Raw genomic sequence first — 72,089 nt, forward strand, 5'->3', positions numbered from 1 at the left:
TCCTCCCCTTGGTCTGTTGCCCTTTTCTGAAAGCCAGAGGAGAAGGCCAAAAGAATGAAGGGAGCAGCATTTCCCTGCTTTGTGTGCAGTGAGCCCTTGGCATGATCTGTTCTTCAGTCCTCATGTGAGGAGTCTAAATTCCTCGAGACACTCCAGGGAAGAAGCTAACAGGCTATTTCCATATGTCCTAGCTTTGGGATGACCTACTATCAATGAGACAGACAACAATCCAGGATAATTGGAAACATCATGGGGGAAAGGGGAGAGGAGCTGGTTTTGTTTTTTTTGTGTGGTGTGATTTTGATCCTTCAACACAAACACGACTGCTTAAAGATAACAAGAGCTCTCTCTAGTCAGCAGATTCTGTGGAGAGCAATTAAGGAGCTTTTCTGGTAGCCTGGCAGCTAGCACGAAGCTCTCCTTCACAACAAAGATGTATAAAATCCTACTTCAGCTATGAAAATGGTAACTGGCTGAAAACTGACCATGAGCTTGAGCCAAACTCTCTAACATCCTATGATGCAATGTGATCTATGTGTCAGGGCAGATGAGATCCATTGCCAGAATGACACCTGTAGATTTCAACACCTATGGCATGAATCTTCAACGGAAACTTGGCCCAAAGCTACATTGCAGACTTCAGTACATTCTTTATATTATCTCAATTTCACATGTTTCTTGATGTTTTCCTCACTGAAACTGATGCTAATTAGATGTAATGTTGCCTGAACCTGGGTTTCTCCCTCATGTTCTGCTATTTGATGTTTCAAAAATAGGAGGCTGCTGCAGTGACAGATACCACATTTTCAAATTTATAGCAGTGCAAGATTTGGAGCTATGTGATTCCCTCCATTCAGACTGCTCTGAGTGAGATTTTTTGCACAAATAGTCCAGACTTCGCAAGTGTTTGGGTTAGCATAGCAGAGGTCTGAACTATGCTTACAGCTATTGAAAATCAGCTGCAGCCTAAGTAAATGGTAAGGCAAAATCAACTGAATATCCAAGCTTTAAACATCTTCCTGCAGATACAGTAATGAATGAAATGCCGTTATTTCAGCAGTCTTATTGGAAAATGTTTAAGTAGAAATTGGACTATGTTAGAATGATATTAAGACATTAAAACACACACACTCAAAACCAAACCAAAACAGAATCACAGAATCACCAAGGTTGGAAAAGACCTTCAAGATCATCCAGTCCAACCATCCACCTATCACCAGTAGTTCTCACTAAACCATGTCCCTCAACACAAAATCCAAACGTTCCTTGAACACCTCCAAGGTCAGTGACTCCACCATCTCCCTGGGCAGCTCATTCCAGTGCCTGACCACTCTTTCAGAGAAGTAGTATTTCCTAATGTCCAGCCTAAATCTCCCCTGGCACAGCTTGAAGCCATTCCCTCTAGTCCTATCACCAGTTACACAAGAGAAGAGAAGAGACTGACCCCCAGCTCACTACAACCTCCCTTTAGGTAGTTACAGGGAGGCTCCTCTGAGCCTCCTCTTCTCCAGACTGAATAACCCCAGCTCCTTCAGCTGCTCCTCATAAGGCCTGTGCTCCAGTCCCCTCACCAGCTTTGTCGCCCATCTTTGAACCCTCTCCAAGGCCTCAATGTCTTTCTTGCAGCGAGGGGCAAAACTGGACACAGTACTGGACACAGTACTCGAGGTGCGTCAAAGCATGTCTATTTTGGGCACTGCCTTATTTCTTATTGCCTGTCTACTTGCTGGGTCCAGGGCTGGCACACAAATAGGTGCCAAACCAAGTCTTAGAACACGAGATGTCAATAAATATGAAAGCAGTGTCCAAAGCACCCTGCCCCGGTGGCTTGTCCTGGAACTTGGAAATGGAAAATAGGAAGGAGTTCCCAAAGTTGTGTACAGAGAACTGGCCCGGACTGCTTGGCCATGTGGTAGGACCTGTGCACACTTGCTGAGGGTAGCAAGGAGCCATGCAGCAGCAGACTGCTATTTCCCACTCCTCCCGGCAGCCTCTATCTGCTGATCATGACAGGCCCATGCAACATGTGTGCTCTTTATGTATGTCCTTGTCCTCCTCAGGGATCTGTACTTCCCCCCCCCCGTCCCCCACCTCCTGTGTATGTGGGAGTTGGATGGAGCTGCACAGGCTTGGAGAACAAAATCCAGCCCATCTGTTATCCCCTGTGTTTACTTCACAAGGATTTTATAGAAGTCATTGTTCCCTTCCATTCACCCTGAAGCCTCCAGCATTTATCTCATATCCGTGTCCTAATTAGTGCTTCCTTTGTCTCAGACTTCCCCCACAGAACCCTTGCTACATGCATGGGCACCTTTGCATTCATTCCAGGAGGGCTAGATCAGCCCTAAGGCAGTGAGCTGTGTCTCCTACTGTTACAGAACATTTACATGGATGCCTTCCTTAGTATCCAGTCATCTCAGGTTTGCTTCTGTGCCTCGTGCTGCTTTTGGAGACTGCCAACCTTCAGTGCTTGGCCACCAGAGAAACTTGGAGGACCAGAAACTTCTACTTGAACTTTAGCTTATGGATCCAGTCTAGATATCAAAAAAGATCAATGGCGAGCATGAATGCATGCCCAGCTGACAGCAGACTGCATGTCTTTAGCAGATACTAGTAGCACAAGGCAACATCTTTGTCACTTCTTCATGGCATGACTTGCACAGCTAAAATACGAAGGAGCAGCTGTTCCTGACATTGATGTCAGAGTCTGACTGGTATCTGGTTAATCTTTGGACATGCAAAAAAATGTTCCCAAATTAGTGTAGTCAGTCACTAGCCATAAAGAGAAATTTAATCCCTGATTGTTTATTGCTTTTCTGACTGGTTCCTCATTGCAAGTAATCAGCATTCCACTCCCTGAGAATTACTGTCAAACACTACAGCTACACAGAAGACAATGGCATGAAAGAAAATGAAATTGTTTTGAATATTTTTTTGGAGAAGACGATGAACTTCTTCAGTGAAAGACCTGTGTCTGTATTCTATGTTGCTGACAAACTCTTCTGAGTTTCCAGAAAAAAAGGAGGATATGCATGACATGTGACATTCAGGCATGTTGAATACAGAGCAGAAAGAGGAGAGCTGGTCTGATGGATGGTACCACACTATGTGTGACCTTGCCAATGCTCTGAGATCAAGATTTCAATGACTCAGTGCTTCCTGTTGCAGCTCAGGTCTATTTCTGCAGCACAAGAGACATTCAGATGACAGCCAGTAGATTGCACAGTGTGCCAGCAAAGCAGTTGAATTCCATCATCTCCTACAAGTGCTTTCACTAGGCAAACAAAGTTTTTATGAAACTGAGAAGATCTCCATTCTCTGCAGAGACTGCTTCAGTGGTGGCAACCTTCCCTCAAGCTTTTGCCACTCACCTGCAGGGCAGCAGAAGACACTGCTGCACCCTTTGGAGCTTCTGGATAGGATGATGCACATAACAGTAGATGAACTCTCTGTCACTGCCACTCTATCAGTCTTGTCCTTCTTCATAGCGGAGAGCAGTTCCTTCCAAGCATCAATTCCCATTGGGATACAGTGGATGCAGCTATGAAATATCTGTTTGCTGTTCATGATTTCTATACACTTCTATTTCACTGTAGCACTGTATTGCACTGATGTCTGTCTTTCTTCATGCCTTTCCTGACAAAAAATGCACTTATCTAGAGCATGGATTTATCTAAAACCTCTGAATACCTTTATACCACAAAACACAATATGTGTGAATCAACCCTGGCAGTCTACCACTGCTAGGAAATTCTGAGTAGCAAATACTGCTACTCAGGAATTGGGGCATGACATGTTATCCATCCCAGCTATTTGCTTTGGAGGAATTCAGCTTGATGGAGTCACAAACTAATTCATTGTCTGCCATTGGAGCTGGGAGGAATTCTTGCAAGCCACTATGGACACAGAAAACTTTAATGTCTGATGGCCCCAAAAATGTTCAATACTCCCTCATTCTGCACATACTATAATTTTCTATTCATGTTTTCTTATTAAATATAAACCACTCTGTGTGATTGCTTAGGTATTAATGCAGGGTATAAAATATGCCTGAGCTAAGGGCTGTGGGAGAAATCTTGTAACAACATTGCACAAGTGATAATTTTTTTCTTCAGTGTTTAAAAATAGTTAATCTAAATTCTTTATGTCAAGGGATATTTAAGTTGGCTCCCTGGAAGGATATATTTATTTTTATTGGTATCCCAGAACATTTTGCACTGGAAGAACCCTTGTGGTCAACACTGTGGTGTTGCCCAACAGTATTTTTATTTCTGCCCTATCTGCTGTCAGGATTCTTTGCAGCCAGTTTGCTGGCTATATGATTTCAGAGTTGTTGTAAATAGGTGCTTACTGATTGATGTTTGTTTTAAAAAATTGCTTGGTAATTCTATCACTACACTCTCTTATGTATGAAGTCAGACTATCACCAAGCAGTCATTAACTCACTGCTGAAGATATTTGGCTTAGACTGCCCTGCTCCATATTATCAGGTGAAAGCACAATGGCTACAGAGGTATTTTGGAGCTTCTTTTCATCGTCTTTGCTGGCTTTGCGTTGCCTGGTCTGACTGAGGTTAGTAAAATTGCTTCAGTGACTACAGATTAAGATTTTTGTATGAAAATATGGATTGGCACAAATTCTGTCCTTTTACTTCAAATGTATCTCTACACCCCATGTATATGTCACAAGTTTAAGAGTGATCCAGCTGTCAAATGCAAATACCCTAGACAAGCAACTCTTTAAATCACCATACATGACATATAATCACCACCCAATCTCAGACTGCATGTCCTTTTGAACATTTTAGTAGCACATTGGCTTCCAAACCCACTCAGTGAGAATGTCAAGAGTGACCATTCCGTGTCAGGATAGACATACTGCAAACGTATGATTACCAGTTAAGTTAGGAAAGTTTTCAGGACCTCAGAATAAAACACAGTCAGAAACTGGGGGTAAACCTGTTCAGACCAGACCTCCCCTCTTAGAATTAGCACTGCCCCAGTCTTGCTGTATGGCACATGCACATATGTAAGTACATATCACAAATGTTTCAACAGCAAAGGTACTGCCAAACAAAGTACCTAGATTCAATTTCCACTTTTGTTGTTGTTATTGCTGTTGTGCCTGTTTTAAGACATGCTAGGAAAAGTGCCTCAAAATGGAGAAAATCTTACTTCTAATCTTTCAAATTCTCACCTCTAAGATGAAAATCTCTATGGTCACCAGTTTTCCAGAGCAGTTTGATGTTTATACATTGAAAGCAGGAGTGTACAATGCCTTGGAATTTGATGAGTCTTAGATAAACGTGCACACAAACTTACACACACTCTTAAACACACAGAAAGGGAGATCTGCTGATAGGAAAAAAAGGAATAAGTCATTTCAAAACTACCTTTTTGTTTCAATCAGAGATAACCTGAGAGTACTCTGTTCCATAGCAATAATGAAACATCTTTTCATCATGCCTAATAGGGCATACATCCTCAGACATGAAGTCACAATGAGCTGTGCCAGCAGCAAGGCACTCCACTGAAGCAATCAGAATGTAAAAGCATTGGTGGTGACCCTGGAAAGAAGAGCACTTGCCATTGTAAGCAAGCCAACATAAATAAATGTTCTGCCCAATAATGTATACAATATGTAAAATTGTACCAGGTAGAATGGATATTTAAGCTATTCAGAGTTGCATTCTATGAACTAGCAACAATGATATTAATGAAAGCAGACCTTCACAAACGTGAGCCCATCCTGATTATCACAACGGATATAAGGCTACCATGCACATACAAAAAAAACGTTGTCATAAACACAACAGATAGGGTTGTTATATAGTATGTTATTGTTTATGTGTTTTTTTATTGCATGCTTGCAAATCCTTTACATGAACCTCTTTCTACCAAAAAACCCAAACATCTTTCTCATGTATCTGAAAATTGGCTTCTGGTAAACAGTCAATACCTCACCTCATTAAAAGGCCAAGTCTGTCACCTGTTGCCCAAAACTTACTCCTCGCTACCAGTGGGAGGTAGGTGAGAAACTATGGTTATAGCTTCTTTCTGTATCTGCTTCAGTACTTTTGTTGCTCTTTGCATATAGCCAAATGCTCATATCTAGAAGAAAATGCCTATATTCTCTTTGCTGTTATCTGTGCTCTCTGCTAAGTTACTCAGTTCTTTCCTTCTAGAGAAAGATTTATCTGCTACTTTGTAAGTTACAAGAGAACAAACATCACTTAAAAGGCATGTCCAAGCCAACCTCCCATTGTTTTGCTACTAGTGTCATAAACCCAAGTTCATTTCCTCTCTTGGATGCCAGACACTCAGAACAAGATGTTTTTCATCTTCTACAAACGGGCTCTCATGTGACTCCCAGAAGGCCAGTTCCACCACTCCCACCTGATAACTGAATGGATATGGGGTGCTGCTGCAGGCTCTGCTGCTCCTCACATGAAGGCTTCAAGAGGCAGCAGTTCTTTTCCCTAAATGAGCAGTTGACTTCATTTTGTGAATATTCATGGTTGAAGAGTATTACATCACCTGATTGCCAAGGAAAAAAAAACATCTAGGCAAGAAGGACAAAAATGTTCTTGAATCCTGGATACTGTCAAACAGTGAGTTTAACATTTCAGAGGTGAGACTATTTTAAAGCTAACATTTTAAGGAGGCTGTGAGAAGTCAGGACTGAGCTGTAACCTAGGCAGCAATATAGAGGAGGTTCTGGTAGGACATGCTTTGTAGGTGCTCCCACTCCTTGCCCCATCAGTTACCAATGAAGCCATCAACTCTTAAGGTCAGCCTTTGGCTTAAACTAAGGATTCAGGATCTGCAGTCTCATAAGTACAAGCTGTGTCCACAGCATGAGTGCTTGGCACCAGATGATATTTTGAGTGTGAAGCTTTATTTTGCATTCATTTACAACTTTCATTGCTCACAACTAATGCATGGCCTTTGAAGTTAAACCACTTTCTAGATTCCCTGCTGTTATTTAAAATGCTACTAGGAAGGAGAGAAATAGCTCAAGAGTAGTTCAGAGGTTAGTGAGTTCAAGTTCTTTTGAACTAAGAAAATGAAGGAATCTCCTCCACTACGCCTTTGGCCAGAAGAGTCTTTTCAAGAACTTATAAGGCCTTTTAGTGGCTTCTAATGAATGCTGACTGTTGAAGTCCAGCATCAATAACAGGAAATAGCAGGAAACAGAAGCACCAAGTCAGCAGTACCAGCTAACCACATTTTGATAGCACATGCAGGAATAAAGGCCCCATCTTTAATTAGATCGTAGACAGCTAAATCTTTACTTTCACCTGACTTTTTTCTTTTCTTTCTTTCTTTCTTTTTTTTTTTTTCTTTTTTTTTTTTTTTTTTTCTGGTGTGTTTAACATCATAGGCCTCATGCTTGGATTCATTTAGACTCACTGACTAATTAGGTGGCCTATGACCTTAATACATTTACATTACCAGGAAGGGGTAGTTTATACCAGTCTCTTAGTCATAGAAATGACTCATGATATCCACCCACACTAACCTTTGTTCAGTCTCTCCAAGTATGCCAGGGTTTGCCAGCCTCTCACAAATGGAGTTTTGTGATTCCCTCACTGAGAGAAGGACATCAAGGAAGTCTGATTGCAAGAACAAGCTGCCTATGCAAGACGCAAAACAATAACAGTGACCTTGAGAAGTGGAGGACTTGTATTCTCCAAGTGCATGATGTACTGCTAGAGGGAAGTGTCTCACATGACCTGAAGTGAGGTAAGAATACAGAATGGGGGAGCTGGGCTTGTTCTCTTCTCACATGTTGCCTGATAGCCTCTTTGGGAAAATACACTTAGAGGAATTTCCATGCACAGATAACAGCAAAGAAAATACAGGAATTTTCTTCCAGATATGAGTATTTGGCTACATGCAAAGGGCAACAAAAGTACTGAAGCAGATACAGAAAGATGATGAATCCTAAATACAATCCCTACATATTTTCTTTCCTACCTACTCCAGGGAGTCTTTCTTCGTTACTATTTCTGGAGCTGAATACTTAAGAGAGACATAAAAAGCTATTTTAGTATTTGAGTAGTACATTGCGTTGGGCAGAAGAACAAAAACACTCAGACCAACCATAACTTGAGCTGGCAGAACCTTGAAACTTCCAAAATTCTGATGCAGACCACAGGACTAACTGAAGCCCTTCAATATTACAGAATCACAGAATGGCCAGGGTTTGGAAGGGACCTCAAGGATCATGAATCTCCAACCCCCCTGCCACATTCAGGGCCACCAACCTCCACATTTAATACTAGACCAGGCTGCCCAGGACCTCATCCAATCTGGCCTTGAACACCTCTAGGGACAGGGATCCACAACCTCTCTGGGCAGCCTGTTCCAGCACCTCACCACTCTCTCTGTAAAGAACTTCCCCCTGACATCAACCTAAATCTTCCCTCCCTCAACTTAAAACCATTTCCCCTTGTCCTGTTGTTATCTGTCCTTTCAAAGAGTTGATTCCCTTTGTGTTTGTAGACTCCTTTTAGGTACTGAAAGGCTGAACAAGCCAACTCCCTCAGCCTGTCTTCGTACGGGTGGTGCTCAAGTCCCCTGATGATCTTGTGGCTCTCCTCTGGACCCTTTCCAACAGCTCTCTGCCTTTCTTGTACTGGGGGCTCCAGACCTGGACACAGTACTCCAGATGGGGCCCCACAAGAGCAGAGTAGAGGGGGACAATCACCTTTTTGCCCCTCCTGGCCACCTCTCTTCTAATGGAGCCCAGCATACAATTTGCTTTCCAAACTGCAAGAGCACACTGCTGGCTCATGTTAAGCTTTTCATCCATCAGGACCCCCAGTCCTTCTCTGCAGGGCTGCTCTCAAGGACTGCTCCTTCCAGTCTGTATAAATGCCTGGGATTCCTGTGGCCCAAGTGCAAAACCTTGCACTTTGCTGTGTTAAACCTCATTAGATTCACCCAGGCCCCTTTCGAGTCTGTTGAGGTCCCTCTGAATGGCATCCCTTCCTTCCACTGTGTCAACCACACCACTCAGCTTGGTGCTGAGTGCGCTGTGCTGAGGGTGCACTCGATTCCGTCATTGATGTCATTGATAAAGATTTTAAAGAGCACCAGTTCCAAGAGAGACCCCTGGGCAATGTCCTGCCACTCATTACCAGCCTCCACCTGGACTTAGAACCATTGATGACCACCCTCTGTCTGCGGCATTTCAACCAGTTTCCTATCCATCGAGTGGTCCACTCATCAAATCCACATCCCTCCAATTAGGAGATAAGGATGTGGTGGGGGACCACGTCAAAGGCCTTGCTCAAGTCCAGGTAAATGACACTGGTCGCCTTCCCTTTGTCCACCAATGCCATCACTCCATCACAGAAGGCCACCAGATTGGTTAAGCATGACCTTCTCCTGGTAAAGCCGTGCTGGCTGTCTTGGATCACACGCTCATTCCTCATGTGATCAAGCATGTAATCCAGGAGGATCTGTTCCATGATCTTCCCAGGCAGAGGTGAGACTCACCGGCCATTAGTTCCCCGGGTCCTCCTTGCTCCCTTTCTTGTAAATGGGAGTGACGTGACCTTTCCTCCAGTCATCCAGGACCTCACCTGACAGCCATGACTTTTCAAATATGATGGAGAGCGGCTCGGCAACCACCTCAGCCAGCTCCTTCAGAACCCTGGGATGCATGCCATCTGGCCCCACAGACATTCAGTCTCATGAGGCAGTCCCAGACTTGCTCTGCCCTTACAGTGGGAAGGGATTTACTGCCCCGGTTCCCACCTAGAGATTTAGGGATGCAGGGCTCAGGGACATGAGAAATACTAGAATCCTGGCCGCCAGTGAAAACCAAGGCAAAGAACTCATTCAGTATCTCAGCCTCCTCTTCATCTGTTGAAGCCGATTCTCCTTTTACATTTACCAAAGGAGGTGCACTCACTTTGGCCTGTGTCTTCTGGCCAATGTACCTGTAGAATGTCTTCCTATTCTTTTTCACGTCCTTCGCCAAGTTCAGTTCTGCCTGCTTTCCTGATCCCACGTCTGCAAGTCTGGACGGCATCACTGTATTCTTCCCAGGTGACACGCCCTTGTTTCCAGAGCTTGTACTCACTTTTCTTCGCCCTCAGCACACCCAGCAGGTCCTTACCAAGCCACGCTGGCTTCCTACCACCTCTGCCCACTTTCTTACTCAGAGGGATGGGGAGCTCTTATGCTCTCAGGAACGCATCCTTGAAGAGTAGCCAGCTCTCCTCAACATTTTTGTTTTTAAAGACAGTATCCCAAGGGATCTTGGCCAACAATCCATTGAACAGCTTAAGTTCGCTCTTCCAGAGTTCAGGGTCCTGATGCTACTCTTTGCCAGGCCCACATCCCTTGAGATCACAAACTCAACCAGGGCGTAGTCACTGCAGCCCAGGCTGCCTCCAACATTAACACCTTTAATGATTTCCTTCGCACTGGTGAGCAGCAGGTCCAGCAATGCTTCACCTCTGGTCGGTTTGACCAATACCTGGACTAGAAAGTAATAATCAATAGATTCCAGGAACCTCCTGGACCTCTTGCAGCTTGCCGTGTGGTCTTTCCAAGAGATACCCAAGGATGGTTGAAGTCCTCCATCAGGACAAGAGCCTGTGAGCATGATGCCTCCCGTATCTGAAACAAGAAAGCCTCGTGAACAGTCTCCTCTTGATCAGGTGGCCTGTCGTATATGCCTATCACCAGCTGGCCTTTGTTAGTCCCATCCCTAACCCACAGGCTCTCAACCTGTTCCTGACTGTTTCTCAGAGGGAGTTCCTCATAGTCTATCCACTCTTTGACATAGAGGGCAACTCCCACACCCTTCCTACATCACCTATCCCTTCTAAAAAGCCGATATCCCTGAATGGTGGTATTCCAGCTATGGAAGTCATCCCACCATGTTTCCATGATAGCAACAAGATCATAACTTTCCAAGTGCATCACGGTTTCCAGCTCGTCCTGCTTATTTCCCAGGCTGTGTGCATTGGTATAAAGGCACTTCAGCTGGACTTTCTGTCTCACCGCCTTTATAGAGGATCTAGGATCCCCTAGAACAGCAGCATCCCCAGCATCTCCCTGCCTAGTCCATCCCTTTGAATTCCACCATCTTTGTAACATCAAGTTTGGTACAAGCCCTCAAATTTGTTCCCTTCCCCCTTCATACCTACTTTAAAGACCTTTCAATGAATCCCACCAGTTCCTCGGTAGCTAGTTTCATAAAGGATCTTTCTTCCTCTTCTATTTTTATGTGCAAGTGTACTGGTTAGGATAATTTGTTAAAGCCACTGCTAGCATCCCCGAATGCAGCCTTGGCAAGGAGTCTGCCTACTAAAAGTGTTTGTCTCAGCACATACTCACTGTCACACTTTATCATATGTATCTCAACCCACCAAGCAGCCAAGCCATCATCACAAGTTTAATTTTCAGATAGGTCACAAGAGATTATGGGATTGGCCAGCCTGTATAATTTTGCAAAAGCAGGCAGAAGACAGTGCAGTAAGAGAATGAGTGGTGGGAGATCTTGCTGTTTTTCTGGGCAAGCTGCTTCCATATCTCAGCAGTTCATTGATTTGCTGTGATCTGAGCAACTACTTCATCACCTGGCAGTTGAAGAACCTCTTTAGATCCATTCTGGGAAACTTATTTTATATAGATTTGAAAGTTAGAGAAAGACCTTAACCTCTTCTTTAGAATATGTGATAATGGATCTAGTCATTGTTACAGATAAAACCCAAAACCCTCCTATATTTCTGAAAACACTTGAGAAGCTAGAATATGAGCAGGGCTGCTGAAAGATATTCGGTGGTAAAATCTGCATATGAAAATATGCAAATATATTAATATTTTAATGTACTGATTTTTTTTTTTTTCAGTTAAATGATTCATGCTAAAAACTCTCATGAGTTGGAAACAATATTCACTTCCTTTCAAATCAGAAGAAATTAAAATAAATATCATTCAGTCTTCCTGTTTATCTCCTCAGCCAAGGAAGGAGGACAGGGAATGGAATAAATAAGAAAAAATACACAAGAACTAATTATTTTCTTTACAGTTCTATTTTGTTTTGAATCAAGAAATATTTTTTACTTCAAATCATTTCATTAAACGTATCAGAAAATTACACAAACTATTCTCAGAAAAATGAGAGGCTGTCAGTTTGTTAAAAACACTTGACAATCAAGATTTTCTGCTATTTGTCTTCTGATCTTAATTTTGGCAATTGTACATATCTCAAAGTAAGATCTTTGTTAGAAGATGGTCCAGTTACTCAGTTGCACCTGAATGATTGTATCACAAACTTAAAACTCTCTCATGGCCCCTGGATGAAAAGTGTTTTCATTTCCAAAATAAGGCTTTTTTGTCCTACTTGTCATATAAGCTTGTGCTATGCTCGTACATTTTAAAGATCACTTTGCTCAAGACAAAATTACATGCTCAGGACTGCAACATTTGTTCTGCCACAGAAGACATTTCATCTCTTAGAAATGATAGTCTGTTTCACTGCCCTGAATATCACATAACTTGATGTGCACAGCAGAGACACAAGGTTGAGTAGCCCAGAATTCGGAAAAGAATCTCCAAGAGGTGGAGTTTGGCTTAGAATGAGCTCTTTAGGAATATTACAGTGCGTCTGCAAATTAGTTAATTAGCTGATGAGCTGTGCAAATTCGTTAACTTAACAAAATCTGTTCTGCATTTCCACCAATACATTGTTGTCATCTCAAAAAATTTATCACTGCTGTGGAGATATAGACAACTCCTGTGAAACCTAGGATTCCTGACATAAGAAGACCACCTGCAGATCTCCGATATTACTGGGAAAAGAAGAATGTGAGGAAGGAAAGGAGGGGAAGAAGGAAGAAATGAAAGGAGGGAAAGAAGGAAGAAATGAAAGGAGGGAGGGAGGGAGGAAGGAAGGGAGGGAGGGAGGGAGGAAGGAAGGGAGGGAGGGAGGGAGGGAGGGAGGGAGGATTGAAGGGAGGGAGGGAGGAGGAAGGAAGGAAGGAAGGAAGGAAGGAAGGAAGGAAGGAAGGAAGGAAGGAAGGAAGGAAGGAAGGAAGGAAGGAAGGAAGGAAGGAAGGGAATGAAAGAATAAGAAAAAGAAAGAAAATAAGAAAGAAAAAGCACTTTATTCCAGCTACAACTCCACATACATGCAGGTCTCAAAGCAGCCCCTGCTTAGACCTTCTGAATCACTTTTCAGAAACACTTAGCTTTCTCTGTTGCCAGGGGCTGAAACACAGAAGGGAATTCAGGACACACAGAGATGGCCCAGTATTTCAGGCCTTGCTAAACTGCTACAGAGGGGCTATCCTAACTTATTTCAACACACACATGCATACATACCTTCACACACACCCAAAGAAACAGTTCAAGAGATGTTGAAGACAATCACAGAGTGAAGGTTATGTCTGTATTTTTATAAAGAAGAGGAAACTTGTAGAGAAGATTTATGAAGAACTGGAGCTAGCAAAATCAATACTTTCTCAAAGCTTGCTAACTAGCTTGTCTAACAGTTATTTGGTCATTGCCTTGGCACTTAGCTTTAGCAAAATCACCTGGCTACTAGATCCAAAAGATGATATTAAAAGAATAAGGACATTATGTATGTGATAATGTATTTTATGCCCTCTTAAGGATCAAAACTGATAAACTAAGTGTCAGTTGGACATTAGTAGAAAATAACTTTTAAAGCAGAACTTAATTTTAAACTTCTGGTTTAAAAGAAGAGAGCAGTTAAAAAAAAATTATAAACTGGGGATGAGGGACAAAGTACAGCAAGATCTCATGAAATTATGAAAGCAACAGACAAGGAACAAAGAGACAAAAACAAACTAGTCAGAGACAGACCCATAGTAACTACCAAATCAAGCATGTGGTCTTTAGAATGAGTGGGATCATTCATGTGTTACACAAGATTAAATGAATGTAAGAGTACTATAAAACCATGCACTGCAAGTGAAAGAATTCAGAGCAAGACAAAATTCAAACTCACAAACAGTTGCTCAGTTAAATTTATTGTGAGTTCAGAGAGTGTCTCTGCTAAATTATTAAATAAAGACTTGAAATTCCTCAGTGCACAATTTGAAGCAATGAAGAAGGAAGAGATACAATAAACCAGAATAAAGTGGAAGAGAATACACAAAACTCAGCTTGGTTCTGGGGCTAGAGATAGCAGCCTGAATCTTCTCAAAGTCCCTGGATGTTTGCATGCATTTACAGAATAATAGAAAATCCAACAAACAAAGAGCAAGGGTAGGACGGGAAGGAACATAGTGCCACAAAAGGCGAAAAGGAGCAGGAGGGAGAAGGAAGAAGAATATCAGAAGGGATCAGAGATGAAAACAAGATGGAGGCTGATATTTGGAAGAAACAGGCAACCACTGTCATAGCAGGTACAAGCAACACGTCCTCCTGTTAGCACATCATGTCCCCATGGTCCATTTATGCACCTTGCAGACCTTTGTCTCCATCGAGACAAGTGACTGCGGTGATCTGTAACATATCGCTTCAGCCCCTGATTCCCCAAAGCAACCCTCTCACTGAACTCCTGAGTTTAACAGTGTCTCCGACTATTTGCAGTGTCGAGAGGGCTGTTATGTTCTGCACGTTAATATGTGTGCCAGAATGCATGCACGCTGTCACACTGCAATTTTCCACCTCCTTATGTTCTGCTGATTCCCTGCAAAACCTGCAGACCTCAGGGGACTCTCTACACACCTTCAGTAGTTCTTCATCAATTTAAGTTTCAAAAAAGATGTATGCATCACCAGGGAGAGCACAGCTAGCAGAAGTTTGCTTCACAGCACAGTCATGTGCATAAACTGGATGCAGACAACAATAAAAAGAAAGCATTTCAAGCTCTGATGACAGAGAAATAAAGAGCATGTCAATGAGATGTTGTCGTTCTTCTGCCGTTGCCAAATCAAGGTCATGAAGACAATTCTTCTAGTTTATTAATGCTCTTTTCAGTGTACCACATTAGATCCAGCCAGTGACTCCTGGATGAAGTTATGCATCACACAGGACTCCTCTGTGTCTTGTGCCTTAAAGTAGCAGCATTTAGTACACAGCTTGCATGCATAGCTGCAGGAAGAATACTGAGCCAAATCCCTTGTGTTCACCCCAAGTTTACTATATTCCACATACCCTGAATTATCTGTTCTTGCCAATGGTACATAAAAAAAGAAAAATGCAAACATGGATGTTTTTTAAATCCCAGTTTTGCATTCACCAGCTTTTCTACAAAACATGGTTTTATGCTGGAATGAATAAAAAAATATCTACTGTATGGATATTTCAGCAGAGTAAAATTTTGTAGGGCAGAACCTAATTTCATGTGACCTGAGACTGAAAGTGAAGTTCTATGACTCTGAATGGCTTCTTGTTGATGCTTCTTTCCTTGTTGAGGTATAAAGAGAATGTGTGTGTCATTTGTGTCCACTTCTAAAACAGAAACTGCTGCCTGTTTACCTGTCTTACAAGGTTAATTATATATATATATACGAAAGTGGAATTAAACACTTTAATTTATCTAAGCCTAAAAAAAGCTGTGAAGTGATGTAATGTAGTCACATGGCACATCAGCCTACTTATATGAGGAAATACCGTTATTGTGATGAGAATGTCCAGGTTTTACATCTGTTATTTTCCACGTGCTTATTTAACAAATATATAAATACAGAGAAATTAAAGACGCGTAACCTCCACAGTTCTTTCTCATGTTAATGTATTTTAGAGCATTCCTTACAAATTCCCTGATTTTAAACTTAATTCACCCTACAGTGTTAATAACCAGTTAAGCAGTGTCTATTCAAATACCACACTGCTTATGTTCTGACGACTACAAAGGGAAGGTAGAGACGTTCTCAGTGTCAATAGGCCTTGACTTCCACAAAGCCTGTGCACAGTGGCTGAGAGAATGACCACCCACGGTGACACATTTTTACACCAAAGATGCAAGGAGGCCTACACCAGTGACCTTTCCTGGAGACCAGGAGAATAAGGCTCAGTAATTCAGGATTTAGTCATTCAGAGAAGTTTTTTGGCCCCAGTTAATAAAGGGCCTCGCTAATCCAAAAGCTACAAACCTAACAAGATTCCTGATCCAGCAGGCGCAATGCTTCAGGGAGGAGTTGGGATTTTGCTTCATTTGATGAGGAATTTATGCTGTTTTCAGTGCTGTTTGCTAAAGCCCTTGGAAACAGTCGCCAAACTCTTGCAGAGTACCACACAACCTGCTCTGGGGGTGCAGAGACGCTCATAGTCTCCCAGCAGATCACCCATGTAAGGAACAATGGCTGAGAGAGAAAAAAATCATGAAAATGTTCACCTGGCCAACTCATTCTGTTTGTGAAGAATACACATATGCTATAACCTATTGGCAGCAGCAAGCACATTTTCATACACATCACTTCTGCAGGAAGAATTATTGCCAAAAATATAACGTGTTATGCAAACAACTTAGTCACCCAAAGAGCTTTATAAATGCGTAATAAGAAGATAACACTGAGCAATAAAATATACTTTACTGAAGTAGCATGAAAACATATGGCCTTCCATTCTGCCTGTAGTACAGTAACAGAACCAGCCTAGTGAACCAGGTCAGCCAGCCCTACAGCCCTACACATTTTTGCATAAGAATTTCACACAAGTATACTAGCTAAACCATTTCCTAAGGACATCTTCTATTACTGAAGTCACCCAGCCAGAAAGCACAATAATGCACACAGTTGCTTTTGGAAGGGGGGCAGTGGGGGAGAACTGTGTAAAGCAGAGGAGGTTTTTCTAATCTTTTGTGGAAACAGGAGAACACTCAGTAAGTATGTAGCTTGGAGAAATAATAGCATTGCAATTCTGGGCTTTTGGGAGAGCCTTCCAGCCAAGTACTTTGTAATCTGCTGAAGAACTGCACTGGTTGCCAAAAGGTTTAGTGCATACGTATATGTATACACATACAATGTGTCTCTTGTGTATGTGTGTGTATATATATATATATATATGTATAAAAATCCAATCCAATTCTACTCTTTTTATGAAGAGTTAGCCCGTCTAGACTGTGGAACAGGCCTCCATTCCTTCAAGGCTTAATTCAAGATAGTATCCACAGTTGTAAAGCAATGAGGAAACTCGAGCACCAGGATTATATGAGAAATCAGGTATGACAAGGTCGTGGTTATTTAGAAGTAATCACACTCCTAGCAATTTACAGATACTAGGATCCCCCTCCTCTTTCCAGTGATACAGACATAATAGTGAGCTATGGCATTTGAGAGAAAGAGTGAGCGAGGGACCAGCCACACACCTTTTTCTGCATCTCTCACCTGCTCACCCTCAGCTGTAGTGGGTATGAGAGAATGGGTGCTGACCTGCAATTTCACAGCAACAGTGTTCCTTTACACCCCTCCTACACTATCTACATTCTTCAATGGCTCATTAAAATGTCTCTCATTTTAAGCAATTTAATGAAATAACAAATAGAAAATCTGAGAGGAAAATTGAGAAAAATCAGCTTCGGCTGAGGAAAGTGAGAACCAAAAGCCCTCAGAGGACACAATTACAGCTAAATAGGGCAAAATGAAAGAGCGATGTCAAATTAAACTCCTGGACTTTGCATGAATCACTTATGTAATCAGAAGGGAACTGAGAGAGGAACTGGTGGCCTTGCAGATATGTGGGAGAAAGTCAATGAGTGTGAGGGCATGCATGTGTGTGTTTGTATGCCTGTGGTTGTGTGCTTGCGCACACAATGAAAACTAGACTGGCAGCTAAAAATGCCAAAGGCAATCGAAGAAGACAAAAGTAGAGTAAGGAAAACGGAATAGAAATAAAAGAAAACTCAATCAGTGGTGGAGCAGAAACAACAGGAGAGTTTTAGACTTTGTGGAAAAGAAGATGAAATAGGGTGAGAACTAAAAGTGCAGAAGCTAGGAAACAGAAAAGTATTATTCAAAAGAATGTTACCAGGAATCTTCATTTTAAATTCTTCAAATGGCCATCATCATTTCAGGGATAAACCCAAATATAATGAGCCTTCCTCATATTTCCCTCCTCCTGATTCCTAAGATTATTTCCTTGCTATTTCACAAATGCACATGCAAAGGAAGCTTCCGGGAGTAATTTTCCTGATTCAAGTGAATGTCTTATAACCAGAAACAGACTGAAGGTGGGGAAAAACATAAGTTGGGAGGAGAGCATTATCTTATATAATCATAACATAAGTAGATCTAAATTCAAATTACATTTAATCTGAATCACAAGTATAAGCTGAAGAGGCAGTCATTGTTTCATGTGTGATAGAGAAAGTCCAGACTAACTTATTTAAACCTGCCCTTAGTCATTTTCCTCTATACATTTTGTGACTCTCTTCCCAACTAGAACACCAGTAGCTGAAAACAAATAGATTAAAATATTCAAAATTATAAAAGTAAGAAAAAAAAATTTATAAGCCATCTCCTGAGCAGATAAACCATTTTGATTGGTTGTGACTTCTTCAGATTTCCAAAACCATGAATTTTTTATGTTTGTCATATCAACCAAAATGGATAATGACACTGGAGATTTCAGCTTTGTGGAAATACAGAAGTTATACTCAAGTAATTTCCTAATAAAGGAACCCAGATTGTAAATACACCACTGTAGACAGCTCCTGACAGCACTGAACAGTTTACAGAAAACTTTCTGAGTGGCTTGGCCTGGTACCTTCAGGAAAGGCTGCTTCTTCTAGAAAATGACATCCCATTGAAGGGAGATTAGAGATCTGAACAGAGAGCAAAATGATGGCTGCCTCTCAAGTTTCCCTGAAGAACAGCACATGAATGTGTGAATATTTTTAAACAAGATACAAGTTATCTCGTATCTTAAAGTTATTTAGGGAAATACCACAATTCCATGGCATGAAAGAGTAGTTCAAGAAAAAGGACCAGAGAATATCTGCTGTTACTGTTTAGGAGACCTAGATTAATCTAAACAAATCCCATATGGAAGCATTATCTTCACAGATCAGTGTCAATTCCTTGAATGCCTGTATGCCTTTATGTCTGAACCAAAGTAGGAAATACAGTGTGCAAGACCAAGATTTTAGTTCTTTACTTCTTCTCCTCTCAATTCTTAATCCTTTTTCCAACTTGAAATTAATTTATGTAATTTCCTGCTCCAATTTCCTGCTCCAATGTGTTTTAAGGATTAATTATACCTTTGAAAGGGATAGGAACAATTTTGACATAAATGGGATAAAGAAAGGCAAGGGGAGAACCTGCAAATTTCTGATCTTCTCCTATGACATAAGAACAAGCAGTACCCAGTGTGATACACAGAGATGGTCTAAATCCGCTTACTTTCATGTCCTGTCACCCTGGCCCTCAGCCTCTGTAGATCTTAACATTTGTTGAGGTCATTCATGTTTGGTAATTTGGTTTGCATTTGTTGCATCTCAATTTCATCAGGAATCCCTTGCTTCCTTTCTGAGAGTAAACTATTTTCAGAAACCTCTTTTAATTGCGTTATCCTCAATAACTGCCAATGAAAAATTGCCATTAATCTGTATTGAGAAAAATAACAGAGATCATCCCAGATGTTTCTCACTCAAATGTGTTTAGGAAATGCAAGTTTATTCAAGGTGTTGTCTTTTGACTAGAATGTATTGCTAAGACTCATGTGATACCAACTTCCAGAAGAAAAGGGAGACCCAGATATACACGTGCCCAGCCCCCTGCTAACACTGGACACACAGAATATTCTCATGTCAAAAACCATCAAATACGTAAAGAGGAAATGCAGCACCTTCACATTTTCCCCAACTTATCTGTTTTTGACTGTCCTTCCCTGTAATTTGTAATGCTTTCTGTGTTTGGGGAAGAAGTAGCAAAAAACACATGCTACCAGCAGGCATCCACCTATGACTTGGAAGTTGCACTAACCTAGATGAACTTCTATTGACATTTGTCAGCTGAAAATTTGGCCTCATATTCAAGGTGGACATACCTCATCTGAAGCCTTCTAGACAGCCATGAAGAGACATTATTACAGCATCAATAGCCAATGCCAAAATGACCCATCAATCAGTGGAATCAAAATGTCACAAATTTTAGATGATTACATGACATCCAGATAATTATGATCCAGCCTGCATTGCTTCTAACAATAATTATAAGGATTAACATACTATTAGCATTACATTGTAAGAGTGAGGACATAACATTATCAATATTACAGGTTTCTGCTGAAAAGAAAGCTGAAATAGATGACCTCTAATCAAGAGGGAAGCCAGTCTTACTATTTCATTGAAGAAAAAAATGTTTCCTAACTATATATTTCAAACCTTGATTACTCTTCAAAATCTATTAAACAAAGTAATGGGGATTTTCTCTCTCCTCTCCTCTCCTCTCTCTCCTCTCCTCTCCTCTCCTCTCCTCTCCTCTCCTCTCCTCTCCTCTCCTCTCCTCTCTCTCCTCTCCTCTCCTCTCCTCTCCTCTCCTCTCCTCTCCTCTCCTCTCCTCTCCTCTCCTCTCCTCTCCTCTCCTCTCCTCCCTTCCCCTCCCCTCCTCACTCAGTAGGAAAAAAGAAAACTAAAACGTTATCACACTTAAGGTACTCAAAATTAATGAGTAAGACCACACAAGGCCTCAAATAACTTTAAGCATATTTCTTCATTCTTAATTTGATTTCTGAAGTGAAGGTCTGGACCAGTAAAAGCTTTTTGTTCCTTATCAATACTTGGACCAGAAACTCTTCTGTAACTCTTCTTCTAGCTAGCAAACAGACACAACTCTGTCTCCAACAATTACATCTTTGAGAAAACATTAACAAATCATGAGAATTTGTAATACTGTGGTTTGCTTCTCTTACTGCAGGACAATCAGACGGTAAAGTATCATTGAAAGGCATTTCCTTGCCAACACTTTTTAGAGAAGCTTCCAAAAGAGCTGGTGTCTTTCCTTCTTTTTAAAGAATTAACCCCATGAGGAAACTCACTGTACTTTAATGCCAAACTAATACGTGCCACTGTTGCAAGAGAATGGTCATGGTTGGATTGAATTTTCTTTTAGTTATCCTGAATATATAAGCACTTGAAGAAGTGTTGTACTGTTATAAGATAGTCACTTGACTGAGGTATTGACTGCATTTACAAGAATACATTGCAGCTGGAGAATCCTTCATATGCTGCATATGCTCCACAGTTTCTTGAAGAAGAATGCTTGTAATCAGTGTAGGTAAATGAGGAGTAGAAAGAGGGGAAGGATCATTTTCAGTTTTCTAGTTAACATTAGGGAACAGAAAAGTTGTAGACTTGATGATAGCAATTGATTTTTTTCTGTGTTGACTCTACTGAGAGGAGGCAGAGATTATTCACCAGAAAATATCAGTTACCAGTTTCAGAAGTTAATTTTGATCACTGAGAGTGGGAATGAAGTGCCAAAAGGAACATACAACACAGTGAGCTCCTGGGGTAAGGAGCTTAGGAGTAAAATACATTTCTGGACCATAAGCTAGCAGATCTGCCCTGAGGACTCAGAAAGAATTTTGGTGAGACCTGTTCTTCATATTGATCTTTTCATTTCTTGAGCTGAGGTTGCAGCTCAATAAATGTTCTACACAAATAAATCTCTTTTTAATTTCAATTTAAGAAAAGAAAACCATATTTTTCTCAACTAAGTTGACCAGCTTGCTCTGGTTCCTGCAAGAACAGCTGTACTGGAAGTCACCCTCTCTCAGCACAATATCCATGAGAGTAACCAGTACAGGTTGTCTAAGGCAGGATATAAGAGGAGGTAAAGCATGTAGAGATACTTCTCACACCATAGTTTTCCAGGTCCTGCAGAAGATTTACTCTGTTCAGCAGTAGCATTGCATATTTTCACTTATCTGTACAGAAAAGGAGGCAATCATAGATGGGAAAGGGTAACACATATTCTTCCTCTATTTATGTCAGTGAAATGTTTTGTCTCAACAGCAGCTGCTTTTAAATCATAGAATCATGGAATCATAGAATCATAGAATGGCCTGGGTTGAAAAGGACCACAGTGATCATCTATTTTCCTATGTGCAGGGTGGCCAACCACTAGGTGACTCTGCATATTTTGAGCTGGAAAATCAAAGAATCATAGAATATCCTGAGTTGGAAGGACCCGCAAGGATCATTGAGTCCAGCTCCTGGTTTTACACAGGACCACCCAAAATTCAAGGCCTATGTCTGAGAGAATTGCCCAAACTCTTCTTGAACTCCAGTAGCTTGGAGCTGTGATCATTGCCCTGGGGAGCCTGTTCCATGCCCACTGCCCTCTGGTGAAGAACTTTGTCTTGGTGAAGAAATTTTTCTTGGTGAAGAACCATCCCTGATGTATCTTCATTCTGTTCCCTTGGGTCCAAAAAACATACAACAGCTGTACATGTGTCTAGGAAAATATGTCTGATCCATACCCATGAAGTCTAGATGCTTCTTTGAAGAACAAAACTATTCATGTGGAGGGAATGCACTCAAGTCTCAGTATCTAATACTCCCAAGGAGTTCATCTTTGATACAACACTGCAAGTCCATTTAGCAAACTTTTATGACATAAGTGAAAATCCTAGATAGCCAACCATAATTTAAAAGTAGCAGCATGTGCTAAGTATCTTCAAGAGCCAAAGAGAAAACTTCTCAAGTAATCATAGCTGCAAGTTGCTCTTAGTTCACATAAACCTTCGAATTTTCTGAATTTTATTAAACGGTTAATTTTCAGTTATTCTCCATGGAGAGTCTCCCTGAAGAATTTCTATTCTTCCACTCTTTGGCGCTGGCATAAACTCTGGCAGCACTGCGACTTGATCATTCCTCCAGACATTATTTCTAAGGAAAGTCTTCACCTGTAGATGACAAACTGCAAAGGCCTAAGAAGAATGAGAAGAAATAAAGATGTTCAGAAACTTTTCAAAAGCATGCATAGATTGGTAAGAACAAGCTTTTTATTTATTCATTTATATGGTTGTTGTTGTTGTTTTCCTATTTCTTGCTGCAGTGCTAGTAGGCTACAGAGCTTTGTAGGCACTTCCAAGATAAAACAAGTACTTCACAGCTCTTAAAACTTGGTTTGCCACTTTTATTTGAGTAGTTCATTACTGCTCATGTAATCATGATTAAATCCAGGATAATAAATACAATTTGAGCCCTAAGGCTTATAGTAAATGGGGTTACGTCAGGCTGGTGGCCAGTCACTAGTGGGATTCCCCAGGGCTCCACTATAGAACCAGTACTCTTCAATATTTTCATAAATTATTTGGACACAGGACTAGAAGGTGCTCTTAGCAAGTTTGCTGATACTAAATCGGGGGGGGGAGCTGTTGGCTCTGTCAAGGGTGGAGAGACCTTGCAGAGAAATCTAGATAAATTAGAAAGCCCTTACAACTCGTCCTCACTTATCTTATACTTACACTTTTGACCATAATGCATAACAAGAATTACACATAGGAGCACAAAGGAACACCAGTGTGTTACGTTTCAACCCAAGGACTAAATAGCAAAATTACATGACTTTCTCCCATCAACAAGTGCTTGAAATGTAGTTTGTGATGTCACTCGGTGAGATCCTTTCACAATGTGCAGATAATCATTACTTGACCAGATTTCTCTGCTCTGTACATCATCCATTGGCTGAGAAATTTGTGCCTCTCGTAAACTGAGGTAGCATAAGAAGAGACGTGTTTTGCTGGTACCAGTTCTACAGTCTGAGAGCAGTTTAGGAACAGACCCAGCAAGTCCCTTTCTGGCTGAAAACAGAACCTCGGCTGGCATAAAATGATTCTAAGTAATAGAAAGATAGGAAGTTACACTTTTGTTAGACTCCACTAAGTAACAGAGAAATGAAAACAATTTTCAGCTTACCAAGGAAGCTTCTATTCTTAGTTCATTTTGAAACAAGGCAGCTGCAGTAACACTGAACCAAAAAAGGGCTAAACTTGGTTTGAAACCAGTGAAATCTATATGAATATTACAGTGTACAAAGTGGATTACTTGCACTTAGTCTCAGCTGAACATGGTGTTATACCAATACACAACTTTGAGTAATAATGCAAAGAGAGTGCAAATACTGGTTTGTAGAACAGGCTATCAGATGTAAACACTGAAAATGCATGACAGTGTCTCAGTCCTAGGGACAATGATTATCATCCAAAGGAACATCTGCTATTTCAGCTCTGGTAAAAGAAAATAGATCACCAAGCTGAGAGACTTCACTAAAATGTACATGTTTGTATCAAAAAGCTGATTTACTGACTGAGCCAAATCTTCAGATGGTGTATGCTGGCAGAATTCTGTCAAAGTCAGAGGAGTCATACCAATCTAAAACACAAACTCACAAAGCACATAGTCTGTTGTAGATAAATATGGACAGAAGCCTCCTTACCCTATATCACCTACACACTGTGGTGTTTATTGTATGACAAACCATTGGGGATACTCAGTCTACTAGAATGCCATTTCAGTTAACGCATGCCAAGATCTCCAGTTTGGCATAGCCTTGCTGACAACCCATTTAAAGGCAACTTTGCCAAATGTATTCTCCAAGATCAGATAGGATGAAGTCCTGAGCTCATGAATAGTCTCAGTATATCGCTCCAGCAACCACAGGCATTTCAAGGCATTTCTGCAGCGTGACCACAATCCATGAATATCTCAAGCAAAAGCAGACACAGGTGAGCTGTTGAATCTTCTGAGGCTGAGTAAGCACCTTCTTCACAGCTACACACAAAAACAAACCCCAGCTCTAATTCCCGTCTTGGATAAATTGCAAAATGACTTCTTATTATAATTGCCAAAATCCCAGGGGTACATATAATTGAATTAGGGGGTGTCTCTACTTGCATACTTAGTGGCTGTAGAGCTGTCTTCAGCTTCAGTCTGTGGTCCTGTAATCAGTGTCCAGAACATGCACAAGACGCCCTTTAATTCAGTTATAAGTAGCCCTTGGGGAACCATAGAATTAAATAGTATCATAACGTTCTAAACATGGTCTGTACAAGGGCTAATTCCATACTCCCGTTCAATAGAGGATTTCTCAGCCTCATCAAAGTTTTATGTTAAAATTTTGGCTAATATTTTAAAAGCATGTTACTTCATTTGACCTAAATGACTTTTGCACATGTTCATTTCCATTTTACTCTATCAGCCTGTTTAACATAATAGCATATTAACAGTACATTTGAAAGAAGAGTCAGTGGTTTGGAGTCAGTCCAAAGCAGTCACAGCAGCAGGAGAAAGCAATAAGAGTTCTGAAGAAGGAAAATCAGAGTTGAGTTCCCATTACTGCTTTGCAAAATGCAAATATCCTTGTGCACGGGGATGTTTTGGCATAAGAACATAATGTTATTTGTACCAGATTACCAGATTACTTCCAGAAAGATGGTCCCTGAGAAGACTAGACTATTACAATTGACGCTTTATAACTGAAAAATGCTGATGAAGCAAATACTTGAAATTCTATATCTTTTAACATGTGTAAGTAGTATGTTTTTATATGGCATGGTTATGTATCATTCTGTATTTTCATGCAGCAGCATGTGTGTGGACAGACAATAGACAAGATTAGTAGAAACCCATGCTATTAAACTCATATTATTAAACCTTGCTGCATATAACTTTGCCAAACCAAAACCACTTATTCCATAATTTTCTATGATGATTATCTCCCTCAAGTTAATTTATTTCATTTCTAGCTCATATTGAATGCAAAACAGCTCAGCCATTTCCAGAACTGACACTCTAGAAACCGTGCTCCTTCCCTGTGAAATAAATAAATAAATTTTTTGTTATCTTTTAACAGAGACAGTGTAAATAGAGTACAATTGTTGAAACTCACCAAGATAGGACAAGTGAGCTTATGACAAAAAATGAGGTCTTCCCCTTTACAGTTGACATTTGAAACAGAGTATGTATTTACTTACTGGAGCGATGACTGTTCATAAACTTAAGATGACAATAATTATTTTTACTATGTCAGATAACCCAAGCAACAGAACAATTGAAGTGAATGTGGGACATCTGTATGCATTTGAGATCTGTGGATGTTGACTATCATTAGGTCATAAAGCAAAGCCAAAAAAAAGGGCTAGAGCACCTGGATGGAGCCTCTTAACAATAGCTGTTGTGACTAGGAAATCTTATTTCCAACAAAAAGCCAAACTGAGAAAGGGTTTTCTGCAAAAATTCTCTTTGCACACTCACTAGGAAGTAACAGTCCTTGCTAGGAGAAGGTATTATGTTTAGCTGGAATTGCAATAGGTTACACTCTGACCTCAAAGTCTCCTGTTAGTCCCAAATAAGACAATGAAGTTGTGGTTCAACCAAGTGGCATACTTCTGCCGAGGACTATTCTATATAAGACTCGTCTGATGTGGGCAATTCAAAAGCAGCTGCCCATGCAGCATGTCCTAAGTAACTGGCTTAGAACACTGAACTCAGAAGAAATGCAAGGGCACAGGTGGTCTTTAGTTTTTCTTTCATAGTTGGAAGGTACCATAAAGCTCATGAAGTTCAACCCATAGACTAGTGCTTACAAGAGTTACATGACCATTAGGTTCACATAAGTCTGTGAATTACAGAACGACCTCTTGCAATCAAAATGCTCAGAGACTCCACAACATACAGGTAGGCACAGGGAGAGATGTGAAGTGAAAATGGGTATTGCCACTCTTTCAGATATGTGTACAAATAGAGAATTTCTCAGACAGAACCTCTCTATCATCCTAGAAAGCAGTCCTGATAGCATAATGGAAGGAGAAAAATCTTTTTTGTCAAGGCCATCTTAAAACCTGAGAAGAAATCAGTATGCACAAATATAAATATATAAAAGTATATAAAGTTATATAAAGTTTATATAAGTTATATAAAAATGAAATATAAATGAGGAAAAAACTTTCACTTGTCTTTCAGTGTTTGCAAGAATATCATAATAACATGGTCATATTAGTACAATGCCATAGGGAAGTGGTTTATGAGTAGAAAATAGCTGTGCTGTAATTATCATGTTATTATGCAGAGTTACAAACTTTGCTTGCCACATTAAAAGAACTAAAGCAGCTTGTTATTCTGGCTTAAATACGCTTGGTTGGTAGACAACACCTATATGAATGAGAACTAGAGTATGTACATTTGTCCTTGGAGCTGCTCAGAAAACCCTACTCACTAGGTCTCTTTCTGTGGAATGACAATCAGAACTACCTCAGTTTAATGTTTTGTAAAGTACTTCTTAGCAGGTTTCTAACCCATTTCTCTGTACAGGAGTCAGAAATGTTCACAGGAACATTACAGATGGTCTCTCCCATGAGAACGACTAATTGCAGAAGGGGAATTATTTTCTGTCAGATTTAAAATATATGGGCAAACGTTCTAACCATCTTCCTTTGGTTGCTAAAAGATCTCCAATTCAAAGACTGAAATGGCACAGTGAGGTGCATAGCTCTGTGATGGATTGCTCGTGGCCCCACTGCACTCGTGTTATACTGACTAGGTTTTAGAGCTGGTCCAACATTTTCTGTTGACAAAACATATTTTCCCCAGGAAACTCCAAATCATTGGCACAGAATCTGCTCAGGGTTTATAGTGACATAAACACAAAATATTCAACCAGTTGCCCTGCTTACAGCTTCCAAACAAACTTTCATAAAGGAAACTCAAACGTTCATTAATCTTCCATCTTCCTCTTTCTACTGCAACTGCCATTTAATAAACCAACAGTGCAACATGGATTGATTTAAAATAATAACAATGTCTGATCCCAGACACTGAAAGCCAACTCATCATGAGCTATATTTTTGTGTATTTCTCTGCCAAACCAGCTCTCAGCATCAAAAGTAGAGAGAGCCAAAGCTCCAATTTCCAGTGAAAAGGCAAAGGTTTCTCTTATTCCTGTCCCATGCCATGGTAAATTGCACAGCAAGTGCAACGCATTTCCTCACCTCCACGTAATCTGATTACCCAGCAGCAGTCAAAGCAAGGAGCAACCAATCTCAACGTGAGAAGGCTGGCTGCAACCTCAAGGCCAACATCTGCTTTCCTCCCCTTGGTGTGAGCAAGTTTCCACCTGGTTAGGCCTGCAGGCAACGTGGCAAGCAGATCACCAGACATGTGAAGGTAGTGACAAAGTCAAATGTAAGTGTATATGACAGTTGAAATTGTTTGTGACTTAAAGATAGTCAACAGCAGCCAGCAGCAGTTAGGAAGTGCAAAGGTCACAGAAAATACACATTGCCAGTGGATGGCATTATATTTCAAGGCCTGAGGAGCAGAAAGTGAAAAATAAGGAGCATTTGGACCTAATTAAGCAACAAAAGGAATCAGAAGTCTAAGAAAATTAGAAGATACGTCTTAAAAGCAAGGAACATCTCCCAATAAAATTCCTTCTTCGCTTGGATTCCATCACTTTCCTAGGTCTTTGCAGCAACTGAACACCGATCTCAGAACAATCATTGATAATGTCCATTCCCATTGTGATACCTGTTAGAATTAAAAAATTACTATGAATTATGTAAATAGAAATGTGCACAGATGGGGGCAATTTCTCCCACTCTCCTGATGGGCATTTTTTCTAAGGTCCTGTTGGAAATGGGAATTAGCAGAGGCAGAGAAAATGTGCATTTATTTTCCAAGATAAAGCACAACCCTTGGCAGAAAGATGGTCACAAAAGCCTGTGTCCTGTGAAAAGCCTTCAAAGCCATGTTATATCTGAAAACAGAGACTTCTTGCAAAATATATATTTAGCTACATCGACGTTATCAAATGTTAGATAAACATTAAGATCTGCAGAGATGTCCGTAAAAAATAGGTGAGCTCAAACGAGTTCTTCTGGCCTTCAGCACAGGATACAACAAATGCTACCAGTGAAGACAAACACGAACTGGAGATCTGCACGTGCACTTCTGCTGGGCAGAATCAGAAATGCTGAGCCATGATTTGCAGAAGATTCCTTCTGTCCCCAAGACTTTTTGGAGAATGAGCACATGGAGTTTATGCTTTCCATTACCACCACGTTTTATTTTGCTATAATAAGTTATCAATTACAGTGTTTATCAGCATAGTGCAGTGCTACATAGAGCACTTAGGAGACATCTTGCTGGCCACTGCTCAGAGACTGTTGATGCCCTGGCACAGCTGCCCAGAGAAGCATCCCTGGAGGTGTTCAAGGCCAGATTCGATGGGGCCCTGGGCAGCTGAGTTGGTGGAGGGGCAGCCCTGCCCACAGCAGGGGGCTGTAACAATAGGTCTTTGAGGTCCTTTCCAACCCAGGCTGTTCTGTGATTCTGTGATTTTCCTAGAGCATCCTTGTACAGAGTATGGATTATTCATTTCTGTCAAGTACAGCTTAACAGTTTCATTTCTGCTTCAATTGCTAATTAAGGCAAAAAAATTGAAATAATATTTTTTAAAAGATAGTAGATAAATAGATAGATAGGTAGACAGATGGGTAGGTAGATAGACAGACAGACAGACAGATAGATAGAGAGATAGATGAAGGCCAGAGGAAGATTTCTGCCTGGTAGAGCTGTTTGTTCCCTCATCTTTATTTCTCAATCCTGTATCAGCAAGGCTAAGAAAATTATACCATCAGTTTGTACCTTGACTGACGCCTGTTTTGTGAAACATAGTAGGTAGTTACAGCTGGCTACAACTTTTTTGAGGTTTTAAAAAAAATCACCATTAGAAATGCTACACAAATGCATGCAAAAGTCTTTCAGTCCTTTGTACCAATGCAGTAATATGAAGGTAATATGTTGCCAGGACTGAACTGACACCAAAATTTGGCTAAAAGACTGTCAAAATAACCTGGCTGATTGCCACTTATTGCATAAATGCCAGATAATTCTCAAACAAGCAGATATATGCACTGAAGTTCTGGCTGGGAGATATGTGAGGCATGGTTTGTCTTGTACATGCTTTTGAGCATTGAATCAGGTTGCATTAAGCAATCTGCATCCTAAAAGTGCAGCACAGCTCTTGGCTTTCTAGCCTAGTCTCCTGAAAACCTTGCCCATTGTCATGGATTAGTATAAAGCTATGGTTTGGATCTTCCACTCAAGCTGCTGTTGTATTTGCCACTGTTTCTCTATTATCACAGCAAACCTCTGCAGAGTCTGGAATGCTTTGCATGTGTGTACCATATGAAAAGTACTGTGAAGTTAGTTTCCTAACTCAGAAGAATCTGGAATGAGAGATGAGAAGAATAGTCTACTGTTCTCACTGAGAGCTTTTGCAATCATCATTTGAGATCTCCCTCAGATTTTTTCAGTGGAAAGATTGCCACAGTGACTCAGTGTTGCATTTAATATCTAACCTGAAGATGTGCAAATAACTGCTCTAACAGAGAATAGTGCTGTACAGTTTGCCTTAATATACTTGTAAAAATGCAGTCAGCTGGTGACATTTCAGCAGACAGATGTTGACCATTATGCACAGAGCACAAGGGGATTGTGCACTTACATTCACATGCATATTTCCTATACAAGCACAAAGACCCTGCCCTCACAAACATACAGTCTCAGAAACCTCAGTCCTCACTGTTAGCATACGCCACAGGATTATAAATGACCAGTTCTTGAAGAACGCCCTGAAAGACTATACTAGATAAATGTCTCATTTGATAACAGACGACTCTTCACTGTTTGCTCTGTCAGTGGTACCATTCTTCTCAGCAAACACAACTTCTTGTTTCTATCAATATCTATTCAGTGAGTATCATTACCCCACATTTAAAATAATATTTAAGAAAAATTATATTTCTCTCTCGTTCAAGATTTATCAGAAGAACCTATGAGAAATGTATTAAACAGGGCATCTGAAATATCAGAAGTAATAAAAAAAAAGGTAGAAAGTATTATCTTTACCAAAGAATCTTTAGGCAGAATTGAGTAATCCAGATCATGCTGGGTAGCACTGACCATAAGATAAGGAAGAGAGACCTCCAACAGCATTTTTAACATCAAAAAGGGAAAACTCTTCAAGTCACAAAATGTTCTTATGTATCTTTGATTTTCACTTGAATTGCAATCCAGGAATTAAAAGAAGTTTTTGAAAAATGCCCTTGATCTTAACCCTAGGCAGATATATAAATAGACCGACATGGATGGTAACAGCATAACCAAAAGATTATGCTATTTTATGGAGCTGCTAAGCCCTTCACATGTCAAAAACTTTCAAAGTTTAAACGAACACCTTGAAAAATTAATTTCCTCATAGCTCCTTATGAAATAATATCTTTTTTCACTCCTAAAGAGAATATTTTTCAAATATATCATCACCTACCAAACTCCTTTCAACCCTTTTTTTTGTCCCTGGCAGATATATAAGATCTATATGGGTATTTCTAACTAGAGAAACACTTCTACAACTTACAACTTCTAGAAACACATCTGAGTTCAGCACTTTCTTCTACCACTGCAGTTCCAGACATGTCTTTTCACCAGTGCAAAAGGCAAAATTCTGGCTTTGCTGAAGTATTAGTTCAAAAAAACCTTTAAAACATACAAAAATCTGAACTTCATACCTTGTGATCACTGTACATGAATGCAATCAGTCTGAATTTCCTGTTTGTATGTAGACGCATTGACATCAAGATCATCATTCCTGAATCAAAACAGTGTAAAGAAAAAAAGAAGAATCAAATTTATTGGTTTGACTTCTGATTTCTTCAAATGTAAAGACACATATGTTCTCTTCTAAATGAAAGACTCACTATCTTCCAGAAAATAAAAAGAGATTAAAATTTTGAGAATTTTTGAATCTTAGATGGAAATATGAAAGAGTGCACCAAATCTGCAATCCACAAGGTACTAAATACTAAGAATGAGTTGCTATTGCCCAATTTTATGTTCTTCACCAAGATGATCACCTTATCAATTATTCTGAGATAGTGTATCCATGGCTTATAGCTACAGTGCCCCAGCCCAAAGGCTGAATTATCCCTCACTGGGTATTGCAGGAAATCAGGAATTCATCGATCCATCTTTCTAATTTGATCATTTGGTCAAAAGCAAAAAGTATCTGTGGAGGGAGTGGACCATAGAGAGATCTAAAAAGGAATCTTAAGAGGGAATTGGATATCATGATCATATAACCAAGCAAACTTGGACTGAAGGAAGGAATATCACGCTATCAGATATTTTAAATTAACTTGTAATGAAATCCCTGGTCAGAATTGTGCAGTTGTTGATTTCTTGTACAAATGCCCAAAATATGATTGTAGGAAATGAATGGGAACATTCCATGAACAATGTTGAATTAAAACTGACTTTTGAATTTCAATGAGTCCTCGCAGAGTTTTTCCCCCATTTGCTCTGGTATGCACATACCACTCATTCTTGGCTCAGAACTGTAGAGCTGAACACATTAGACATGGTGACTACTAATCATGTTGGTCTTTGAGTCTTTTTAAATTATAGCTCAGGCCATGAATAAACAAAAATTGTACCTCCTGAAGTGTTTATACCATTCCAACACATTTCCTTAGAAAGAAATACTTCTGAACACAGAAATTGATTATCTGTATTAGAATTTGTTATATTTTTAAAACATTAAGTTCATTCATTCCCAATTTAAAATTCTTTTTCAGTGACTTCCAGTGTAAACAGCAGTCTTCTGCACTAGCCAATGTTTTTAATATTAAGTTTTGTCAGAATAAAGTACTTGATATGTCAGTTGAGCTCTCTACACAAAAGCTGACTACATTTCACAAAAAAAAAATAAAATAATTAAAAAAAAATCCTGATATCGAACTTAATGGTGTTAGCTATACTAAAGCACCTCATTCTGTATGGGACAGAGCTACCTAATAAGATGAGCTTCTGAAGTAGTACTAGTTAGTCATATATGTGTACATCTGGACTTCCGAAGCCTCTATTTTATAAGTAGACTGGACAGTAATTTTCTTCCTATGACAGTGTCAAGTGAAGAAATCTGTGCTTAGCAGTTTCTTTACTTCAGGTCTGCAAGTGGGTCTTCATATTGAGTTTAAGATTTAGTAAGAATTGGGGCATTTATATATATATCAGCACATCAACACCAGATAATGATAAAATGCCTAAACATTTTTTTTTAAGGGCTAAGAGGATTCAATTGTATTGATTGAGACAAATATCTGGTTTCAGTGTGTTGTAGGAAAACTGACCTATTGCTTCTGTTTCAATATTTACATTTAGAAAAAGCAGCTTGTTAGTTGGAGGAGTGAAGTGCTGTCTGTATTTGGCTGAGGTTTGATTTGAATGAATTTTGGGTGATTAATTTCAAGATTGTGTCAAAGTTCTCAATATTTTCCTATGAGAATATTTGTCTAAATCACTTCTTTCTGAGGTCTAAGAACTCTCAAATTGCCATATTTTATCTCTCCAGTAAAGTGCTGCACTGTTGAAACATTAACTAACCATGTGCTCAGCACTAACAAATGTATTATGAAGAAAACAGAAAATGAGATGAAGTACTACAACCTTACTGCAAGGACAAATCCTTCTGTTGGTAAGATATGTCCCCAGAAGAGCAAAGCTTCTGGCCACAGAAATGAAAACTGGAAAGCTGTTATTCAGATGTCAGCCAGTTCCATTTTTCCTGTTCAAGAAGTTTATGTGCGCTGAGGTTACTAAGCTTTGCACAGAGGACAAAGGAAGGCAGTACCACCTGGTGCACTGCAGCCCTGTCAGTGCAGAAGATAAAAGACAACATGGCTTCACTGAGGTCTCATCTGCTGGCTTATTTCTGTATTAAGCCATTACACTTCGTATCTCCTCTTTGTGCAGAATAACTTCTTGCAGAGAAGCTTTATGCTTCCAAGTAATCCAGGAAACAGTAAGCTCTTCAAGGTAAACAGCTAGGACACTGATAACTACACCTATCAGAGCAGCCCTGATGTCAAGGTGGGTTAGTTTTCCAGAATGCTTGACCAGAATGCTGTTTCTGTCTTGCAGTGTCCACTGAGCTTTAGGAGTTCTGTAGCTCCTGAATTATTGGAGCCTACTGACTTTTTCACAAATGATCAGTAAGCCCGTCCTTTCTGAAAACAGAGCTGTCAGGGTACTAAGCTATTATCTATTCTATCCTATCCCACTACCCTAAAACTGGGTCAGGAAAACCAAAACCATTCCTGTCAGAGGTTCATTAAATCCCTTTTTTTAAGACCTTCCAGTGATGGACACTCTCCAAGAGTTGTAATCTATCCCTAACTGTCTTCAGCTGCAGTAGGAGGGTGTATTTTAAGACTCTGCAAGCATGCAAGTAAAGTACTAAAGTTGTATGAAAAAAAAATAAAATGAATGTGTCCCAATACGAGTTAACTTCACCCTAGTTCCATAACTTACTTATCTTCGTATGCTGTTCTGTCTATTAATGTCACTGGGGTTTGTTAAAAATGAAAAGTATTTTCTACAAAAGGGCTTAAAGCTGTTTTCATTTCAGAAAGCTTTAGAATGATGGCTTTATAAACAAATAAGAAATGAAACATTTTTTTTCTCTATATATTTTATCACTGAAAATGACTGAAAAACTCCAACAGATATTGAAAACATCAGTGCAATTCTATTACACAGGCAAATTCCCGTTTTTGTAAACTGAAATTTTGAGATTTTTTTTTTTGTGTGTGTCAATAGAAGCAGAAAATTAAGAGTTTGAAACTTTTACAATAAAAATCAGGATTTTTTTCGTAAGCCATGTAAACCACATTTACTAACAGTAACAACACACACACACACACAAGTTACTACAGTAACCCTTTTCACTAAGAGTAGGCAACATTTGTTTTGTGTATCGAAAAGGGATGTCAAAAGAAGAAGCAACTGGTTATAGAAACAATTCAACAGGTTTTAAACAAAAATAAGAAAAATGTGGGTAGGATCCAAAACGTAATAAGGAAGAAACTAGCCTTGGTTTCTACCTCATCTGCACATGTGTAAGATGTACTTTAACCAGTATCACCTCTTATGTCAGTGATCTACCATCAAGCTTCCTTATGGATATGCCTCCCTCTGTATTTCAGTGGCCTCCACAATCTTCTTGAAGAGAAGATGGCACGCATGATCTACAGGACTTGTCATGAAAAGACAAGACTTGAAAGTATCCATTTCTTTTATTTCTAGTATGACAAGCAAAAATAGATTTGGGAGAAAAATTCTGATGCAAATTCAATTTTAGCTTGCTTCTTCTAATTTTAAGTGCTTTCACCTGCCTTGTGCAATTATTTATGCTCACTGTTTCTTGCAGATCTTCAGGCTAAGTAGACATGAGCACAGCATGCCTAAAATGTATCTCTGGCCTCCGCTGTCCATGACCAAGTATTCTGCTTTGGGGGAGATCTGTGTAACACTTCCACCTCAAAGGTGCTGCATTCATAGACACGAAGTCTTTCAGATAGACCTCTGCTATTTTCTCTTGGAGACATCATTTGCCTAAATAAGTGGTAGTATATTACCTTTCCACAAAGCTAATATGGATGATTGTATTTTCTACTTCAGGTTCTCAATACTCAAAGCTCTACCTACACCTTTTTCAGCTGCTACAGTTACAGAGAAATGCAGGAGAAGAGCATGGGTGGAAAAGAAAAGAAGAAAGGAAAATTGTAGAATCACAGAACCACTGCAGCAGTGACTGGTGTCAAGCCAACTGTCTCATCAACCACACAGGTCTCACAGGCTTCATAAGATATGTTTCATACTTATCTTAATTATCAACATAACATCATCAAAATGGAGGGTTCCACTCGTGTGAGAAGGGTACGCCTTGTGGCAGGATAAGCACATAGATGGTTTGGACACTTTGTGACTGGACACACTGCCATCTGGTAGGTCTTTACCATGTGATGAACAAGCACAGATAGGACAACTGGTCACACAGAGGAATGTGCTTTCATAAGTGATGGCAATACAGAAGGGTTTATATGACTTCCAGAGTAAGGCAGTAGTGAATCCACTAAAATGTAGTCAAACTGGAAGGAAAGTGATGATAAGAGGAAGTTTTATGAAGGAATTCAGTGAGGGAAAAACAAACAAAAATAACACAGCCCAACCCAAAACAAAACAAAATCATACAGTTCAGTTTAGGTTCCTTTACTTTTCTTCAGCAGTAAAACAATGTGTTCTTTCTTCCCCCTCACCTAAATCTATGAAAAAGTGTTACTTAAACAGAATCTTGATCTTGTTCAAATTTAGAATTCTAATTGACTTGCATGGGGACACTTCATCCAGTCTTTATGTTCAAGTTAAACTCCCAATGAACGTTCAAGAACTGGAGTATTAAATCCCACACTACTAAGATTATAGCACAAGATTATTGGGAATCTGCTGGAATTTTTGTGAGGTTACCAGTTTGTTGACTCATCTTAAGAGCTGTCAGGTTAAACTGATTAATCACCTCCTTATGGCTGCAGGAAGTGTTATAGTCCACAACTGGGAAAAGAGCAGAGCTCATAGTCTAAAAGAATAGCTTTGGAAAACGTAAGGCGTTGTCTCAATGGAAAAATCGACAGAATGCTTAAAAGATAAATTATATGGTAAACTGTATCCTGTACACAGTTGGCTTGAAAACATTTTCTCAACTAGGAATCACTAGGAATGTTGCCTATTTCCCAAAGCCAAGAGGTTTACAGCTGATGTTTCACTCTGGATCACCATCACTGGAAGCAGCATATGGAAAGGAAAAAAAAACAATCAAGTTAGTGTACTTCTGTGGTCTTCTGTTGTCTACCATGACTTTGGGATAGGATTCATCAGACATATAATTTATGGCTGAAATGATACCCTGAGTTCTGTCTGCATGATGCTCATTGATTTCCACAAAATGGCTGAAGTTAGAATATTCGTGGCTTAGGAACAAATCGTGCTTTTTAAAAGATGCAGACAATACAGTTCCTGATACTGTAGTTAGGTAGACTCAATAGCACAATTCAAAGCTCATTTGCTCATATTACCAAATCTTCATTGATTCATTGTGAAGCAAGGTTGGTTTCTCTTTGAAAATGCACAATAAAAATTTGAGTTATTCATACAAAGAAGTACACTCTGTACTTCCCATCAGATCTGTTTTCTCCTCTATCATTCATTTTGTAGCAAAGCCTGAATTCTCTCCGCTCCAATTTAGTGGTGGAAGGGGGGAGTCTCAGGCAAAGAGCAATAGCCTTATGGAGCCCACCTCAGGTGCAGAATACACTGCCCACATGTGATTTCTAGAATAAAGTACACTTCAAAGTATTGAAAGGTTTGAGCCTGTCCTTAGTTAGGTCAGTGAAAACATTTCCATGAGTCTGAATTGCCAACGTAAAGCTATGATTCTGAAAACCCAGTCTGGCTTGCTGCTCTGCATATAGGCAGCTCACCAAAGCCCAGTGAATAATGAAGTGCAAATCTAACCAGCTGATGATTTCAAGAAAGGAGAAACATTTAAATAAGGAGAACAGACTCACTTCCTCTTTCTACAGTCTTGCCTTGCCAGCCAAGAGCAAATATTTCCCCTACTGCAGAGATAGTTTCAGAGGGCTCAATTAAAGGCAACATTCTCAGATCTGTGTGAGTATATGCCACTGCACCATTTTCATCAGTAGAACATGTGGATCATTACTAATAACTTTTAGGGGACTTTGTCTAACTTTTTATCACAGCACCAAAGAAGTAAGGACCCTGCATCAGCACTGTCTTTTGAGGACAAAGCAAAATGACTGCACCACAGCATGGGAGAACTAGAGATCACATAACAAAGATGGGGTGTGCTTGACATCCTTTAGTGGACCACTGTTGCCAAGGCTCATACCTAGGAGCAAGTATGGAAAAGGCTGTAAGAGCTGCTACAAAAATATCACTGAGTAAGAGACAGGCAAAAACAAGTGAACAAATTAAGTTCTGGCAGCAGTACTATGAAGTAGCTGTTTTCCGGAAGTATCTGTTGCTTCTCTTCACACTTTGCTAGCACACTTCATATTCCAGGTTTAGCAGCTTTGGTGTGCCTTTGATCTCTGTAGCAACAGGGGAATTGCCAGTTAAACTGTCACTTTCTCAGACTCTCTGTCAAAGGCACATCTTCTCTCACATGCAAAATCAGCTCTGCTTAGTCAGATTAAGTGTAGAATTACTAAAAGGATATGGATGTAGTCATTTATTTCATTTTGTTATTATTTTTAAAAAATTATTTCCATAACCATATGACTAATCATATCTTCATCTCTTGAAAATGAGCAACCTAACTTATTGATGAGATCTTACTGTGTACATCCACATTTTTAAAAGTATTCAAGTGCTACTTTTCCATAGCACACCCTCCTTGCCCTCAGAAAACAAACTGAAAATCAGAGAGAGTTTTTTAAAATGGACTTTGGAAGAAGTGATGCTCGGTTCCCATTTGACTGTCCATTATAGTCAGTCTTCAAAGGATTATAAAGCTTGAGTCGTATTCTGCAGTTAAATATGCATCCTGTGAGGTTGCTTCCACTTGATGTCATGTAAGACTAAGAGTACATGTACCAAAGGCTCAATAGAATTTGATTTGAGGGCTTTAAGAGTCTCTACTTCTCTGGCAAGAGACTGCTGGCAAGTATTGCTACCTCCAAATAAGAAAAGAACCTTATGAAGCAGAAGAATAGATACCACAGTGCTGAGCAGTTCTTTACTGAGCTACAATCTGCCCTGAAGTTGGATTATCTTCAGTATAAGACACAGTTAACTTTGTGCAAGTACGAGACATCAAGCCCTTTTTTTTTTTAGGTGATAACCACAAGTAACAGCCTGAAAAGGAGTTTCCATGATTACTACACTCCACAGAGCTCTACCTGCTGTGCACACAATAACCATGGAAGACCTAAGCAGGGAAGAAAACTAACATTTCTGCAAACACTCCACTTCTTCAAGAATGTGTACAACCAGGCATAATTATTATCTCTGTCAGAAACCTCATGTTTCAGAGTTGCTTTCATTAGGAACTTGGACAGAAAGAAATTATGCCAGTGACAAGGACAAATTAGGTCCACCTGGGAACTGCAAAAAAATTTTGGTGATGGAAAGATGTGTTCCTGAGCTGGCTTGTGATGACTACAGCTAAGAATTGGCAGTGAAGCTTAGTAGATGCCACGATATTTCTTCACCTCGCACCACCCCATTCACTACAGCATAGGACCTGCTTCTATGACCAGTTTATATCCAGGCTAAATGTGCTAGATCTGGGGAACTGTTTTCCAACTCCTAGTCACAGTAAATCTGACGTAGCACTGTTCATGCAAAGTCGGGAGGTAAAGACTTGTCTGACATGTCTGTGTCTTGGTTAATGGACCAACTTGCATTCCAACTTGCAGTGATTTCTAACTAAAGCAGTCATGATCCACAAAAGATATTAAGTACTGAAATAACAGTACAGTCTTCTAGACTACACTTAAGAAGAAACTACAAAATTTTGGACCTAGAATGAAATAAAAACAACCTCTATATAACCATCAAAACCATAAAAGTGGGTATAATCAATAAGATACAAATAGCAAGAAGTTTTTTTGTTTACATTTCTTTGAAATGCTCACTTTATTACAGAAGACAGGTGAGCATTTAACTAGTCTCCATTTTAAAAGACAGCATTTAAGAGCACTGTGTTTGGATGCAGGATATTAAAGGAGTGGTGGGGCAATGAACTTTAGCATGGGGCTAGATTATGACTTTGCTTTAAGCAGAAGTTCCAAGTTCTAAACCATAAGTGTCTTTCTAGTGGCTCTGATTCTGCTCTAATATTACTATGGATGGAAAAAAACAGCAGACTTATTTTACATTATTGGAGAGCTGCACTTGTCCTATTCTTACCAAGCCAGAGATGAAAGCGTTGTGTATCATGCCTACTTGCAAAGGTATACACACACCTGAGGGATCACTCAGTGTGGCACACCTGGAGAATGACAGCTTTGAGTGAAGTTACAATAACAGTGTAAAACCTCAGGAGAGCAAAGGAAATAGCAACATTTTTCATGATGGCCTCCAGAATGATGGAGAAAAGTGCAGCAGTCTGTCTCCCACCCCATTAAAAGCTCACCCACTGGTATTCTGCTTTCTTCCTTGTTTCACGTATTTCTGAAGCAGCTAAAAGCAGGTTTAGTAGCACGCTGTCACACCTCTCAGCATTGGTGAGAGCAGAGGCACTTCTTTCAGCTTGACAAAGGAGACCCATGAATTCTCTCTAAGAGATTCAAAGACTTTTCCAGGTAGTTACCTGTTCAAAGTCTGTGGGGAGATAGCAGGGGAGGAGCATTGCCTTCCCCCATTATCTTGTCTCAGAAAGCGAACAGTAAGACAGGCTCTCTTTCCTAATCCCCTTTTGGGAAGGGAATTCTAGAAAGACAGTCCAGTATATAGCATGTCCAATCTCAGACACCTCAGAGACCTCACAGAGCCTGCAGAGGACACCCCCAAGTTGCTTCCTTTCTGAATGTAGGAGGAACTGCATAATGCCAATGCCTGGATGTCTCAACGTGTGTAAGCACTGGCTTTTTAAGTGGTGTTGTTTCTAGTGGTGTACCATAGACAATCTCTCGATCCCAGCAGGAATTTTCTTGTATTTCAAATATTCAGTGAGCATTTCCTAGTGAGTTTTGTTTCTCATTCACCTCCACCAAGACAAAACAGCTTTACAAGTCAACAGGGTTGGATAAGTCTCCCTAAATCCTGCTACCTGACAGATAATTAGCCTGCAGGATGAAAACAGACTTGCCTCTAGAGATGTTGAGCTGGGGGAACTGCAAGGGCTTCAGTTTCTGCAGTGGCTACCCTCAATGCCCTGGGCAGTTACTTTCATGCAATTCTGTCTTTCACCTAAAATCATCAAGGACAGGTTAAAACTCAATCTCCAAGCTTCAGAACTACAGGCATAGTGCAGCCAAAGCTGCAGACTAGAATTTGACTGCCTCATCTAAGACCATGCTCAGTGAGGCATGGAGGTGTCTGAGCTCAGCACCTGAGACCAGGCTGCTGATCATAGCTGCTGAATGACTTCTGCTCTGGAAGCTGACTAAGGGAGTTGGCATGATTATATCTCAGTGGCCAGCCATATGACACATCACCTGGACTTTTCCTAGGAATATAATCAAAGAGAGAGAGAGATCTCCATTTGCAAGGATTGGCTGTATCAGTCTGAGTTGTCACCTCTGAACACCCTCTATATGGATGAGTTTTTGATATCTTAAGCCATATTTGCCAGCAATTTATTTCATCAAGTTCAATCAGGATACAAGTGAAATATTAACCAAACTCAGCCAAGCAATTTGTGGAATAAGGTTCTGAGTATGCATAACAGTCCTTCCGTACTACAATACAGTATTTACCTTGACACTAGATTTCTGGGAAAAAGTACTCAATAAGAATGAGAAGTGACGTGCATATCCCACATCATCCTATTGGATATCTCTGTTTCAATATCTTGTCTTTTCTCAGAACTCCTAACTACAGTTTCCATTTTTAAGCCTACGAGATGCTTGTGATTAAAGCTGATTTCTCACATACAATTTCCAGATATTGTGTGCCACTGTTTTTTACTTTCTATTGCAAGTGACACAAAACTAGGGACTGGCTAACACACAAGAAGGACCCTGGCTGGCTGGAGAATTGGGCTGACAAAAATCTCATTAAATTCAGCAAGAAGTGCAGAATTCTTCACCTGGGAAGGAATAACCCCAGGCACCAGGTCCTGCTGGGGGCCGCCCCGCTGGAAAGCAGCTCTGCACAAAAGGGACTGGGGAGTCCTTCTGGAGACTGAGTTGAGCACGAGCCAGCAATGTGCCCTTGGTGCTCAGACTAATGGTGGTCTTGGCTACATTAGGCAAAGAATGGCCAGCAGGCCAAAAAGGGCGAATCTTTCCCCTCTACTCGGCATTAGTAAGGCTGTACCAAGTGTACTACAGCCCACTCTGGGCCTCTCAGAATTAAAAAAAAAGGGAGACATGATCCCAGCAGAAAATTCCAACAGTGAGTTACCAGAATATTGAAAGGCCTGGAGCACCTCTCCTGTGAGGAGAAGCTGAGAGAGCTGGTACTGTTCAGAAGCTGAGAAGAGGACTGAGAAGATGCTCAGGAGGGATCTCATAAATGCCTGTAAATACCTGAAAGGGTGATGCAAAGAAGAGAGAGCCAAGCTCTTCCTAGTGGTGCTCAGTGCCAGGATAAGAGGCATAGTACAAACTGGAACAGAAGAGATTCTTCTGTCTAAGCATCAGGAAACAATTCTGCACTGTGAGAGTGAAAGAATACTGATACAGTTATTTCAGAGATGTTGTAGAGTTTCCTCCATGGATCTTCAAAAGCCACCTAGACATGATCCTGGACACCCTGCTTAGTGTGTCCCTGCTTGAGCAGTGCTGTTTGACCAGATGACAACCAGAGGTCTCTGCCTACCTCAGCTGTTCTGTGACTCCATGATTTATTTGTCACCCAATAAACAAAAGTTTACGTGATCTGATAGGAGTAAAAATCGAAACATGAAGCATACCATTTAGAAGGGGTACAAGAGTAATCAGTCATTATCTTATCAGTGGTTCTTGATTGTTACTTAAACCTTTAAAAATCTGAAGTTTAATCTACTAAAACTGACTGAAACAGTTACAGAAACAGGTCCTTTAAACAAATATATTAAAAACAATACTGATGAAGGTGGCTGAAAGAGTCTTTGAGTTTGGAAAGCGGAGTATAGTTCCAAATCTCTGTTCATGCTGCTGAAGGAGAGATTACTTAGAACAGAAAAGAACCACCTCATAATGTTTTTGGTTTCTAAAACTCCTCATTTGAGGCATTCATATTTTAAAAATTGGCCAATATACATCTGATGTTGTGTGATGCACAATACAAAATGTCATGGGAAGTAAAACGACAGGCTTTTTTGTTATCTTTTTCAGATTCAGAAAAAAAATAATTAGCTGCAGCCAAATGTCAGCTATAGTTCTTAATTTCCTATGATCAATATGAAAATTTTGTAATATTTCACTAGAATCACTACCAGGTGTCACAGACAGAGATTTCACCATTTTTCAGTAAAATACTGAATGATCAATGATTTAATACAATTTTATTGATTATATATTTTAAGCAGTTCTTCTTTTTCTGGCTTTGAAGCATTAAAAACTGAACTTTCTGAGTCTGTATTTTACTGTGCTATTAAAAGGTTTGCATTTCTGTAAATCTTGTTGCTCAATACAGCAATTTTTAGTTTAATTCTCAGTATTTATCTAAAACTTAAAAAAAAAAAAAAAAAAGAAGTTGTGGCAAATATCACCATATGTTAAATGTTGACTTTTTTCCTAACAGCAGTCAGCATATCTATGTTACTGATCTGAAGTAAAGTCAATTTGGTCATAATAAGAGTCTTGTACATTCCATTGTGAAAATAGATCCATCTTTATCTTGCAATTGTTTTAATCTGTCATGACTACTGTTATCCAGTATTTCTAATAAGATTCATCTGTATCTTGCACAAACAAAGCTACAGCAAAATTGGACTTCACTAAGAAGAAGATAGGCTTAGTAAGGGAAGATTTATTTCTGAATAAAATGAGCTTGGACCATACTCTCAGAACATACAAGTAATACGTACAAATTTGGGATCATTCTGTTTTCAGAGAAGATCATCTTGCTTGGGAATAGCTGGTGGAAGGAGACTACAGATTACTGTTGTCCAGCTAACACTTAAGATGTTAGACAGGGGCGACCTAATGAAGTCCCTAGCCTGAAACATGCCTGCTGTCTGATTGCTTCCTGCTCTCCCCTTGGGTACAGAATAACCTGACCTTGCTGACTTCCTAGCTGTGCTAAAAGAATGATTCATCTCACACACATTGTATCTGAATTTTCCTTTTTTTTTTTCCTTCCTAAAATTTATGACCACAAAACTCTTCCAACAACTTCATTTGAATATCAACTTCAACAGTGGAGGGCTGTTTGTACAGTCAGGGCTCTCGACAGGGATTTGATTCACATCATGGATTTCCTCGTGGATTGCTATCTAAGCCGAGAAAAGTCACTTTCATCTCCCAGTGGCTCAGTTTCTTACCTGTAAATTGCATTTGACATTATATCCTTCTTGTATGACCTGCAACACATTTGGACCTCGGGCAGTTCTATAATAAAAGAAACAGCAATCCCACGACAGACCCGAAGACCCATGCAGGCAGAATGATCATATCATACATGTGGGAGCTGGCTGATACAAGCTGTAGAAAACCAGCTAAAATTTCTTATACCCTCAGCCCTTCTTCTGGAAGAGTTACAGGCAAATTAGCTGTTCCAGAATTTTAAGAGAAATGGTGAGGAAAAAAATGTACTCACTACTGTCAACCAAACACTGTCAATCCCATGGAATCTAGGGCTGCTGTTAATAGCTTTTTCTTTCTATGCTCTATGACGTGGTACAATTTAGCATTCGAATAGCTGGTGAAAAATAGATGGGCAAAATAAATCCATTCCAGTATATTTCTTGTTACATATAAATATGTATTCGTATGTGTACACACACACATAAATATATGTGTGTTTTCTCCTCATGTAGATGAAGTTACTTGCTCTGGGGAAATTTTCCTGTCTTCCTTTTTCAATAGCTAGCTTAAAACTTAACAGAAGCTCCGCAGAGCAAACACTGAACTGAATTTGCTTGCACATTGCATATGCTGATTTCTGTGACCATTTGTAGAGTTACTTTAAAAGAATTGTTTAAGATTACAAGGTTAAACCCACAAGAGTTAAGACAACATAAGCATAGGTCTTACAAACATTGTCTCAGCGTAGTAACCATTAAAAACCCTAATAAACTATGCCTACTTTAGATTAATGATCAAGTCCTATTTCCTTCTATACACTTAATACTAACCAGGGAACTACTGCTTTTTCTAACTGCAAGTTTGCCTCAGGTAAGGGAAGTTCTCTGTTGTTTTTTTCGTTTTACTTCTGTTTCAGAAGCTTATGGTGGCAATTGCCAAGAAAGCACAGCACTGATTGTTGGACCTTGATCAGCTTCTCTCTGGCAATGGCTTGTATGCATCCTTGTTGGATGTAGTCATCTTCCAATACAGTCAAAATAGTCAGACAAAGCTGCTAGTAAATAAAGAGGTTTCTGCTGAGCACATAGAAGCTGATAAGGATTGCAGCCTGGCTATTGGATAAAGTCTTCATACAGGTAGCAACAGGATCCTACTACAGGAAAGCACCCCTGGCAAATGAGAAGATCTCTCCAAAGCAAGGACTTACAGGAACACCATGAAAACATTTGTAAAAACATTAACTGTGGGTGTATTTTCTCTGCTAGCATTCCCAGAAACTCCTGGAGCCCTAAAAAAATTTAAATGGAAAAAAAAAACCTTCCCCTGATATGAAGAGAATAGGGAAGTATCAAAAATTTCAAGCCAAACAACTCATGTTTGGCAAGGTTAAAAGTAGTAGTCAATAGGGTCTTAGGTAAAAATAACGTTAGGCAACCTTAACTAGACATTGCTACCAGAACGACCTCTAATTTAAAGCAAAGTTCTGATAAACACCTACTCTACTGCACAAAAGTGAGTTTTACTTGTCTTGCAAACAGCACAAGAAGACTTGCAGAACTCTTTCACTTTGACATTTCATTTTCACTTTGAATAAAAAGATGTCACTTGGTGATGTGACAGCAGTGCCGTGTATTATATCTGCAGCATCACTGGCTTTGTCAAATCAACATGGATAATTCAAGGCTACTGCCTTCTACCTCTAGAAAACTACTATGCTTGGATTTAATTTTATTTCTTGCTTACCAAAATAATTCTGTATAGGGAAAGGAACACTAGAGACATTGCACATCTCAGATTTCAGGAGATCCTTGGAGGAAATATTCCTCCACAAAATAAAAAAAAAAAAAATTCAGAGCTGAAATTTAATTTCCTGATTGCAAAGGAGATATTAGTGAGATAATGCAAAGATGTTTTTTACCATCATCATCATTCTGGAAACAGACATTAGCTATCATAGATACTGTTACTTGTAATAATCTTGTTTCCTCCATCATGTATACAAATGATAAACAATTCTCCCTGCATTTTTATCTAAATAGTGCTATAACTTATATTGCTGCAATACTCAATAACTTCAAACTATGGCAAAATATTAATGAACGCTGCTCAGTCTTCAGGAGCTGCTGAAGAACAACAAGCTTAAATGACTTTCTAGTGTTCACACAAGAGGGTTGTGGCAGATAAATCTAAGTACAAACTCTCTGAGTTCCTGTTCAAGGTCTTTATGACAGTATTATCGTTTCTAATTGCATGATCTGAAGGTAACATATGGTTTTCCTCTAAATGAATATTCTTTGTTTGCACTGCAGTAGCTCACAGGAGCTCTGAGATTCTAGATCAAGCTTTCCTTGTGGTAGGTTCTGTCCAAACTCAGCATTAAAACATATGAAAGCCTTAGGAAGCCAACAGATGTAGACCGCCACAGCGGGGGAGGACAAAGAAAGACTGGAAATGCTTGAAGGCAGTGGAGAAGGAAACAACAGAGCAGAATCAGCCTCAGTGAGGGGAAGCCATCCCCATCCGCCACTCAGCCCTCATAGCAAGTACGATAGGCACTGTGATAAGAAAAAGCAAAAAATGTGGTGCAGATTATGTAAATCTTAATAGGAAGCTCATTTTAAATTCATGCAGCAGTACAGGGAAAGCGCAAAGGTTGCATTTTGAAGACTTAAAACACAAAAGTGGAAGGTGACAGATTGGGCTTATCAGGAGTGGATATTATTTTAATTTTGCATCTTCCACTGAGTTAGAGGTGGTAAGTGGAACACGTTAGAATGGTCTTGTAAATTGAGGTAAGTAGGTTATATTCCAAATGCTAAAGACAGAAATGTAAGTGGAGAGACGCTAACTGAATAAGGGTGCATTCAAAATAACACATTGGAAAGATTTATGAGTGAGAGAAGGTGCCCTTAATCTCTGCAAAAGACCAGAATATTTGTGTTAAGGCAAAAGGCATGAGTAGCCTGAGCAGCAATTTAGGTGATGTAGATAGAGAAGAAACAGTCGTGTAATGTATGCTGTGAAAAGGATGAGCAAGATTAAGTCATAAGCTGGCTTTAAGGTCATGAAGAAAAATGAAGACTCTGCCCTGTGTGACAAGGAGTTTTCTGTTACGATAACTAGCAAGTGACTGCAAATCTCAGGGGATAGCACATTCATGAATTCTGTTCTAGACATGTAGACCTTGGCTTAATGTCTAGACACCTACCATGAGATGTCAGAAACAGGCTTAGATTCTAGATCATAGGAAAGGAGACAGTTCTGGGTAGCAATGCTGATCTGTTCCTTTTCAACATAAGTGGGGAAACTGAGTTTGGTCTGCACAACAAAAAAGCAAAGCTACAAGGCAAAAAAAAAGCACCAGATTTTTATTCTATATGTGTCTATGTAAATATTCATTATAATATTTTAGATAGTCATTTGAATCAAACATGTTTCCATCAATAGCTGGAAACATACACGAGGGCTGCTCCGACAGTAATGCCTCCTATTTTATGATGTTGGCCCATGACATCAGAGGCGGATGTTGGTGGTATGGCAGTAGAGGCTGAACCTTCACACCAGTACCCTGCTATATTTTGTTGCCATGTGAGACATAGCAGCAGAGGGGCAGTCTGACAGAATGGCATCTGACATGGAAGTGGGAATGAAGCAAAGGTGTGTCACTGAATTCTTCCATGCAGAAACAGTGGCACTCACTGACATTCATCGACACTTGCTGAATGTGTATGGAGAGCAAACAGTGGATGTCAGCACAGTGAGGCAGTGGTGGTGCATTTCAGGAGTGGCAACAGTGACTTGAAAGATAAACCACGTTCCTGATGGCCATGCACAGTTGTGTCACACCATGAAATGAAGAATGTCTTAATCAGCTCATCTGTGCAAATCAGCAGATTATGACCATGGAACTGTGAACAGAGCTGAATATCAACATTGATGCATTAGAAACAAAGGTGGCACTGTTGGAATATTGCAGTGTTTGCAACAGTGGCTCCCACAAATGCTCATACAAGAACAGAAAGAACACTATGCAAGTTTGTCAGGACCTCTTCAACCAATATAAGGCTTAAGGTGACAATTTCCTGCGTCATTATATACATCATTATTGATGGTAAGACTGTATCATCATTATGAGCGAGAGTCAAAATGGCAGTCCACATAGTGGTGATGTGAACTCCTTATCAAAGAAAAGGTTCAACACACAGCCGTCAGTGGCTAAAGTGATGTGTACTGTCTTAAAGGAAAGAAAGGGGGGATCCTTGTGTATTTCCAGGAATTCTGACAAACTATCGACTCTGACAACTACACCATAATGCTGACACAAAGTCAGAACAGAGAGGAAGACAACCTTCCTCTTGCAGCACAATAACACCAAATCTCATAACAGTTTGAATTCCATGAAATACACTGTCAAACTTGGCTGGACTGTCCTACCATACCCACTGTGTAGTCCGAATTTGATACCTTCTGACTTCCATCTATTTGAGCCAATGAAAGATGGGCTGCATGGGCAACATTTTACTAGCAATGACACCATCACAGCAGATGTGAAGCAGTGTGTCATTTCCACCAGTGTAGATTTTTATGAGCATGGCATGCAGGCACTGGCGAAAATGTAGAGCTAATGGTGGTCATTATGTTGAAAAATGAAGTTTTATACCTGAGAATTTACTCTATCAACTGGTGCCACTCTGCATTTTGTATCTGCTGTTGTTCCCATGGAAATAAGTAGGAGGCGTTACTTTCAGAGCAGCCTATGTAAAATTAGACAGAAATAGAGTTTTTGGTCTAGAGTTAAAAAGAACAATGAATTATAAGTCCAAACGGGAGAACTTATGTTGTTTTTTTTTTCTGCAGTGTGAATCTTCTGCTGATACAGCAGGAGCAGAGTTACAGCAGGTTCTACATTGTAAGAATCTTACTCATCACAAAAGAGAATTGCGGGGAGGTGGAATGGTAATGACTTACTAGTGGTTTGTTCTTTTTGTGTATGTTAGTGTAAATCAGAAATATGTAAGTAAAGCCAGCAGAGTTGTATAAATGAATAAGGAGAGAAATCAGTACGTAAGTAATTAAGCCATACCCTGCATTCTGTGGAATCTACCTACCTACTTCCAAAAAGATGAGAAAAGGTTATTTTGGAATCACAGTTTAAAATCCTTTCCCTTTTTTGAATTTCAGCTACTTTTCTGTGCATTGCAGTGTTTTCTGACTACAGCAAAGAAAATTAGATCCAAATTTGTATGACTTTCCATACCCTCCTGTGTCCCTGTACTTCCCTTTCCCACAAGACAAAATCTTTGAGTCTCCATTCAGAGATACTCAGAAGTTGTTTGGACATTTTGATTTAAAGCACATCAGAGCTCCCTGTATATTATGCATACCAGACTTCAGTGGGAGAGCTACATTAAACAAAGGGCTATGGCTGCCTCCAGCAAGATACTGCTTGTTTCCAGTCTGGTGAGTCAAACATTGAAAAGAAAACTGATAGCAATAATCACCAAACAGTGCAATCCTGGGTCTTCAGGTGCTCAAAACGACTACTAATTTCTAGGGTTGGCTACATACTTTTGCTGTGGGGAACAAGCTCATTTTTTAACATCTTCCTATGCAGTGTGAATAAGCAAGGAAGAAGGTGCAAGAAAGTTACACCGAAAAATCTGTCCTATACATTTCATTATTCTTCACTGAGTTTTATAAACCATGCCAGATCTCCTATATAGAGCAGCACCTTATTGTGATGGAAGCTGCATGGATACCGCGAGAACACATGAGGATTTGGGTGTTATTCACCAAGGCTAAAGGCTTGAGAAGTCAGCTCACTGAGAGTGACTTTTATATTATTTCATAATCTTAGAGTGGTGTGCTAGCCCAAGTTGTTCACAAGCTCCCCAATAAATTTAAGATCATGTTATTGGCTGTTTACTGCAGATAAAACATAAACCTAATATAAGCATCAAAGAGATTCCAGCACCCACAGTATCAACATCAGAAAGAGCATTTATGATTGCTGTCACACAAATACACATAGAAAGAAAGTAAAAGAAGAAGTTCAGCCTGACTAACATTTAGAGATATAAAGCTTTCATATCCCTTGGTCTTCTTTCCTTTGTGATTTCCACAGGATTTTCATTTCCAGCGATATTATGCACTTGCTTTCAAAGGAATTCAATATTTTCATTCAGAAAAGTAATTTCACAGCAAAGTAACAGAGAGCAGTGTCCTGGGTATTCATTTTCTGAGCCAATCTTTCAAAGTCAGTTTGTGTTGTGAGAAGCAGAGAAGACATGAAGAGGTATAAATCCTATATACTTGGTTTCCAAAACCCTCCTCCACCACTCTTCTCCATGCACAGGCTGCAGTGATTCCTTTGCAGAGATCACTTGAAAAGAAGTGCATGGCGTCGGAAGAGGGGAGAGCTGTGAGCTCCTGTACAGTGCAGCTGAATGCAACGTGTGTGCTGAGCCTGACCGAGCCCTGCACCAGGTGATGGCTTCACCGTTCTTGCCCTGCAATGAGTCATATCATCATACCTATCACAGCTATGCTGTGCGTTTTCTCCTCATTCTTCTAAAAATTAGAGGAGAGATCTGGGGGTCTAAAGCAAAAGGAGACAAGATGTCTTACTTCTTTGGGTACTCCTGTGCAGATAAAAAGCTAACATTGATAAAGCCAACACTGAAATCCTTCCAATCCATGAAAAGTCAAGGTCACACATTATTAGACAACCGAGGTTAAAGCCACACAATTTTCTGAATCAAAAATACGGCCGGGGTGGGGGAGGCAGGGGGAGAAGGAGGAGGAGGGGCTATCCTAAGCGGGGGAAGCATCTCCCTCCTCTGCTCACGGTCTTTGATGTGTTTCAGGAAAAGAAAACATTAGAAACGCTCCTGGTTTTTCCTGAGAGGTCCAGGGTGTGGTGAGAACAAGGTGGAGAAACAAGGCCCTGCCTACCCCTTTGTTTTGTGAGGCAGACATGCTCCACGACCTTGAGGATGACAACAACATTTGTTCCTCACACAAAGATAAAGCTGGCCACTGGCTGCGCTTCCCCCTCCCCTCACCAACCACAAGCAGAACAGGCAGGATGTCGAACAAAGGAACGGCAGAAACAGCAACGAGCATTACGTTCAGATTAGAGGACATTCAGGGTCTGTAAAAGTTCCATTAGAATAAGCACAAATCCAGTCTCAATGAGGAAGGGGTCTTTTCTCTCTCCTCCTTTCGTTTGTATTGTTAACCTTTCTTCCTGGATGATTCTCACAAGCGCTTTTTGTTTTCTTCTCTGGTTCTACGTGCCAGGACTATAAGGAGGAAGGGACTGAGGCTCTTTCTTGGCAAGCTTTCAAATCACTTCCATAGGAGACGTACACCCTGTTGCCATCTCTAAGAGTATAAATTAATGTAGTGATGAGCAGTCCAGAGCAATTCAAGTGCTGGTAAAGCTTCAGTTCTTCTTCAGTCCCTCATTACAGTGAGACATTACTCTGGCATCTGCTGCGCAGCTTCAGCTTGAGGAATAAACCTACACATGGGAAGCAGTGGACTGAGCAGAAAGCCTGAATTTACATTGCATCATCCCATGATGATGAAACAAGAATCGCTAATTATAATACAGCACGTCAGGGGAAAGCATTGCTGACAATTCCCACAGCAACAAGGTTACCTTTGACATATATATGTATGTATGCACACACATATAAACTGAATGCAGTTTCCAGTAAAGCCATCGTTTCGGAGAGGCAGCTATTTTATGTGGTTTACAAACCTTTTGCCAGAGTGACCGCTACTGTGATGGCATTTTTCTTTCAGTTTATCTGTCTTCCTCCCTTTACATATTTAGGCAAATAAAAACATTTCTTTACTGACACAACCCACATGCCAGCTTCATATTTTCTGCAGATAACCTATTTTCATTTAGCTTCAAGTGTATCCTATCATTTTTATTCAGGACTCCAGCCATTTATCCCAACAGAAAAAGTTTTCAGGATGCCTTATGTAGCTCTCTTCACATAGGATATATACAAAAGTCCGAAACATTATCTTAAGAAAACACAACCAAGTAACTAAATAGCTGGTAGAAACTAGCATAACATAGAAAATGCAATTTTAATTTTCCTGCTTCTCTCTCTGATATTTCTGTAGCTCTTTTACCTCCTTTAATCTTTTTTCCTTCACAGGTTGTACGACTGGCTATGTGTTGCAACTAGACATCTCCCAGTAACCTAAAGTTAAAATCCTCATGTAGATTTTTATTCAATTTATACAGAGTAAGATTTCGAATCACAAATCTAGATAAGAACATCTTTGCACCAGATGGGTACATAGTATCGGTACTTGAGTGTCAGATTGTGTCCGAGGCTGTGCCATCCTACAAGGGAATAAAGATGATGGAAGTTCTTATTTTCCCCAAAGGTCTGAGCCACAGTAACAGTCAACCTGTTGACTTTCATGAGTTCTTAAAGCTCCTGATGGTAATGATGCTTTCACACTGTAGCCAGTGAGAAGGAAGAATTACTGCTCACTCTTCTCGTGTCTTGCTATGACTGGTCTCTTAATTTGCAATTAGGCCAAGAGCAATTTCTTACCTTAGGCAAAGGGTAAATATGGGTTCTAACAGTTATAGTTTATACAGTTATCTTGATTAAAGCAAATTAATTTGTCAAGTCATCTCCAGAATAATAACCACTCAGAGCATCCATTACTGTGCATCCATATCCACACTGATAACTGAAGTACTACTTTTTCAAGAAAATAGAATGCATCAGACTTGACAAAGCAAATCATTCTGTCACAGATTCCAAATATTTGCTCTTTGTACAAACTGCATCCACACAAACACCTGCATGCAGTGCTGATGAAGAGAAAACTGAAAAGATGGCAAAGAGCTTCAGAAATCACTAATGTTTTGGTGTAGCTTGATGAAAATACTTCCAAGTTGCCCTCCTTTTCAGAAAGGCAGTGGAAAAAATAATCTGATAATCTGATAATCTGACTCACAGAACACATCTCAAATTGACCACCCAAAAAGTGTCGACCCATTAAAGCAAAAGGGCTTCTTTGCATTTTTTTTTTTTTATTTTTAACTTTGTTCACACGATTTCAGCTGTCATCACCAGATGTGAGATTCTTCTCAACATCATCAAAAACCACTTCCACACACCTAAATGCTACACCTATGCTTCCCTGAAAACATCTTGACTTTGTGTTTCTGAACTATTCCTTTCCCAACATTTTTATTTCTAGGTGGCTGTTGTTTATCAGGGCTTTATGTGTGTTACAAAGCAGAAACAATTACATGAGGGAGGCCAGGAGCATGTTAACTACAAAAAACAGTTGTCATAAACACTCTGCATCTTAATGCACAGCTTCAGTCTTTACGTAAGATTAATTAAAGAGCAGATGTTCTGTCATACTTTGCATTAGGTATGGTTATCTTTGAGATTCTAGCATTTCCATTTGCTGTGTTTTAATTTGCATTATTATGCATTTTGAGCCTGAGGCATGAGAAGTCAAGTGGTAAACATTAGATATACAGAACTATATTTCCAAAATGCACCTTCACTATTAGGCTGGCTAATATAATTCTATTTTATTTTAAGCCAGATACCCTCCCCCTCCCTTTTTCATTTCCTTTTGACATGCTACATGGCAAGAAGACGGACCAATAGGAAAAGACAGACAGACAGATGTATTCTGTGTGAGCGCATGCATTTGTATATAAGAGTAGGAATAATACGACGGGCTTTGTGTAAAGTGAGCCATATGTAGAACATTAATTGTACATATCAGCTAGTGCTGCTGAAATTCTTTGTCTTACATGTGGAAGAAACTTCTATTGAATTCCCTGCATTTTTCTGGAGGTTTGCATACCAGCTACACTTTGGCTTTTGTTGTTTTCATTCTGAGCCTCCAAACTGAATTCTCATTTTCTAAATGCAACTGCTGGAAATTGATGTCTGAAAACTTTTCAAGCAGTGATCAAAGTCTGATGTGAATTAATTTGTCATCATAACAGAGCACTGCTTACAAGTCATTTCAGGCTGGATTTCAGCAAAAGCAATAGATATCTAGGTTGACAATTTCATTTAAAAGGATAGAAAGCCTTACACTTTTCTTTCATTGGTATCTTGATTTAATGAACATACAAACACATCATCACCATATGTTCTAAATATCAGCTTCAGTGCTTGTTCTTAAGAAATGTCTTGGAAAAATGCCAATGAGAGAAGCTTGGAAGAAGCTTGAAAAGGTTTTGAGACATATTGCTGCAACTTGGGAAAGCAAATCCACTGGTGACTAATTACTCAAGAATTTAATTTGAATAGCAATGTCAATAAATTGCCAATACATACTTAACAGGTACATAATGACAGAATTCATGCTAGAGATAACAAAGTCAGTCTTCTTAGCAACTGGATTTCCAAATGTCTATGAAAAGTTAATCTCTACAGCAAGTCATAAATACATGATGAAAATGTCATACAATTCCTCATTATGAAATCCAAAATACTTAGATAAGGCATTTTCACTAACAAGGCAATGAGACCCAGAGTTGCTCCAGAAAACAAGATGCTTCAATGAACTACCTCCAGCTCCAACTTTCATTTATCTCCTGGTCTCTCTGTCTGTCTGTCTGTCTGTCTGTCTCTCACGCACATACACAAACACATACATGTATGCAGCCCTCCTCATTTTCCCCACCCTTAGCATCTTGATGGTTTTGGTTTTGCTTTTTCCTGCCTGTGAATGCTCCTTATAGTATTTCTCATTGATTAGTATTGCACTTATGTGTGTGAAATGACTCATCAGCCAAGGTCTCCATTGCTGGCTCTGCTAACAGAGTGCTTTTAAGCTCTAGTAGTTTTCTTTTTTTAGCCCATTTTTCTTCCACAGCAGGAAGCTCAGTGAGCCTGAAATAAGAAAACTGCTGACAATGATGTCAGAACTTCAACCAAGGCCCCTAGGACAAGGTAGTCAAATAGTCAAGTGAGATGTGGTCTCATTTCCAAAGAACTGTTCCTATTCTTCAGCCAAGACAATAATTATTGAGCAATCCTTCAGGTTCACCCACATTCTGTGCTCTTATGTTTCTTACTTGTTTTCCTCTCAATTTGATGAGAGTCTCACTTTTCAGCTAATGATGTGATGGAGGTGGTGGAAGAGGATTAGCAATGGGCTTCAGCACAATGCTTTGCTCTGAACAGTAAAATATATTTAGGTGTGCTTGGCAGCTCAAGGGATTGACAGCATGATAGAAAGCTTTATGCCTTTATGTGGTCAGTTCACAGCCATCCCAGGTTAATAAGTAATGAAAGCCACAAGTCCTGCATGGGTGCTTGTCAGACAACATGATGAAATGGCTTGGGGTTTTTGCACACTAGCCTACGGTGGACAGGTTAGCAAAACAAATCAAGATAGCTGATGTAATCACTGGCTGCCATACCAGGGCAAACCATGTCTAAATTGACAAGGCATCCCTGGCTTTTCCTGCCTATTGATACTGGTTCTTACCATCATCATGTGAAGTCAATTACAAGCTTTGGATATTTCACATGGTGAAAGCCCATTCCGTTTTCCAGCACTAATTTCCAGCACTAATAGCCCAAGCTCACAAAAAATATGATTATTTTTACTTTTCATCTTTTTACAAAAGGATCACAGCTTCATTTAGCATATGCACAGAACCCTATCAATGGCACCTAAGAATAAGAGTTGGAGAATAAGATATTCCATCATTGGTCTGAGGCCAGGGCTCCCTAGCAAGCTTGTGATGTAATCAGAGATCACAGACACCAAAGAGCTTGCCCATGCTTCTGGGAAGAATTTCAAGAATTTCCTTTTCCTCTTGCCTTTCTTGATGAGAAACAATCCACAAGATCACCCTTCCTTGCCATGGTCTGGAGACTATATTGCCTAAGGAGAGCAATCAGTAAGTTTTCTCTGGGACCAGAGGAGGTTTTGAGTCTATCTATACAGAGACAGCTCTGAAGGAGAACAGCCTTTTGCTCTTTTAGATTCTACTTCAAAAAACAAATGAAGAAATAAAAACAGATTGGGGGAAAAAAAAAAAAGAAAAAAAAAAGGAGTCATGTAAAATCAGATATAGCCATAAAAAAAAATCAAAACAACGAAAAAAGAGCTGCTCCTGGGACAGCTCTCAAAGTGAAACAAGGTAGAAAAAAGAAGAAAGAGCATTGGTGGAATATTTTATTTATGTTTACCTTCCAGGGTATAACTTTGAATCAGCTTATCATTTTGTCCAAGTCATGTCCCAAGCACCTCTTTTATTTCCTGTTTTAATAATCACAGCATGACATTTCTGGAAGGTGGAGGTCAAGTTCTGGAATACAAGTTTTAAGCAAGTTGAGCCTTTAAAATATAAAGATAAATAACATTACACTACTTTTTGCAGTATGAGTATGAATTAAGTTCTCTGACACCACATATACTTTGTTCAGACTTGTGCTAGGATCCTGTAAGGTCTCAAAAGCCAACCAGTCAAATTAATACTTGCATGGGAGAACTGCATGAAAGGCTGAGTAATGCAGCTACAAGTATGAACAAATCAGCTAAAAATGAACTAAGTTCATTTTTAAATGAACTAAGTCCAGTCTTCCTTTCCTGGCTTAGTGATGTGCTTTGCTGTTTCACTCTCAATGCCATTCTTTGTATATCTAATAGAATTAAATGAGGTATATGGAAAGGTAAAGGGAGAGGAGAGGAGAGGAGAGGAGAGGAGAGGAGAGGAGAGGAGAGGAGAGGAGAGGAGAGGAGAGGAGAGGAGAGGAGAGGAGAGGAGAGGAGAGGAGAGGAGAGGAGAGGAGAGGAGAGGAGAGGAGAGGAGAGGAGAGGAGAGGAGAGGAGAGGAGAGGAGAGGAGAGGAAAAAAAAAGAAGAAAAAAAGAAGAAGAGAAAGAGAGAGAGATCAAACTAGAATCTAATCCAAAAGCAAATATCAGCCCTGCTCTCAGACAGGTTTATCTCAAGGTACTTTTATAACATGCTATAATCTCACTGTTATTTAGAGTTTGCAAAGTGACAGTGCAAGCAACAAAGTGACAACTGTTCATTCTTTCTTCGGGTATATTTTATGGGGTAACAGTAAGATAGAGAATGGTTGCATAGGTAAATGATGGCAGTGTTTCTCACTATCTAGGAGTCATAGAAAAGAGATTGGGAGAAGAGAATTGCTCATATTCTTTGGAGTTCAGTCACAGCAAAGCTGCATCAATTTGGTGTTGGAAGGAAAACATACCTCCCTGTCACAGATTTATCAAGGAAAAGAAGCGTTCTGGTTTCTGTGATCCTCTTGTGGAGTACTGAGAGGGTTTGTCTGACACAGCTACACGGGGCCATAGATCTCCTTTTGGTCAGTGAAGGGAAAAAGCTGACACAACCCACTTTCTAACCGCACAGTACCCTAATTGTACTATGCACAGATTCCAATGCACATTAAGTGGGACTGCTGGTTGTTTACTAGTTCAAATGCTCACCATGCAAATTAATTCATTTCAAAAGTTGTTATCATCTCTAGGGTATCCAAAGCCTGTTGAGTTTGTATTATGGTCCTTCTTTGTCCTCACAATCAGCTTTCAAACTAGATGTTGCATCAGCTAGCAGATATATATAGACATAGGTTGTTTTTGGATTTTCTTTCTTTCTTATTTTTCTTTTTTTTTTTTTTTTTTTTTTTTTAAGTCAGAACAATCCTCTGTTCATCTTCCATCCCTCATGTAAATGTTTTTGAGAGTTCATTTCAAAATGTGTTAATGTTGCGGCAGCACTCAGAGACACCAGCTGATATCAGGGCATCTCCGTGTGAGACTGAAAAAAAGGAGCAAAAAAGACTTCTAATAGAAATGAGTGAGAGAGGCAGAGTTGGGAAAACAATCATGCCACCACTATTACATCTGGGTGAGGAGATGCTTTCAGAGAGGAAGAGTGTCAGCACATGGCAATACACCATACATCACAGAAATGTAGAGAAATGTGGCCATGCTAGTATACGCTCATTTAAGGCACATGTGCTAGTGCCTACTCACAGTCAGTAAATCAGTCAAGTAGTATCTATCCTAAAAGGATTAGTCTACTGGAAGCAAAGGTAGTGCACCTATCACCATTCACCAATGTTTTTGCCAGAAAGATATAGCTGAGTGACAGAACCAATCATGGCACATTAAGAGTATCTGAAAAATATATGCCAGCACCCTGAAGCTCCAATATAGCTCTCTCACATCAGCATAATTCATCTTCTGAAATTATTCAGAGAGAAAATAGTAAAATATATTTAGATGTTTCAAGTAGGCTCTGTGTATAGAAAATCAAAAATAGAAGATCGTAAGGGCAGACACAAGCATAACTTCATCTATTCGAAATGTTAGATATCCTGTTACCTTTTCAAGAACTCCTCATGGAAACAGTTACCTATTATTATCCTCTGCAGCCATTAGTGTAAGCTTGAGCTGAATAATCTCCAATATTTCTCTAGTATTTATCATATATGTATAAAAAGCACTCTTAGTACGTAGGTAAAGAAAAAGAAGCTGCATTATATTTCAATTGGGGAGGCTTTACTCATAGTGTTTGCATTTACTTTGCTAGAAGCACTAGCAAACTCTCTAGCACACCTGTTCCACTCCACAACTCCTGCCCACAGCTCTCATGGCTCATTCCAGCTCTCTCCTTGGAAGATCAAGGGACCACTTGTAAAAGATGAAATGCACAAGCCACAGGAAATCCCCAGAACGAAGCTAGAGCCCAAAACCCTGATATAAAAAAGATACTGAAGAAATTGTTCTTGACTTCAGCAGCCAGCAGACTGAGCTGGAAACTGCTAACACAGGCACTAGGCTAGCAATGTCTCAGTCTATTCCCAAGCTACTGTTTTTTTTTCCTGTAGGAGTCCTCAAGAGTAAACTTATGCCAGACACACTGTTGTATCAGTGAGAACAATTCCCAAACATTGTCTGTCCTAAGAGCATGCTGGGTACATACAGGGACTCTTATGAACAATCACAGAAGGTCACAGGGAAGGACCAAAGGAATATCTCAGATGCAGCATGATCAGATATATTATGCATGGATATAGGGCACACCAAGCTGTTGTGCACTGAATATAACAGCCAGATCACAATTAGCTTGCACATGTAGGATACCTGAATGCATGGGAAGAAGATGAAATCATGGCATGCACCAGCTCTAGCTGCATCGACCAAGCTATGCAGGCTATCTAACTGGAAAGGCTCAGTGCTGCCATTACATGCCAGTCGAGGGCTGAAAGAAAGGAGGGTTTCAAGTGAGTTACATATAAATATTACAAATATAAATTATTTTGAAACTGTTTTCTACTTCGACCTAACTGAAAACACCAAGAAAGGAAGTCACAGAAAACTTGGAATGAAAATGAGCAAGACATAGATAAGAAGAACTCTAGAGACTGGCCTCATACAAAAGGTCATAGGTGGATTCAGTAAGGTAGAATGTCAGACTAGAAGCCAGGCAGAATGTTGTGTGGGCAACTTCTGCACAGCAGTGTTCATCATACAGATGAACTTTGGATAAGCACTGAACACTATGGCATGGCCACAACACTAGGCAAAATTCAGGGAGAAAATAGCAGTCCTGGTTTAGCTGTCAGTTTCTCTGAAGAAACCACCTTGTCTCTTTTGTCAGCATGTCACATCTGGGACTTCCCTGAGTAAACATGGAAGTTCAGAGGACTGTTACTCCTTATCTTGGTTTGATTCTCCCAGTTTAATTGTATTTTATTTGCTACCTTTGCTCCTTACCCTGATAAACACATATTTCTTTAGTCTATGGGCAAGACAGCAGTGGAATGCTCTGGATGATAACACAGCTAATCAAATCAAATGCTAGGTGATCCTGAAATAATATCCTTTACCAACAGAAGACAAACAAATGAATGCACATATAAACATGATGCAACATTTGGGCTACAGATCAGGAGTTACATATTTCAATATAATTTAAAATCTGGCTTCCAGAACGTCTTTAAAGATAAATTTCATTGTTTTACTCCATGCTGTATAAAACCTTAGGAGAGCAGCTTCATTTTCAAAGGATAGCAAGAACTTGGAGAATTTGGGACATAAAGGAATGTGGGATTTCTGAGTCTTTCTCCACTCTCATTTCTCCCTTGCCATCACCTGGATATAGAACACTGATGCTGGTTCACTCAATCATCACCCATGACACAGGCATGTGGAGATACATACCTGTGTTTCCTTGCATCAATGACCTTGTTTTCAAACCTCAACAACAGTTCAAATGCAGATTTGGCCATGAAACAGTGAGAGATATGAACCAAGAATGAAATTTTCTTGGCTTATCTAAGTGGTATTGTGGGCACACACGTATACTGACATAGCCCAGATTAATTTAATTTCCCCAGAACTGTGTGTAAAAGAATAAGAAAACATCTCATTGCCGTGTACTAGACATATATGCTGCATCAGAGTTCCTGTGCAAAGGAGGGTTTATGTATTTCATCTCTATCCAATGAAAAACTGGATTTGCAGATCCTTGCATTTAAACAATTGTCCAGTCTTTAGATATATGGAGCTCTCGAGGTGCTTGGTGTTCATCACCACTGGCCACAAAAACGTAAAGCCTTTCACCTTTACCAATTACTATTTACTGACTATTTAAGGCTAATGGTGGGAGTCTTTTGCTATTTATGCCGTGATATCATACAGAAACATGGATTAAACAAAGAAAGGACCTTTTACATTTAAAGCATATATCCCGATCTCCATTGATCTTGTTTGAATTTTCATAGCAGATTAGTGTGTCATTCAACTAACAAACGAAGGAAATAAATTGGAGTATCACACACAACAAAAGCCTTACAGGAGGTACCATGAAGTTATCTACAAGGGCGTTTAGACAATTAGGAATAAGCAATATTTTCTTAACAAGAAAGCATGTTCTATGCAGTAGAAGCAGTTCATCCAGCATCTCCATCTAAGCTCTAAAATAATATTCCTCACAGCTGCCAGCCATGATGGATAGGAGAGTCAGTCACTTTTTAACTACTGTAGCAATACCACAGTTATCTTGATTTACACCAGCTGAGGATCTGAACACAGAGATCTCCAATGATCTGCCAAAAGCTCAAACTTCTTTTGTTCTTCCTTCAGAACATTTTTTTGTGGAAAAGAAAGGCAGTTTCCAGGCATTTTGCCATGGTAATGGCAAGGGTCCAACAGGGAAAAATTCAGAATGTTGTCCTAGGAGTACAATCACACTTCTTTTTTTTTTCTTTTTTTTACTTTATTTTTTATGTTTTATTTTTTATTATTCCATTAAATGTTGTTTTTGCATGCAGGAATGGCTGCAGTAAGCCTGGGATCAGTTTTGGGAGCACTTGCAACATGTCAGTCTTTGCATTTGATTACTCACAGAGTAGGAATGTATTATATAACTCCTGTCTTTGTCTGAAATCATTCAGTCCTCTGATTACTTAGTGAAGGCTCTCAGATGTCCTTTCCCTTCTCCATTTGCAATTTCTCTTACCCTTGGACTTCTCCAGTGAAGCTCTCTGCTTTCCAGAGGGAGAGAAATAGACAGAAACTCTTTTGGAAGCTGTCAGCCTCTCTTTCTGTCAGGGATGGAGAGGTTGCTCTTGAGCAAAGAGCTGATAGTCTTCAGCTGCATGTTGATTATCTTTTCCAGCAGTAATATTCAGCAGGAAACAAATACAGGTAAAATCAGAATAAAATCCGCTCCTGAATGAGAAGCCTTATATCAACACATATCTGTGGCCTCAGTGAAACAAACGCTGTTCCCCAAAGGACAACCAGCCAAACCACAGCACTGTTCTTAAGCATGGATTTCAACACAGAGGCTTGTTCCTAGTGCAATTCTTAACGTTACTGTAAATTAGCATATGATAATGCTATTTCTCTTATTAGACACTTGGTATGTTTTGCCCCGTAGCAGCGATTATGGAAAGAAAAGGAGGATAAGCTTAAAACCTGTTTTTTCCTCAACTAGGTTAACGCAAACACAGCCCAAGTAAGTGCTTAAAAACAAGCCATTTTAGAGTAGGCATAATATTCCATGCCTGTTATTAAAATACTCGAGCTCATGCTGAACAGATTAATAGGGCTGAACTAGCAAGAAAGAAATCTCATAATGCACTTCTTTGCAGGGATTCCACATCCACATCGCATTCTTCATCAAGGCAGGTGAAGAAATTACTTCGCTACAATGCCTTTGTTAAGGCACAGATCTCATTTTGCATGGTGTGTGTTTAATAGGCATTCACTTGTTTCGAGCATCCAGATACACATATGTGTGCAAAAGGAGGACGATCATTGGAACAGTACGTGGCTACTTACCGGTGTGTCTATGAGTAGCATTTTCTGTCCAAACCAGCATCCTACTTGGTACCATAAATGCAGTGCAGATCGCTGATGACTGACAGTTACTAGCATCCTGGGGCTGCTGGGTGGCAAAAGCATTAATTCAGCTGAAGTGAGATTGAGGGTAATATTCAAACTCACCTGTCTGTGGAGGCTGGGAGCCCATCATTCCTGAAAAAAGACATTTCACCTATCTGTACCTCATATATCACCACCACAGTTGGAGCTCATATTTGCTAGTTTGGCAAGCCATTTCTTTGTTCTGTATCCAGGTCTTGCTACTGCTGTCATGCTAGTAACTTGCATGATCACCCAAGACAGTGCAAATAAATATAATTTAATATCTCCTCAGGAGATTATTACAGAACTATTATGCTTGAAATTAGGAACAATGATACATTTTCCATCAGGAGCATACAATGAAAAGCAAAGACTTGTCAGCAAAGCCAATTTCAGATGAAGCGTACTAATGCTGAGCTGGAAAAGGCCTTCTTATCAGCAATCATTTTGTGTGGGTAGTGAGATATTCCAGCCAGCCAGCCATATATCATGAACATCAATTACCACACAAGCACACACAAACAGACACACACATGGGGACACACACACTGAGCTGATTTGCTAATTGTCTGATAAAATCTGGGTAGTTCACAACCAAGTGATTTCAGTGGCTGCCAAAAAGAAAAAATCTTGCCATGGTGAGATATTTCAGCAGAGAAACAGAACATTAGCAGAAAACAGGATTCAGCTCAAAAAAAACCAAGCAGTTCTAAAAACCCTTGCTTTGGATGAAATCTGCACAGTGCTCTGAAGCAAAATGTACTACAAGACTGCAGTTGGAGAAGCTGCAGATCAAGCTTGAGCAAAGCATGAAGGATAGTAAGACTGATGTCTACAGGACTTGCCTTTAATTTTCTGAGAACGTTCCCCTCCTGGTACCTTGAAACACACATAAAGGTGACTCTGTCAGGCTCTTGCTATGTAATATATATATCTCTTGGAGTCCTACCAGATTTCCCGGTTGGCTCTAGCTTTATTCAGAAGATTAATTCAAAGACTAGAGTATATTTTGTTGGCAACTTGCATAGAAGTCTCTCTTCTAATTCAGATTTGTATTTTATCATCAGACAAGTATTTCTTACACCAGTGACAATAGCAAAGTGGGAGACATCTGTGTTCAGTTCTGAGTGAGGGCTAAGGAAGGAAGAGGAGTGGTAGCTGATCTAGCTACCAAACTGCTCATGCTGAGCATGGAATGGCACACCTGCACAGAGACATTACAGCCATAGAGAGAAACAGCTCTACTACCAGGAGCACCAGCTCCAGGTTTCTAGGTACACCCTTAGCTCTGGCGTCTCATGCTGCAAATTGAGCATTGCAACATGAAACAGCACGAGTGCCTCTGCAACCTGCATGTAATTTGCAGAAGAGATGGTGCAGGTTTTCTTTGTAGCTGTATGCACCTACATGCACAGCATTCCCAGACCTGTTTGCCCCACTACATCTGTTCTTCTCCCTGGTGACTGAGGCCGTCTCTTCCTTTCCCGGTGCAAGAAAATACTACAAGTTTTTCTTCTGTTCCTGTGCCCGCAAACAACTGGTTCCATTTTAATTCTCTACCTTACTGCTAGGGTGGCCTGACAATTTTGTTTTTCTGAAATGCAGCTAAAAATAAATAAATAAATAAGTCAGATTATAAGAAATAATGTCTTTTATACTTGTCAGACTGACACATCGTGCTCCACATTGTGACACATCCCACCCAGTTCCATCAGTCCACCTTACATCAGCATTGTCATGCAATGGGATGTGACTGATAAGAATAGATAAGAGGCTGGGAAATTTCCAAATTCAAGAGCTCCTTTTCCCTTAAAAAAAAAAAAAAAAAAAAAAAAAGCTGTGTAACAAGAGGCTTCATATTTTGGATGGTGGTCTGCTTTCTCTTCATCTTGGTGAAGACAATCACACAACACAGTGTGAACTGAGCCATAGCTCACACATTCTCCTTGTCTCTCCTGGTACACGTATCAGAGGCAGACCACTTTTTGCATAGCACCAGGTATTCCACAAACTCATCCTGTTTGCTAGTTTAATCCTCATCAGTACTGCTATCCTCCACACTTCACCTCACCCTCTGAAAAGAAATGAAATTAATGAGATTTATAGCTCAGAATGCTTTCAAGTTTTCAAACAAGATGGGGCTTCCACTGCCCTGCTATACTCAGTGAGCATCCTCCACCCTCTCCTCTGCTAGTTTAGAAACACATTTCAAAGCCTGTTTGGATTGCTTGGCTCCTTTCTGTGCAAGCAAGTGATGCAGGTCCCAGCTGTAAGTGCTGTAGACTTTTCTGCATGTGATGACTTCAGCCTAGACTTAAAAACACTATGTGTGTGTCCAAGGTACTGATTATTATTCATGGCTGCCAGGACAGCAGTCCAGCCTCTTCAGTTGGATATTAGGAAAAATTTCTCAGAAGGAGTGGTATGTATTGGGATGGGATGCCCAGGCAGGTGGTGGAGTCACTGTCCCTGGAGGTGTTCAAGAATCATGTGGATGTGGCACTGAGTGATGTGGTTAGTGGGCATGGTGGGATGAGCTGATGGTTGGACTTAATGATCTTAGTGGTCTTTTCCAGCTCTAGTGATTCTATGATTCTATTCTATGATCCTAAGACCCCCGGGAGTCTTCTCTTCCAGTTGGGTTTCTGTCTTCTACTAGTGCTAGCAAATAAGCATACACCCCTACCACAATACACCAGGATGTCTTTCTAAGACAAGCTCTCTCGTAAGCCTCAGAAGAGGTTTCCAGAGGTTTTCTCCAACTTGTGGAGATCTTATATCTTTATTTCTAAAGATCCTAAACCCCTGCACTGAGGAAAGTAAAAAGTTGAAAATGTGTCATTACTTGGGCAGGCAGGAATATCAGAGACCCTCAGGCAGAAGATGGTCAGAGGCACTGCTCAGATCTGTGGTGATTGACTTGCTGCCAGTGGACTCCATACTGCCCTTTTCTTCATGAAAACTTGCTCTTCTTGTGGGGAACTGACTGAACTGAGATGGAAATGCATTAACCAGAAAACACTAACCCAGCCAAACTTATTCAGGTTACCAGCATGAATCTGCTCAAGACAGTGATGATGACAAACCACCATTGCACAAAGCAAATTTCATGGTTTCCATCTTCTTAATGGTCAGATGTCCACATCACAAAAATAGCCTGTGCTAATTGGCACCTACCTCAGCAGAGAGCCCAATGATTAGAAAGACGAGGAGAATGAACTCCAAGCTTGAGGTGTTACCTCTAGGTCAGAGATGAGCCAAAATTGGCAAGGCAAGAGAAACAGCCACTTCCTCTACCTGCTCTGCTGATGAATAAAGGATTTTATACTCCAAAACTGTCAAACTGGCTTTTTTTACCCCCAGCAGCACGAGTTTTCCTAATAAATAGAAATTAAATTTGTTCAAATTTCAAACTGTAGGGAAAGAAGGTTGGCTCTATTTTAATGGCCTCTTTATAAAGGAGGAAGAGGAATAATGGATAGTCTCTGTGTTACCGTGTTAACAAGCTTCCATTGCTGATAATGGACACCCTAATACACTGTGGAGAACAAAGTGCATCAGGTCTGCACACACTGGGCAGGTAGAGGGCTGGCAAACTGAAACCTTCCATTTATTTTGCATCTTTTCTTAACTATTTCTACTTGTATTTCCAAGAAACTTTTTCAAAGTTGACAAAAATGACAACTTACGTAGAGAGAGATGAAGAACAGCATCAGACACAAATGTAAGGCATTGTAAAGAACAAATGAGTTGCTGAATTCTTATAGAACAAATGCAGGCTCCATGGATCAGAAACAAGAATGAACCTGTAAGATGGGAAGCATCTTAGTTTCTGCTTGCCTCCGACAAATAAAATGAAATCTTATAGAAATTATGGAAAGGAGGTTCTTTAGAAATGGTATGCAGAAACTAGAAATGGGAAAGGGAAGACTGAAGCAGACGACAAACAGCAACGCATCTCATATGCAAGCAGTCCTCTTACTGAGCCTTTTTCCACTGCAAGGTATTCATCCTTAACTTTTGACAAAGTAGTAATATCACCTCTGAATCTTCTCTTCTCTGCAAAACCCACTGAGCCCAGTTGTAATATTATAATCATAACCTAACAGAGGAAGAAAATTAGGAGGTTTTGATCAGTGGAGTATCAGAGTCCCAGGAGAAACAAACAGAATAGAATGCTTTAAGAAATACAGCCATGCAGAAGAAAGTTATTAATTGGCAGTGACAGAGAGAATGGACATTCATTGCAGGAAGTTTAGGGATTATCAGCAATCAGCTCAAACTAAATATATGTCACATAAGTACCAGGAAAAAGGGACACATTTGCATATTTGCATCCAATTTAGCAGCCAGCAATGTGGTCAACATTAGCCAGTACAAGTGGTTGAGGGCAACATTGTAAGGTGACTTCAGTTACTAAAAATGCAGGTTGGTCTATTATAGATATGTGTTTAGCAGTGGGATGAAAAGGTTTAGGTATGTGAGTTGATTAAGCATTTATAATTGAAACACAGGTGTAGGACTGAAATGTATCCCAATTCTGAATAAAATAGCAACACCTTTCACTGCAAACCTAATGTATGTACTTGTAAACACTCTCTAATCCCCCTTCCCTCCCAGAAAAAAAAAAAAAAAAAAAAAAATCCCCAATGGTTAATTTCTTCCCCTTTGAGCATTTTAGTCATTCAGGGGCAGCATTCATCTTGGATACGTCTTCTCTTCCACAGTCGCTGGCAGAGCCGTGCATCAGCAAACCTATCAGCAATGCTACTGTGACTATATACATATTATCTAAAGTGAATTAACACTACTAGATTCTTTAACAAATAAAAAGCCAATATTAAAACTGGCAATCTAAACATAACCTGGCGGTGTATGGAGAACTTCCGTGCTGCTACAAGCTGACAAAGCAAATTAGATCTCAAATTCTCTCTAAAGCCGCAGTGTATCCAAAGCTACGTAAGAAAAGTTTGTTTCCCTAGAAATAACCTATAAAGCTCTTTTTTTTTTTTTTTTTCGCTCAGATCAACATTTCCCTTTCAATTTCTGTTTTAGAAAACCAAGAAAACTGAAAATATATCTTACCAGTGAAGGAAAAACTTTCTCAGTTTCTGAGAAATTAAGTAGCAAATGTTAATGTTTTTTCAAGAAAAAAAAAAATTAGTTTGACTGAAATGCCATTCTCTGACCAAAAAAAATATATATATTTATATAAACATTTTGATCAACTCAAATGTTATGTTCTGTCTAATCTCTACATGTTTGATTGTGCCATCTGCTTTATTGGGGCGATTCTTGGAGAACCAATTTAGCCAAACAAACAAGAATGGATGCTGCTTATTCAGGAGAGATTTAGAGTAAGCTTCACAGAAGCGTATTTAGCTATTGCCAAAAAGCAAAGCAGTGCTTTGAGGAATGAAATTATACCCATTGCAGCAGAGTAGGAAGAGAAGGTTTGCCCCAGGGGCAGATGCAAAGGAGATGAACATCAGTCTTTTTTCTTTGGAAGAAAAACACTGCTCAGTTTACAAGACAGCAAGTGCTACAGTAGGGAGGAGAGAAGAGGCATGGGGGGAATAGGGGGCTAGAGAAAGAAAAAAAACAGAAAAGCCAAAGACAAGGGGAAAATTCACCTTCCTCACCAATCACTGTCCATGATCCAAGAAAAGGCAACAGAAATACTAAACCTGTACTGTTCTCCTATCCTGCATAAGATGTTTTCAGGTTTCTGCTCTTTCAGATACTTTGCTGTTGCATCCTTCACTCACCTGATCCTTTCAGGGAGCTTTGCAGGTCAGGAGAGACCTGCTCCAGCCAGCTTGGAGAGCAAAGGAGCTTTGATTGATGCACTATACTTTCTTCCTAAATTATTATTCTCTTCATCATGCCATGAGGATGCCCCAGTTAGAAGAAATGTGCCTGAAAAGATCAGTGGTCAGCTAGGACATTATGGCTGGTGCTCCACAATGCAGCCATTCAAAGCCTCTCAGTGACAGCAAAGAGCAAGCTTGGATTTTCTGATCTAAACACTCAAACTTTCCTATGCTCCAGTTCAAGGAGTGCCTGCTCCTTTGAAGAGATGGGAAGACTGTGAGGAACAAAGCTGTCTAAAAATTTCTTCCACTCAGCTTAAAATGATCTTCTGCATGGTGAGGCTGGGGCCAGACCACGAGAGAGAAGAAAGGTCTGCACTGAAGACATGGTGTGACACCAGCAGAAAACAGCAGAGGATTTGGCCCAATAGTATATAAGAAAACACTGTTGGGGCATTTAAGGGGTAACTCCTGAGCATCACAGCAAAGCCACAACTTATGTGGTGTTATGGTCATTTTTAAACAGATTCTAGAATTTGCCCACCTCTACCGTACATGTCTATTCAGACTTAGTCCAGCAGCTTAACATTACGGATCCACTTACCAAGCTAACTGACGGAAGCCATTCCATCTCCTTCTAAGCTTTAGTTTGTGAAGAAATTTGTTGTTAAGAAAGCCAGCTACGCTACAATTTCATAATAATCACCACATTCCCACAAGTAACAGGAATTCTACTGTGTTTGTTACTAAGACAGTATTTTCACTGCACACACACACACACAAAATAGACGTGGATAGAGCTGTGGAAGAAGTTATCTGTCTCTCTGGTAGAATATTAAGAGATTAGTCTGTTTCTACCACACAACCATACTTACCCAAAGCCTCAGAATGCTTAGTGATTTTTTACATTTGGAAAGACTGTAAAATGTGAGGATAAAATATTTTTCTGTTTATTTTGAAATGTTACTAAAAACAAACAAGCAAACCATCAAGCTGGCCAAGTTTGTCAAGTTACTGGAGACCAGTTAGATGAATGCGAGTCACTGGAAACAGTTGAGTAAATATTTAAGAAGATCAAATGGAGGGACATTTGGTACAGCACAGCTTGCTGAAAGATTGCAAAGATACCAGCATGTTTCAGGAGAGGCAGGTCATGCCTCAGAAAATTGCTGGAATTCTTTGAATGTGCTGTATTGCCACCAGGACAGACAAGGGAAATAGAGTGGACTTCATTTTTCAAAGTATTTGACAAAGTTCCTTGCTTGAGGTTAATGACCTAAGGAGCCAAGGCACAGAACAGAAGAAAAGTTGCTGGAGTGAAAATTGACTTCAGGGCAAAAACCACAAGGAAACTGTAAATATAATTTGTGGGGTGGGAAGAAAGTTGCTGCTGCTTTAGCAGGTGAAAAAATGTAATGGCCTTGCTAGTTGATTTCTGTTCTAATAGTCTTCAATTTTTTTTTATTTTTTTAAAGCTTTTCTTAATCTATGCTCTTATTTAAATGGTATTGGTTTCATAGCCTGAAGTCTGCAGAACTACTATTTTATTCACTTTGATTATTGCACTCAGTTTTGGACCCCCCACTACAAGAAGGGCATTGAACCACTGGTGTGCATTCAGGGAAAGGCAACAAAGTTATGGAGAGCAGCTGAGAGAGCTGGGATTGTTCAGTCTGGGGAAGAGGAGGCTCAGGTGAGACCTCATAGCTCTCTACAACTGCTGGAAAAGAGGTTGCAGTGAGCGGGAGTCAGCCTCTATTCCCAGGACTAGAACTAGCGATAGGACTAGAAGGGAATGGCTTCAAGCTGCACCAAGGGAGATTCAGGTAGGACATTAGGAAATTCTGCTTCTCCAAGAAAGTGGTCTGGCGCTGGAACGGGCTGCCCAGAGAGGTGGTGGAGTCACTGTCCCTGGAGGTGCCCAAAAAACATTAGGATGTTGCACTGAGGGACGTGGTTCAGTGGGAAATACTGGTGATAGGTGGATGGTTGGACTGGATGATTTTGGAGGTTTTTTTCAATAGTGGTGATTCTATAAGTCTATTCTTCAGGACAGGTGGCGCCTTTGTACCTGCACAGTGGGGTCCCTCCCAGATTCCTATTACTGCAGTGGGTATGAGAGAGACATGCTGGTTACCTGATTTCCCAGGTCTACTTAGCCTTACCCTCCCCACTCCATACACCATCAGGGAGCCAGTACTAGATTCTGGTCAGATCAAAGCCTGGAAGCACTGCATGATAGCCCTGCCCAGATATGTCCTGCAAAAAATTCACAGTGCAGTACCTACAATCTAAAGCCTAAGATCTTTCAAGCTGTGCCACAAGACAGAAAAGAAGGTCGTTTAGGTGGGCTGGCTCCCTGATATGTTTGTTTGGTTTTTTAGCATGTAAGTTCATGCTTAAAAATGGTTGTTCTCAAGTGGCTTGCATCCCAATTAGAATATATATATATATATAAAATAATAATGTTTTCACTGCTCTCAATGTGAAGAAACAAGCAATTCATGGATGTTCTTCTTCAGAAGAAGTGTGGAAGGTACGAAGCTATATGAAGCAAAAGAGAAAAGAAAGCCTACAGAGAAATTTCAGTCAATCCATAGGGGAATGTATTGAATACTACAATGCCCGTCTTTAAATGATGGAATCATAGAATCATAGAATCACGAGGTTGGAAAGGACCTACAAGATCCTCCAGTCCAAGTGTCCAGCTATCACCTGTATTTCCCATTAAACCATGTCCTTCAGTGCAACATCTAAATGTTTTTTTAACACCTCCATGGATGATGACTCTGCCATCTCCTTGGGCAGCCCATTCTAGTGCCTGACCACTTCCTTAAAATAGCTTATAACGGACAAATTATGTATTTTAAAGTAGAAGATGACTGGAAAGCCTGTTCTCACAGAAAGCTGCTGAGCCCAATGTGTGCTTATAAAGGTAGTTTCCAACACCGCTTGCTGATAACATGATTATATAATTTATAATATATTGTTATTTGGGTCTGTAACATCATGTATTAATGATTTATTAACCATCTGTAATTATTCATAAATGGACCGTGAATACAGTGGGTGCTGATTAGGCATGAATTTAGCAAACTTGCACGAAGAACTATGCTCAGTTCCCCAATTCTGTCAAATTAAAAGTGTTTGAACATTTGAAACTGTTGTCCTGACTCTGTGACAAAAACCAGGGACATGGAGAATGCAGAATGAGGTCTTTGGTGCAGAAAGATATCTGTTCCTTTCAACTAACCATGTAGATAATATGTGGAAGGATTTAAAGCACCTGCAGTATGTGTACTGGTAAATTGTAAGTAACCTTAGTCCAGGTACACAGCGTATAAACAGAATCATGTATTGAATAAAAAGCATCAATATTTGCTGAAAAGGCAACGTGAGGCTTTATAGTGCGGGAGAGAGATTTCGGAGCACTTGAAGAAAAATCCCTCGAGCCTTCAGCCCTATATGCAGTGCTGTATAGCTGCAGTGAACAAAGCAAATGTGATTCTGTGTTATAGTGCAGGAGCACAATATAAATCAAGGAAGGTGGTAGCAGTGTAAATGTTATATTTATAATGGAAATGCTGATACAACCCCTAACTTACAGAGGTGCTGGCAGGAGCTGCCATAATATGGCTGGATATCGTTTAAGCAGTGTTTGCAGAACTGATCAGTGTATCTCAGAAGGAACACCCTGTACTTGCTCTTGAAGATGCAAACTGCTGGCTATGAATCAGCCAGAGTAACTAAATACACACCACACAAACCTAACCTGGAGAGAAAAAAAAAATCTTTATTCTGACACTGTGTTTGTTCTTTACATTTCAAAAGCTGAAGGAAGCAATC

General features: G+C 39.9%; 1 long non-coding RNA gene across 1 annotated transcript; it reads left to right on the forward strand.

Moving 5' to 3' along the window:
- Positions 1-7,160: 7,160 nt before the first annotated feature.
- LOC146542286 (uncharacterized) lies at positions 7,161-36,961 on the forward strand. The gene is made up of 3 exons (XR_014880562.1): positions 7,161-7,745; positions 22,724-22,931; positions 35,464-36,961. It is a non-coding gene; the product is annotated as an uncharacterized LOC146542286 (long non-coding RNA).
- Positions 36,962-72,089: the final 35,128 nt, after the last annotated feature.

This window comes from Meleagris gallopavo, chromosome Z, assembly GCF_905368555.1.
Source record: "Meleagris gallopavo chromosome Z, MGAL_WU_HG_1.1, whole genome shotgun sequence".
In the NCBI taxonomy this organism is placed as follows: Eukaryota; Metazoa; Chordata; class Aves; order Galliformes; family Phasianidae; genus Meleagris; species Meleagris gallopavo.